This window comes from Triturus cristatus, chromosome 10 (genome assembly GCF_964204655.1).
Source record: "Triturus cristatus chromosome 10, aTriCri1.1, whole genome shotgun sequence".
NCBI lineage: Eukaryota > Metazoa > Chordata > Amphibia > Caudata > Salamandridae > Triturus > Triturus cristatus.
The window spans coordinates 296,470,791-296,542,879 of record NC_140593.1 but is presented as its reverse complement, the minus strand read 5'-3'; positions in this window follow the sequence as shown (position 1 = coordinate 296,542,879).

The window sequence follows — 72,089 nt, the reverse complement described above, 5'->3', positions numbered from 1 at the left end:
TATATATAAATATATATGAACTCCTGAAGTGCGGCATAATTCTTCTTGCTTTTAAAAATGATTACGGGTTTATTCCACCCGACATGCCAGCTGTGAGGGCATTGTTACTGGAATCCTTTTGATGGCAAACATATATATAAACCTTCCTTCCCTACCTTTGATATGCCGTGTCGTTTTTCGGGAGATAAAATGGTAACTGGAAGTGGTAAAGGATTTATATATATATATTTTCACTGAAAAAAACATAGGTTTCACACACGTTATAGTTAGGAATTAGCATTTAAAAAACCTTGCAAATTCACTGAAAAAACCCTAGGTTTCACACATGTTATAGTTAGCTGGACATTTCACTCGTAAAAAACCAATGAAATTCCCCCGTTATAGTTAGTTCAGCTAACTATAACTCGCGCGCCCGCAATCCACTGCTAATGACGTCACATATTACATCACTCATGACATGGTCAGTGACATCACTGATGACATCACTGATGACATCTCAAATGACATCACTGATGACATCACTGATGACATCATCCATTGAGTATGTGTTTCTGAACAATTTTAATATGTTTAATATATATAGGGAAAGGCCTGTTGAAGAATGAGTGGGTGTACAAGTGTGTAAATGGATGATTTTCTGTGGTGCGTAACTAACTCTATAAATGAGTCACTAAATGTATCTTACTGCAGACTAGTGACTAAACTGTGTAAATGTCTGTATGTTTCTGTATGTTGGTGTATAAGTGGCTGCATGGTTTTGTGAATACCTCTATGAGTGTCTATATGAGTTATTGATTGCTTGTCTCAGAATGTGTATGGGTTCCTGACTGTTTGTGTGGGTAGGGTGTGTGTGACTATATGCATAGATGTGTGAGTGGGTGATTCTATGGGTGCATGGTTTTAAGAGTGCATTTGTGATGGACTGTATGGTTGAGTGAGTGTATATATGGGTGTGTTAGGGATTGCATGTATATCTCAGTGGTACATTTGTGACTAACTACATATCTGAAAGGCAGTGTATATGCATGTAAGAGTATATAAGTGGGTAGATGTGATAGTGTGTGATTGTGAGAGTGACTGTATGGATGAGTGTGTGCCTGTATCAATGATTCTATAAGAGCGTAAGAATGTGGTAGTATTTTTATGATTAAGTGAACTTGAGTGTGTATAACCGCATAGGTGAGTAAATGGGAGTGTAATTATTTGCATGTCTGACTAGGTGTGAGAGTACCTCTATGGATGATTGGTGATGTGTGTGTGTCTATATAGGTCTATAAATGCATATGATAGTCTTGTATGGAGTGATTGTAAGTATGAGTGACTGTACAAGTGAATGAGTGGAGGTGTATGTAGACCTAACAGTTAATAAGTGGGTATGTAGTTATTGGTATTGGAGTATGTATGGTTTTGAGAATGGAACTGTGAAATTTTGAGTCGGTGTATCAAAGGTTATATTAGGGTGTGAAAAGATGTGGTAATTTATGACATGGATGACTCCATCAGTGATGTCATCAGTGATGTCATTTGAGACGTCATCAGTGATGTCGTGAGTGATGTCACTGACCATGTCATGAGTGATGTAATATGTGACGTCATCAGCAGTGGATTGCGGGCGCGCGAGTTATAGTTAGCTGAACTAACTATAACGGGGGAATTTCATTGGTTTTTTACGAGTGAAATGTCCAGCTAACTATAACATGTGTGAAACCTATGGTTTTTTCAGTGAATTTGCAAGGTTTTTTAAATGCTAATTCCTAACTATAACGTGTGTGAAACCTATGGATTTTTCAGTGAATTTCAAAGATTTTTTAAATGCTAATTCCTAACTATAACGTGTGTGAAACCTATGGTTTTTTCAGTGAATTTCAAAGGTTTTTAAAATGCTAATTCCTAACTATAACGTGTGCGAAACCTATGTTTTTTTAGTGAATTGGTAAGGTTTTTTCAATGCTAATTTATGTATGTATTATTATATTTTTTATATAATTATTTTACAACAAACTACCTATGTATATAGTTATAGATTGTCTGTATCCTGTAATATTGAATGGCTCAGATCCCTTTTTTTTTATTTGGATAAAGTTGAACAGCATAGTTAATATCTTCTATAAACTTATAAACCGTTTTTTGTTTTTAAGGGTTTTTGACCGTGCGCGCACCGTGAGTTCCACGTGCGCATGCGTGCGTCGTGCGTGCTCTGTGCACGCGTGCTCCGTATGCGCATGCGCGTGTGCTCCCCACGCGTGTGCTTCGTACGCGTATGCGTGCGTGCACCGTGCGCGTACGGTGCGTGTACCAGTGTGCTCCTAGTGCGCATGCATGCGTGCTCCGAGTGAGCATGCGTACGTTGTGCGTGCTCCGTGCGCGCGTGCTCCGTACGTGCATGCACGCGTAGACCCTACGCGAGCACTCCGTACGCGTATGCGTGCGTGCATCGTGCGCGTACGGTGCACGTACCAGCGTGCTCCGAGTGCGCATGCGTGCGTGCTCTGAGTGCGCATGCGTGCGTGCTCCGTACGCGTACCATACGCGCACGGTGCGCGCAAGGTACGCGCACGGCAAGTCATGTGATTGCAAAACAAGACTTTTCATTGGTTCATATTAGTTTCTGTTTCAGAATCTTCAAACACCACACCACACTCACTCCCCTAACTTTTTCTACTAATTTCCTGAGAGAAGGTTGCTGAAGAGCTACTCCAGTGAAATGGCACAACACCAGTCATCTTCAGACAGTGAGGAGACCTTTCAAGAGCCACCAAGAAAGAGCAAACAGAAGCACTCTTTCATTTGGAACTATTTCACTTTTCCAGACGGGCAAAATAAAGTGAATGCGCCAAAGGTCACATGTACAATTTGCGGAAGTGTCCTGTCTAGAGGGGATCCGGACAAAAAATACTCCTTCAGCATTCATTGCATGCTCAGGCATTTTAAATCAATGCATCCAATTTGGTTTGCTCGTGAAACCACAAGAGCCCTAAGGGAGAACCCTCCATGGTGACCTTCTCAGCCGAGCACATCATCTGCGGCTGCAGATTCACCATGCACCAGGCCTCTTGACATCCGGCCCCTGTTTCAAAAAGTGCACATTCATTGCAATATGTGCAATGAGGTAATTTGCTACGGAGAGAGTAGCATACATTTAATTGAAAACCGTATACAACAGCACACTGGCTCCAGGCCATAATTTATTTTTTTTTGTTCCAAAAATTGAGCAGTTTTTTTTTTCCCAGTTTTGTTTTGGTGCTGTAAAAAAAACCCCAAAAAAATAAAAAAAAATTGAAAACTAAAAAAAAAATATAAAACAAAAAAGAGACAATAAAAACAGTTATTTTAAGAACTCACTTCACTTCTCCAAAAAGAGCTATATTCTTAATATACTGTTTTTTATTTTTATTGAATGAATGTGTAGTGTATACAAGAATGATTGAAATGATTGAAATGACTGAGTGAAGAGGAGGAAAGGACAGACAGAATGAGTGAGAAAAGGAAATTAAGATCAGTCATGAAAGGGAAGTGAAAGACTGACTGCAACAAAAGGACTAAGGGTAGAGGATACAGGTAAGAAGAGCAAATGAGTAAGGGAATGGCAGTAAGTAATGGAGAGTGATGGAGGGGGAGTGAGAAAAGGGGAGTAAGGGACAGAGATAGGAAAAGGGAGTAACAGATGAAGCGGATGAAGTACAGCAGGGTAAAGGGATTGAAAGTAAGAGAAGTGGAGTGAAGGTGTGTGAGGATGGTTGTTGTCCATCATTGTTTGCTGCTTCCTCTTGTCTATGACGCTCCACCTCACTTGCCAGGTGAATAGGATGCATTCTTTCCAGGTGTTTTTTCATTGAAGAAGCACCATAAGAGTATTTCTTCTCAGAGCCTCTCAATAAGATTTAGTGACAGATGGTACATGTCACCTTACTGGCATTTACTTTTTTTTGCCTTCAGGCACAGTAAAGAAGGCCCACACGATGCTTTTCTTCCTCTTCTTCACTGGCACTTCCACCTCCTTCATCTCCTCCTCGTGCTCCTCTGGGAATGCTGCTGCCATTTTTCTTGAAGGAAAATGAAAAACACCACAAAAAAATAAAAAATAAAAGAGCCTACAAAACAGGTTGTCTTCAAGCCAGACACACCCAAAATAAATTACTTTAACCGGTGTTGGCTCCACGCATGAAGAGAATGAAAAGCTGTTCAACCAATGAGAACCTTTCGTTCTATGTCACATGGAGTCACGTATGGGTCGCTCATCCTCCGCATATCCATCACGCACCCGTAAAATGTATTAAATGTTATATATAATGGTCATTTTCTATCAGGATATTGTGTTCAAAAGTATTTTAATGAAAACTCTTTATGCTAAACCCAAAATTAAATTGGAAACAGTCATATTTCAGACTTTTGAAATTATGCCGGAGTCGCGTCTCCTATGCGAACCAAGAAATAAATGCCAGCAGGCTTTATGCACCCACCGCGTAGAACCGCGTCCTCTGCGCGACACCATTGCGTCCACAAAAAGCTGCCAAAAACATTTGAAAATAAATTTTAAATTCCTTTATTACTATTTTTATATAGTCAGCAATAAACCTCTATGTCTAAAAGATATATCAATTTGTTCTTAATGTGTTTTTGAGATTGAAATTTGTATACCAGATCCAAGCGCCCCTTGCATGGGATCCTGTAGGATGCCCGACCCTTTTTTTGGAAATTAAAAAAATAAATAGGTAAGCATACAACAAAACAACTTTTATAGTATTAAAAGGAATCTTACAAAATGTAATTTAGCAAAAAATAATTGAAAACAAAATCTATATATTTAAAAAAAATATATTTTTCAATTGAATATTATATTATAGTCTATCACACTGATCAAAATAACAAACAATAAAACAGTGTTAATTTAAGTAGATAACACTATAAATCTTTAATCGGCTATGTTATATATATTTTTTTTAAAACAGATTATATTTATTTTAAAACAGAATGAAAATATTTAAAAAGACATAAACAGAAAATAAAAAATTGTTACAAACATGTCTTCATAAATAAAATCATGTACAAAAACATAGAAATTCTGTGAAAAATTCACAGGTTTCAGGAACATTACAATTAGGGATTAGCATTAAAAAAATTTAGAAATTCACTGAAAAAAACACAGGTTTCAGTGACGGTATAGTTAGGGATTAGCATTTACAAAACCTTAGAAATTCACTGAAAAAAACACTTTTCAATGATGTTATAGTTAGGCTGATATTTCATTCGTACAAAAACAGAAAAAATCAGCCATTAGCTTAGCCAACTATGACTCGCACCCCCGCAATGCACTGTTGATGACGTCACATATTACATCACTCATTTAATGGTCAGTGACATCGCTGATGACATCACTGATGACATCTCAAATGACATCACTGATGATATCACTGATGCCATCATCCACTTAATATCGGATGTACCTCCTCACACCCTAAAAAAACCTTTGATACACCCACTTTAAAATACAGACTACAATTCTCGAAAGCATAGAGACACCAATACCAGTTAGTACATACCCACTCACTGATTCATAGGTCTGCACAAGCATCCACTCACTAACCCATACAGTGACTCATACATGCAGTCACTCATCAATACAGCCATTGATATATGCACTCACACACCGCCACTCACCCACAGAGTTACTCAAACACCTACTCAGTCATTGAAAACATTGATCACACTGTCATTTACTCACCTATACAGTTATACACACATACCACCTCACTTATTCATACAGATAGTAACACATACTTACTCTCTTCTACAATCACTGACACAAGCACACACCTATCCATACAGCCACTCTCACAATCACACACTGTCACATATAGTCAATTATATACTCCAACACTCACATATACTACCGTTAACATACGTAGTTACTTACACATATAACACTGAAACATACATTTACTCACCAACACAGTCAAACGCATACTTAGTCATACATACAGCATCTCGCAGATGCACTCATAAACCCATACCCCCATTAAACACCCACTCACACATCCATACAGGGAGTCACACCACCTACCCACCCCCACAGACAGTCAGGCACCCATACTAGTACTCATACAACCAATAGCTAACCCATATAGACACTCATGTAGCTACTCACCAACTCATGCAGCCAGTTTCGTCATTCGCCTATTCATAAACTAAGACATGTTTAGTTGCTCACTTATACAGTCTGTCACACACCCACTGAATTATCCATTCAGACACTCATACACCCACTCATTCTTCAATACACATTAGCGTATATATTATCTACTGGTTGTCGCCAGTAGATAGTTATGGTTAGGACCGTGTTTCCATAGGAAATCTCAAAATTCTATTTTGAATAACTTTGGCGCCGGTTGACGAATCTTCGCGAAATTTTCAAAATTAATGGGGCGCTCCGCTTAGCTCCTACCCTGAAAGTCTCGGGGGGATTCGTCAAGCGGGGGCAGAGAAAAAAGGGGGGTCCCAAAACGCGTTTTCAACATGCATTTTCCCATAGGACCTTTAGTCGAAGGTACAGCCCGAACGGCTGAACAGAATTACTTGAAATTTGGCAGAGAGGTAGTCCTCAGGTCAGGGATGTGCCTTTTGCATATATGGAGTCAATCTGTTCAGTAGTTCCTGAGAAAATTGTAGTTAAAGCACTTAAATATCTATAGCCGCGCACTGTGCGCGCACCGTGCGCGCACCCTAACGTGCGCGAGCGTAATTCTGATTGGTGGTTACATGTTAGTCAACGTTCGAATCGGTCGGAATCAGGAAGTGTCGGCCGCCATTTTGTTTGTTTTCAGTGCGAGAGTGAAAAAGGAAGGTGGCGAACATGAAAAGGGGGCAGGGTAGAGAGTTCCTGACCCCCTAGCCTTTGTCAGGGGGTCCCTGAAGGACCCCGAAGGCAGAAAAAAACATTAGAATTTTTTTTTTTTTTTAAATCGCGGGTGTGCGCTCACCGTGCGCACGGTGTAAAACCATAAAACAAAAAACAAAAAAAATTAAAATTTTAATACGTAGTTTATTGAAAAATAAATATATGAAAAAAATAATAATACATACATAACTTAGCATTTAAAAAAACATACCAATTCACTGAAAAAACCCTAGGTTTCACACACGTTATAGTTAGGAATTAGCATTTAAAAAACCTTGCAAATTCACTTAAAAAACCATAGGTTTCACACATGTTATAGTTAGGTGGATATTTCAAAAAACCAATGAAATTCCCCCGTTATAGTTAGTTCATATAACTATAATATGTGTGAAACCTATGGTTTTTTAAGTGAATATCTATCTATCTATCTATCTATCTATCTATCTATCTATCTATCTATCTATCTATCTATCTATCTATCTATCTATCTATCTATCTATCTATCTATCTATCTATCTATCTATCTATCTATCTATCTATCTATCTATCTATCTATCTATCTATCTATCTATCTATCTATCTATCTATCTATCTATCTATCTATCTATCTATCCATCCATCTATCTATCTATATATATATATATATATATATATATATATATATATATATGAAGAAAGAGTTGCTCCCGGATTGAGACGCACTCCCAGGAGGTACATACAGCACAGGGAAGATCTTCTGGTAACCACATCACCTGACGCGTTTCGGGCTACGCCCTTCCTCAAAGGTATGTTGTGCACGAATCACCAAACACTCGAGTTCCAGTATTTCCCCTCCTTTATTTCCATTAGCATACTTGAACTCAGGTGAGTAGAGAGAAGCATTATGGGACTGGAAGTCCTTACATTTAACCCATGTGGGCTGCTGTTGACTCGTGGTTCCACAGCGTCAGGTGATGCGGTTACCACAAGATCTTCCCTGTGCTGTAAGTACCTCCTGGGAGTGCGTCTCAATTGGAGGGCAACTCTTTCTTCACATATTCGACGGCCAGCCCAGGTCGTGAGAGGCACCGCTCTGCTGCTGTTGGAAACGATTGCGGCATATGGAGCAGGAGGAGGGGGAAGGCTTCATGTGTGGAAACCGTGTTTTTAAGAACTGTGGAACCACGAGTCACCAGCAGCCCACATGGGTTAAATCAAATGTAAGGACTTCCAGTCCCATAATGCTTGGTTCTACTCAACTGAGTTCAAGTATGCTAATGGAAATAAAGGAGGGGAAATACCGGAACTCGAGTGTTTGGTGAGGAAGGGCGTAGCCCGAAACGCGTCAGGTGATGCGGTTACCACAAGATCTTCCCTGTGCTGTATGTACCTCCTGGGAGTGCGTCTCAATCGGAGGGCAACTCTTTCTTCACATATATATATATATATATATATATATATATATATATATATATATATATATATATATATATATATATATATATATATATATATAATATATATGAACTCCTGAAGTGCGGCATAATTCTTCTTGCTTTTAAAAATGATTACGGGTTTATTCCACCCGACATGCCAGCTGTGAGGGCATTGTTACTGGAATCCTTTTGATGGCTAACATATATATAAACCTTCCTTCCCTACCTTTGATATGCCGTGTCGTTTTTCGGGAGATAAAATGGTAACTGGAAGTGGTAAAGGATTTATATATATATATTTTCACTGAAAAAAACATAGGTTTCACACACGTTATAGTTAGGAATTAGCATTTAAAAAACCTTGCAAATTCACTGAAAAAACCCTAGGTTTCACACATGTTATAGTTAGCTGGACATTTCACTCATAAAAAACCAATGAAATTCCCCCGTTATAGTTAGTTCAGCTAACTATAACTCGCGCGCCCGCAATCCACTGCTAATGACGTCACATATTACATCACTCATGACATGGTCAGTGACATCACTGATGACATCACTGATGACATCTCAAATGACATCACTGATGACATCACTGATGACATCATCCATTGAGTATGTGTTTCTGAACAATTTTAATATGTTTAATATATATAGGGAAAGGCCTGTTGAAGAATGAGTGGGTGTACAAGTGTGTAAATGGATGATTTTCTGTGGTGCGTAACTAACTCTATAAATGAGTCACTAAATGTATCTTACTGCAGACTAGTGACTAAACTGTGTAAATGTCTGTATGTTTCTGTATGTTGGTGTATAAGTGGCTGCATGGTTTTGTGAATACCTCTATGAGTGTCTATATGAGTTATTGATTGCTTGTCTCAGAATGTGTATGGGTTCCTGACTGTTTGTGTGGGTAGGGTGTGTGTGACTATATGCATAGATGTGTGAGTGGGTGATTCTATGGGTGCATGGTTTTAAGAGTGCATTTGTGATGGACTGTATGGTTGAGTGAGTGTATATATGGGTGTGTTAGGGATTGCATGTATATCTCAGTGGTACATTTGTGACTAACTACATATCTGAAAGGCAGTGTATATGCATGTAAGAGTATATAAGTGGGTAGATGTGATAGTGTGTGATTGTGAGAGTGACTGTATGGATGAGTGTGTGCCTGTATCAATGATTCTATAAGAGCGTAAGAATGTGGTAGTATTTTTATGATTAAGTGAACTTGAGTGTGTATAACCGCATAGGTGAGTAAATGGGAGTGTAATTATTTGCATGTCTGACTAGGTGTGAGAGTACCTCTATGGATGATTGGTGATGTGTGTGTGTCTATATAGGTCTATAAATGCATATGATAGTCTTGTATGGAGTGATTGTAAGTATGAGTGACTGTACAAGTGAATGAGTGGAGGTGTATGTAGACCTAACAGTTAATAAGTGGGTATGTAGTTATTGGTATTGGAGTATGTATGGTTTTGAGAATGGAACTGTGAAATTTTGAGTCGGTGTATCAAAGGTTATATTAGGGTGTGAAAAGATGTGGTAATTTATGACATGGATGACTCCATCAGTGATGTCATCAGTGATGTCATTTGAGACGTCATCAGTGATGTCGTGAGTGATGTCACTGACCATGTCATGAGTGATGTAATATGTGACGTCATCAGCAGTGGATTGCGGGCGCGCGAGTTATAGTTAGCTGAACTAACTATAACGGGGGAATTTCATTGGTTTTTTACGAGTGAAATGTCCAGCTAACTATAACATGTGTGAAACCTATGGTTTTTTCAGTGAATTTGCAAGGTTTTTTAAATGCTAATTCCTAACTATAACGTGTGTGAAACCTATGGTTTTTTCAGTGAATTTCAAAGGTTTTTAAAATGCTAATTCCTAACTATAACGTGTGCGAAACCTATGTTTTTTTAGTGAATTGGTAAGGTTTTTTCAATGCTAATTTATGTATGTATTATTATATTTTTTATATAATTATTTTACAACAAACTACCTATGTATATAGTTATAGATTGTCTGTATCCTGTAATATTGAATGGCTCAGATCCCTTTTTTTTTATTTGGATAAAGTTGAACAGCATAGTTAATATCTTCTATAAACTTATAAACCGTTTTTTGTTTTTAAGGGTTTTTGACCGTGCGCGCACCGTGAGTTCCACGTGCGCATGCGTGCGTCGTGCGTGCTCTGTGCACGCGTGCTCCGTATGCGCATGCGCGTGTGCTCCCCACGCGTGTGCTTCGTACGCGTATGCGTGCGTGCACCGTGCGCGTACGGTGCGTGTACCAGTGTGCTCCTAGTGCGCATGCATGCGTGCTCCGAGTGAGCATGCGTACGTTGTGCGTGCTCCGTGCGCGCGTGCTCCGTACGTGCATGCACGCGTAGACCCTACGCGAGCACTCCGTACGCGTATGCGTGCGTGCACCGTGCGCGTACGGTGCACGTACCAGCGTGCTCCGAGTGCGCATGCGTGCGTGCTCTGAGTGCGCATGCGTGCGTGCTCCGTACGCGTACCATACGCGCACGGTGCGCGCAAGGTACGCGCACGGCAAGTCATGTGATTGCAAAACAAGACTTTTCATTGGTTCATATTAGTTTCTGTTTCAGAATCTTCAAACACCACACCACACTCACTCCCCTAACTTTTTCTACTAATTTCCTGAGAGAAGGTTGCTGAAGAGCTACTCCAGTGAAATGGCACAACACCAGTCATCTTCAGACAGTGAGGAGACCTTTCAAGAGCCACCAAGAAAGAGCAAACAGAAGCACTCTTTCATTTGGAACTATTTCACTTTTCCAGACGGGCAAAATAAAGTGAATGCGCCAAAGGTCACATGTACAATTTGCGGAAGTGTCCTGTCTAGAGGGGATCCGGACAAAAAATACTCCTTCAGCATTCATTGCATGCTCAGGCATTTTAAATCAATGCATCCAATTTGGTTTGCTCGTGAAACCACAAGAGCCCTAAGGGAGAACCCTCCATGGTGACCTTCTCAGCCGAGCACATCATCTGCGGCTGCAGATTCACCATGCACCAGGCCTCTTGACATCCGGCCCCTGTTTCAAAAAGTGCACATTCATTGCAATATGTGCAATGAGGTAATTTGCTACGGAGAGAGTAGCATACATTTAATTGAAAACCGTATACAACAGCACACTGGCTCCAGGCCATAATTTATTTTTTTTTGTTCCAAAAATTGAGCAGTTTTTTTATTCCCAGTTTTGTTTTGGTGCTGTAAAAAAACCCCCAAAAAAATAAAAAAAAATTGAAAACTAAAAAAAAAATATAAAACAAAAAAGAGACAATAAAAACAGTTATTTTAAGAACTCACTTCACTTCTCCAAAAAGAGCTATATTCTTAATATACTGTTTTTTATTTTTATTGAATGAATGTGTAGTGTATACAAGAATGATTGAAATGATTGAAATGACTGAGTGAAGAGGAGGAAAGGACAGACAGAATGAGTGAGAAAAGGAAATTAAGATCAGTCATGAAAGGGAAGTGAAAGACTGACTGCAACAAAAGGACTAAGGGTAGAGGATACAGGTAAGAAGAGCAAATGAGTAAGGGAATGGCAGTAAGTAATGGAGAGTGATGGAGGGGGAGTGAGAAAAGGGGAGTAAGGGACAGAGATAGGAAAAGGGAGTAACAGATGAAGCGGATGAAGTACAGCAGGGTAAAGGGATTGAAAGTAAGAGAAGTGGAGTGAAGGTGTGTGAGGATTAGAAAAGGGGGTAAGGGAAAGTGACAAATGGGGAGTGAGGGGATGGAGGGATTTAGGAAACTGGAGTGAGAGAAAGGGAGTCAGGATTTAGGAAACAGGAGTGAGGGAGAGTGAAGGAAAGAATGTTAAAAGATGAAGGGGTGTGAGATACAGACAGGAGGAAGTGAAGTAGGAGAATCGGAGTGACTATGAGTAAAGGATAGTGACAGTTAGGGAAGGTGAGGGAAGGAGAATTACGGAGAAGGTTAAAAAATTAACATAGATGGAAAATGAGTGATGGAGAGAGGAGGAGTGGTAGAAACAGAGATGTTAAGGTAATTAAGGGTAAGACAGACAAAGGGAGAGAGACAGAAACAGAGACAGAGAGCAAGGAACTGAGAAGGAGTAAGGCAGTTAGAATGACTGAGACATATGGAGACAGGGAGAGAAACATGGTTGAAAAAATAGTGATGGAGGTAGTAAACCTAGGGGAGTAGTAGAGAAGGAGTGAGGGAGTTACAAAAGAGCAGTAGAGGAAGAAGAGAGAGGGAAGGGGAATGAGAAAAGCAGAGTGAGTAGAAGTGAAGAAAAGGGAGCATGAAAGTGAAGGGGTGAGAAATACAGATATTTTAAACTTACCTGACCAACAAAATAACTTAATTAGAAATAAATGCTTTTTTTATTGCTAGAAAAAAGGATTCCATTTCCTAAATTTTCTTTCTCGATCTGAAAAAAAAAGAAAAAAGTATTAATATTTAACAATACATTTTAGAATACAGTACACATATTTTTATATTTAACAAAGTCATTTTTTGCCCTTTTTTCGCTGTTTTCAGAATATATTGAATTTCACTGAAAATAGTGACATCAATTGCATTCATCACTTAACAGCGGGCAAAAAAATTAACAATCTTAAAGATTGTTTAAAAAAAGCCCTGAATCTATCCTCAGTAAAACATACCTTGATAGAAAAGTACCATATATATTAAAAATATCTTCTAAGAACAATAACTATTTGCAATAAATATCGTCTGTAAATCTTGTTGCTTAAGCACACCAAAATAATATCTGTCAAAGAAGTCCACAATTGAAACAGTTACCTTTCCATGAGGCCAAATGGTAATTAAAAAAAAAAAAATTGGTGAAATATCTAATGGTAATCCAATAAAATCAAAATAATGGTTTCTTCAGATGCTGCAATTTGTATCTAAAATTTTGGTTTTAGAAAAATTAAGTAGGAATTTGGTAATTCTGCAGGCAAACGTTGCTTGAAAATTAATTGTGAATCATTACACAGTGTCCAGCCTTTTTCACATTTTAGATAAACTGTGTAATGACCAGAAGTTATACAAGGTCCATCATGGAAAATTATTGCAACTGCAACAAAAGTCTTTCCTGATATTGATAATTGATTTCCTGTAAACTTCTTTATTAAAGTGTCCAATTTTGTACCATCAGCTCTACAATGTTGCATCATTAAAATTACATACTGTCCATATTTCTTTAAAAATAACGTTGATAACATTTCTGATTTACATTGAGAACATTCCATGTTGTGATTTGCATCTTTAACTAATGTACTAAAAGTCACTGATTTACTCTCTGGTAATGTTAAATATATGAACCTTTCAGAATCAACATTAGAGCTGCATGTGTTCAAACAGTTTTCACAACTATGTTCCCATTTATAAGAGAGACCAAACATATTTTCTATTTCTACCCCTTCATCTTCCAGTACCATAAGCATATACATTAAGAATTCCTGTGCATCTTGCTGGACATTTTGAGTAAACTGTGTACATCCAGAACATACATCTAAAAGATTTCTAACATCAGAAGCACTTTCTATTTTAGTTTTATCATTACTCAGCTTCTCATAAAGGAAACTCAGCAGAGAACAGAATCTTTTTTCATGATTTAGTATTATCTGCTCTTTCAAACTTTCAAGATAAAATACAACATTCAGCACTACATCAGCGTAGCAGTTGACACCAGAGCTATTTTCAAAATGACAACCAACAACCTCTTCAGCATTGTCCTTTTTCTTTTTGCTTGCAATCACATCAGTCTCTATTTGTTTACTCTTCTTTACATCCACATTACAGATATTCTCAATTCTCCTTTTCCGACAAACAACACGTTTTTCAAACACAGGATACTGACCTAAATGAGGAGCATAGCTTCTTCTTAATCTATTATACTCCTTTACACAGTTTGCATCAGCACTAACTTTTGACTCATCAAAGTCTATCATGAATAAACCAGATATTTTTTTCACGCGTGACAAAGCAACATATGCCATACCTTCTTTAAACACACTAGATCCAATGTTTACAAAAGCACTATCTACAGTTAATCCTTGAGATTTGTGAATAGTTACAGCATATGCTAGAGAAAACGGAAACTGCTTCCTACGTACATATAAGTCTTTCACAAGCAAGAAACAAACTGAACAACGACAAATGTCTTTAACCTCTTCAATCTGATCAAATTTTATTTTTAAAAATTCAATTCCATCTTTTTTCTGGTATTTCACAAAACCCACAACTTTACCCATAGCTCCATTCACTAAACCTTTTTCTACATGCAAATTTCTTCTTAAAATTACTCGACAGTTCATACATACATAAAGATTCTTTTCTAAACCAGCTGTTTTCGATATGTTTTTCTCTAGAGAATCCAATTTAGTTGTCAATTTGCTTGTCAATATAATAGTTATTCCTTCGTGCTGTATTTTATCCACAGCTTCCAGTTTTATAATCTCTTCATTTTCCAATTTCAAAAGTTCTTGATTGAATATAGAGCATTCATGTAGTGTTGGCATTAAGCAGATTACAGTATTTTTCCCAGCAATTTTCATGTATTTTTTCTCTGGAACTATTTGTTCTGTTGGAAACAAATTACATAGCAAAACGACTCTGTAAAGCTTTTCTGCCATGTTCTGTGAGTAGTCCAATTCTGATATCTTTGAGAATACTTGCATAATCATCATCACTTGCTTTGCGCATATTGGTAATGAGTTCTTTGTACTCAAAGTATGTCCAAATATTCACATTACCTATACTTCCTAACGACTTTTTCATGTCTTCATGTGTAGGAGTATGAAATACTGGTTGTCCTTTAACTGGAGTGAGCTGCAGTAGATCCCCAAAAACTATAACATGTTTTCCTCCAAATAGCACGTCATAGTTTGTCTTTAGAATTTGCTGCATTCTTAAATGCACAAAGGCAAGCATTAAGTTTGATACCATGCTTACCTCATCAATAATGAGAACTTTCATTTTTTTCAATACTCTTGAAACTTCAAAAGATTCTTCTCCTGTTAGAGTATGGTATTGTATTTTGTTCTCATGCTCTACTGGTAACATTAGCAAACGATGGAGAGTAATTCCTTTTATGTTATATGCTGCTAACCCAGTTGGAGCAGTAACAACACAAGACAAAGTTGAATCAGTTTTTTTCTGTAGGTAGCTTCTAATTACTTTAATTAAGAAACGTTTTCCAGTTCCAGCTTGTCCACTCACATACATTCTGATTGGTTCAAATGATGTGCATGAGCACTCTTTATTTTCATGTAGTAATCCATGATCAATTTGTTTTGTGACTTCCTCATAAATTTGTTGTTGTTCATCATTCAGTTGTTGTTCCAAATTTGATAAGTCTATTAAATCTTCCTGAGCTCGATTCATAGCTGTTTCCACTTCAGTCATGGCTATTGCAGCTTCATTTTCTACGATTGGTTGTCCTAGAGGACCTTGACTGAGCGTCCCAGAACTTTGACTGTCTTGAGAACTGTCTCTAGCTACTTCAGCTGCAATTGTTGCTTCTTGTTCAATTTCTTCATTTAACATTTGTACATAAGTTGTGAAAGTACTGCATTCTATGGTATCTTTGCATGCATTAAAGGAATCTTCATAGCTTTGAAAATGTCCAAGTAATTCATCCTCTGAACGCCATGGTTTAAACAACTGTAAAAGTGCTAAGTGGCAAAATTCCTTCTTGTCAGTAGTGTCGCAACTCAGCTTTCTGTGATTAATCAAACTTCCTTTTGTTTGCTTTACCAAACATCCTTCCTCACCAATGACTTTATATTTTCCATTGTTGATGTCTTCTGTGGTATTCCGTTTAAAAATGTAGTTCTGCAGCACTTCATAGAGACACATGTTCTCAAGATGATGACTTCTCTCTGGGTAATAATGTGTCCAACATGTTTGTTCTTAAAATGTCTGTACTTTCTGGTTCGTACTCTGCTAAATATTCAATTTCTCGAATAGATTTCAATACCCGATTTCGCATTCCTGCAAGGCCTAAACTTACCCAAATTATTCTTCTGGATTTGGAGTACAGACTTGCAGATGATAACCTACCTGAGCATTCGTAAGAGCCAATTTCTCGATGCGATAACATCTTTAAACTGAAACTGTATAGCTTTTTACTGACAGTCTTCTTGTGAGAAATCTCTTCCCACATTTGTTTCAATTCCGTTTTCTCAGATTTAGTGATGTAAGATGTGACATACCGAGCAACAGCAATAGAATTGTCAGCTACATACTGAATATCAATGTTAGCATTCCACATGGATAAAATGACTGGGTTGTAGTCATTTATATATTTTGACTCTTCTTTTCTTCTTAGGTTGTAGGTATTTTTAGGCGATTTTCTTGTAATAGTATGTCGCACAGCTGACATAAAACTGTTTGCTCTTCCTTTTGAAAGAACAGGTCGTGGAAATCCAAATCGACATTTTGTGTAGAATTTATCTTTACTCTTGTACTTTCATCGACAGTATTTTCCACACCGATGACTCTGGAAACGCAAAACTTGCTCTTTTAAGTTTTTTTCTTCTGTGCTTTTAGGTATAGCACATGTTGCATATCCGTCAATGAAAGATAAAACTGCATCAACAGAATCTGTTCCAAATTTTGGGGCATCCTTAATCCACAACAGCATATGAATATGAGGAGCACCTCTTGCTTGGTACTCTTTTCTCCAAAAGAAATCCACAACTTCTCCAAGAGGTGGATTTTTTTTATTGCAGATGAAGGACATCATAGCCTCAAATCTATGATTGAAATATCTGCAAACATTAACCGGATCCAATGAGCACAATTCTCCTGCTGTCTTGTATTGGATGTTTTCAATATTTGAATTAGCCTCTCGAAGAAAATCCAGTAAATCATCCCAAGCGTACTCAGCACAGCTTAGGGTAAGGAACCATGTAGGAGTTCCTAAATTCCGTAACATACATTTCAATTCTCCATGGCGTCGGTACCAATATTCATTAGTCCCACGCTGACAAGCCATCAGATTAATCAATTGAGATTCCAAATGATCATCTCGCTGTTGCACTTTGTTCAGAGAATCCTTTGCAGACACATTATGTAGATGTACTCCAGTTTTTAAAATGTGATTTACTGCATAAAATAGTGCAGATAAGTCACTTTCAAATAAAAGATGGAACAAATAAGGAATACTTTGACGAAATCTTGGATCTTCTGCATATAATTTTGTAGTCCGATACTCAGAAGCAGGAATCTGTACTGAACGTTCATCATATCGTCCACCTTTTCCTGTAGGAAACAGCTGGGGAAACCAACGAGCTTCCAAGCTCTCCTCCCATACACTCACGGGAGTTCCTTTTGCTTTTTTCATCTGAAACAGGTCAATAGTGTTTCCCATTACTTCTTTAGAATGAAGAGGATGTATGCTGAAATGTTCATAAATTTCTTCTTCCTTTGACTTATCCACTTTTTCAATTTGCACAGTTGGTATTCCTGTGTCTGCTAGTAAAACTTCTTCATCTTCATCCATATAGATTGATTCATACCATTTATTATTTCTTTTAAAATATAAATTTTCTCTTTGTACTTTTCGTACATCTACCAGCTCCTGCCAAATTTTCTTATTCTTTGTAGGTACACCATTAACCAGAATAACTAATGGTTCGGTTTCCAAACTATCTGCATCAATTGTTTCAATATCTTTTTTCAAATCTAATGGCAAATAGACAACTCTTCCTTTTAAACCTCTTTGTAAATCTGAAGGAGGTAATTTACCTGTTTTGGGCTCCATGCGAACTATGGTCTGAAACGGATGGACACATTGAATGAGTATAGACTCATACGTATTTAAATCACTAAGTTCTGCAGGAATATCAACCAATTCTGAATTATTATGTACAGCTCTAGCTGGCATTTTATTTTCTTCTAACTTGTTATAACAGTATTTACAAATACGCTGATCTTCACCCAAATCAAAACAATTTTCCAGAAACAAATATGTAGCAAAATCCTTCCACTTAGAATTATTTTCTTTTTCACTTTTTTTATAGAGATCAACATTCCTTGTTTGAGTTTTATAATGGCTTCTCCGGCAACAAATACAAGTAATATTTGGTCTTTCATTAGAGATGATAGTAAATTTTGTCATTTGATCTTCAAATGTTTTACTAACAGTGGGTTCTACATTCTCTTCCACATTTTCTTCAATAACTGTGTCATTTCCTGCACTTTCTTGCTCTGGACCAAAGTAACAAAAATCAATATCCTCACAAACCTTCTTCACATCTGATACAGATCCACGGAACAGAGCATTATTCCACTCATGTAACTTTAGTGCTGGACTTTTAGCAAAATACAATCTTCTCACAAACTTTCTCATTTCAGTATGATGAACTGCCAGCATCCTAAAATGGTGAAAAACACTTTGACAAACTTTCCTAGAAAGACAAGCCAGAGAATGTCCTTGCAAACCAGTATTCTCTCTCACTCTGCATGGATCTAGTCTTTGAAGCACCTTTATCTTCTGTTTAACACTTTTTTTACTATATTCTCTTAGAAAGTCACAACATTTATCAATAGATTCCTGTCGTACAGTACAAATACTACTACAATTCCAAGTGTACACTGGGGCTTTAGGACGTCTCCCCATAACCTCATCAGCTAACACTTCTTCCTCATTTCTTGGAACCATTTTCTCCTTTTCCATTACACAACCATCTTTAACTTCATATGCTCGACCACTGGTGTCAACTGCATGCAGCAAACTATTACTTTGAAGATAACACTCTTCATTAAAAAATGGTTCAGTACTTGAACTATGCTTACATTCTCCTAAGAACACTTTACAAAAGTTTTTTTTTCCACTTCTCTTTTTCTTTTTCTTTTTGACTTCATTGCATTCACTAATTTATCTAATGTACGGATCCTGTTCAAAATTAAAATGAATAGTTTTCTTTTTAATTCCAAAGCCTTTGCAACAATTGATTCAATATGTTTCTTTTTCTTATAAAATTTGGCTTTCTTCCTATATTTTTTCACATCCTTTAGCAAATTGAACATCACTCTTCTCTGAAACATTTTTCTACGAATGTTTTTAAAATCTATTTTTCTTTTTAAGTCATTCTTTCTTACTTCTGATTGTACATTAGCATTTAGTATATTCTGTCGATTGTCTTGTTGTTTTCTACTTGAAACACTATTTCCAGTGGATATATTTTTTACATTTTTTATTTGCTTGAGGATATTTTTTATAAAATCCTTAGTCTGCTTACCAGAAGGCTTTTTCTTTTTTCCAACATGAGGTTCTTCAACTAATTTTTGTTGTCCAGTTGTCTTCAAATATAGATGTTGTTGCTGTTCTTTTCTCTTTCTTGATTTTATGGGCATCTTTAATTTTTTTCAGTGTTGTTCAGCAATACCTGCAAGAAACAAAAAAAAAATACCTTTATGTAATTTAAATATATTACTATATTTTTTATGAGCTTTTCAAATCCTATCGTATGAGCTGTCCCTTTCTTACGACTGCAAGTCTTACACAATAAAGGCTACACAAATTAAATCTCTGACAACAATTCCTGTGTGCACACAGGCTCATGGTGTGATTCTAGGCAGAAAACGATATTTGATTGGCAATTTCAAAGCACATTTACTACTGTGGTAGAGCAAGTGATAATTACTGTAACAGCCTGACACATTTTCCTTATAGTTTAGAGAGGCAGAAAAGAGCTCATGTCCTAACAGCTACTTGAGAGCATGAGCATGTGGAACCTGGGTGAGGGATTAGACTAGAGAAAAGGAAATGAGCCTTGGTGATGTTGAATGTGGTAGCGTTACACACTACTATCTAAAATACCACACAGTGCTGAATAGTAAGCATGGGAGTGCAGGAGAAGCAGCTGCCTGTGTGCTAAGAGTGTGATTCTGGAGACTGTGTATTGTCAGGTGCAAGAGAGATCTGCATGGACGCTTGCAAAATTGCATGAAGACTGCAGAGATGTATGTAAGAGTACATGTATGGTAAGGGTTAATTAGAGTCTGGAACATGTAGGAACTACCTCACCCATTGCAGGAGTGGAAGGAAAATCTACCCTGTTGTTTTCAAATGTGTTTGCATTTGCCTTTCATCTGTGAGATAGTGATGTGCGCTGTATGCTAACCATCACAGTTCAAGAAAACAAGCTGCCCCTTTCCTACGAGTGCTAGTCTTACAGAAGCACAGCAACACAAATTAAATCTCTGACAACAATTCCTGTGTGCACACAGACTCATGGTGTGATTCTAGGCAGAAAACGATATTTGATTGGCAATTTCAAAGCACATTTACTACTGTGGTAGAGCAAGTGATAATTACTGTAACAGCCTGACACATTTTCCTTATAGTTTAGAGAGGCAGAAAAGAGCACATGTCCTAACAGCTACTTGAGACTATGAGCATGTGTAACCTAGGTGAGTGATTAGACTACAGCAAAGGAAATGAGCCTTAGTGATGTTGATTGTGTTAGCGTTACTCACTGCTATCAGAAATACCACACAGTGCTGAATAGTAAGCATGAGAGTGCAGGAGAAGCAGCTGGCTGTGTGCTAAGAGCGTACTTCTGGAGGCTGTGTATTGTCAGGTGCAAGAGAGATCTGCATGGATGCTTGCACAACTGCATGAAGACTGCACAGATGTATGTAAGAGTACATGTGTGGTAAGGGTTAATTGGAGTTTTGAACATATAGGATCTACCTCACCCATGGCAGGAGTGGAAGGAAAATCTACCTTGTTGATTTCAAATATGTTAGCATTTGCCTCTCATTTGTGAGATATTGATTTGTGCTGCACCACGAATTAAATCTCTGACAACAATTCCTTTGTGCACACAGACTCATGGTGTGATTCTAGGCAGAAAACGATATTTGATTGGCAATTTCAAAGCACATTTACTACTGTGGTTTTGCAAGTGATAATTACTGTAACAGCCTGACACATTTTCCTTATAGTTTAGAGAGGCAGAAAAGAGCACATGTCCTAACAGCTACTTGAGAGCATGAGCATATGTAACCCTGGTGAGTGATTAGACTACAGCAAAGGAAATGAGCCTTAGTGATATTGATTGTGTTAGCATTACTCACTGCTATCTGAAATACCACACAGTGATGAATACTTAGCATGGGAGTGCAGGAGAAGCAGCTGCCTGTGTGCTAAGAGCGTGCTTCTGGAGACTGTGTATTGTCAGGTGCAAGAGAGATCTGCATGGACGCTTGCACAACTGCATGAAGACTGCACAGATGTATATAAGAGTACATGTGGGGTAAGGGTTAATTGGAGTTTTGAACATGTAGGATCTACCTCACCCATTACAGGAGTGTAAGGAAAATCTACCCTGTTGTTTTCAAATGTGTTAGCATTTGCCTCTCATTTGTGAGATATTGATTTGTAATGAATGCTAGCCATCACAGTTCAAGAAAACAAGCTGCCCCTATCCTACGAATGCAAGACTTACAGAACCAGACCAACACGAATTAAATCTCGGACAACAATTCTTGTGTGCACACAGACTCATAGTGTGATTCTAGGCAGAAAACGATATTTGATTGGCAATTTCAAGGCACATTTACTACTGTGGTTTTGCATGTGATAATTACTGTAACAGCCTGACACATTTTCCTTATAGTTTAGAGAGGCAGAAAAGAGCACATGTCCTAACAGCTACTTGAGAGCATGAGCATGTGGAGCCTGGGTGAGTGACTAGAGTAGAGCAAAGGAAATGAGCCTTGGTGATGTTGAATGTGGTAGCGTTACACACTACTATCAAAAATAACACATAGTGCTGAATACTTAGCATGGGAGTGCAGGAGAAGCAGCTGCCTGTGTACTAAGTGCGTGCTTCTGGAGACTGTATATTGTCAGGTGCAAGAGAGATCTGCATGGACGCTTACACAACTGCATGAAGACTGCAGAGGTGTTTGTAAGAGTACATGTGGGGTAAGGGTTAATTGGAGTTTTGAACATGTAGGATCTACCTCACCCATTGCAGGAGTGTAAGGAAAATCTACCCTGTTGTTTTCAAATGTGTTAGCATTTGCCTCTCATTTGTGAGATATTGATTTGTGCTGAATGCTAGCCATCACAGTTCAAGAAAACAAGCTGCCCCTTTCCTACAAATGCAAGTCTTACAGAACCAGACCAACACGAATTAAATCTCTGACAACAATTCCTTTGTGCACACAGACTCATGGTGTGATTCTAGGCAGAAAACGATATTTGATTGGCAATTTCAAAGCACATTTACTACTGTGGTTTTGCAAGTGATAATTACTGTAACAGCCTGACACATTTTCCTTATAGTTTAGAGAGGCAGAAAATAGCACATGTCCTAACAGCTACTTGCGAGAATGAGCATGTGGAACCTGGGTGAGTGATTAGACTAGAGCAAAGCAAATGAGCCTTTGTGATGTTGAATGTGGTAGCATTACACACTACTATCTAAAATAACACACAGTGCTAAATACTTAGCATAGGAGTGCAGGAGAAGCAGCTGCCTGTGTGCTAAGAACGTGCTTCTGGAGACTGTGTATTGTCAGGTGCAAGAGAGATCTGCATGGACGCTTGCACAACTGCATGAAGACTGCAGAGATGTATGTAAGAGTACATGTGCGGTAAGGGTTAATTGGAGTTTTGAACATGTAGGATCTACCTCACCCATTGCAGGAGTGTAAGGAAAATCTACCCTGTTGTTTTCAAATGTGTTAGCATTTTCCTCTCATTTGTGAGATATTGATTTGTGCTGAATGCTAGCCTTCACAGTTCAAGAAAACAAGCTGCCCCTTTCCTACGAATGCAAGTCTTACAGAACCAGACCACCACAAATTAAATCCCTGACAACAATTCCTTTGTGCACACAGACTCATGGTGTGATTCTAGGCAGAAAACGATATTTGATTGGCAATTTCAAAGCACATTTACTACTGTGGTTTTGCAAGTGATAATTACTGTAACAGCCTGACACATTTTCCTTATAGTTTAGAGAGGCAGAAAAGAGCACATGTCCTAACAGCTACTTGAGACCATGAACATGTGGAACCTGGGTGAGTGATTAGACTAGAACAAAGGAAATGAGCCTTGGTGATGTTGAATGTGGTAGCGTTACACACTACTAACTAAAATACCACACAGTGCTGAATACTTAGCATGGGAGTGCAGGAGAAGCAGCTGCCTGTGTGCTAAGAGCGTACTTCTGGAGACTGTGTATTGTCAGGTGCAAGAGAGATCTGCATGGACACTTGCACAACTGCATGAAGACTGCACAGATGTATGTAAGAGAACATGTGTGGTAAGTTTTAATTGGAGTTTGTAACATGTAGGAACTACCTCACCCATTGCAGGAGTGGAAGGAAAATCTACCATGTTGATTTCAAATGTGTTAGCATTTGCCTCTCATTTGTGAGATATTGATTTGTGCTGAATGCTAGCCATCACACTTCAAGAAAACAAGCTGCCCCTTTCCTACGAATGCAAGTCTTACAGAACCAGACCACCACAAATTAAATCTCTGACAACAATTCCTTTGTGCACACAGACTCATGGTGTGATTCTAGGCAGAAAACGATATTTGATTGGGAATTTCAAAGCACATTTACTACTGTGGTTTTGCAGTGATAATTACTGTAACAGCCTGACACATTTTCCTTATAGTTGAGAGAGGCAGAAAAGAGCACATGTCCTAACAGCTACTTGAGACCATGAGCATGTGGAACCTGAGTGAGTGATTAGACTAGAGCAAAGGAAATGAGCTGTGGTGATGTTGAATGTGGTAGCGTTACACAGTACTAACTAAAATACCACACAGTGCTGAATACTTAGCTTGGGAGTGCAGGAGAAGCAGCTGCCTGTGTGCTAAGAGCGCACTTCTGGAGACTGTGTATTGTCAGGTACAAGAGAGATATGCATGGACACTTGCACAACTGCATGAAGACTGCACAGATGTATGTAAGAGCACATGTGTGGTAAGTTTTAATTGGAGTTTGTAACATGTAGGAACTAACTCACCCATTGCAGGAGTGGAAGGAAAATCTACCATGTTGATTTCAAATGTGTTAGCATTTGCATCTCATTTGTGAGATATTGATTTGTGCTGAATGCTAGCCATCACACTTCAAGAAAACAAGCTGCCCCTTTCCTACGAATGCAAGTCTTACAGAACCAGACCAACATGAATTAAATCTTTGACAACAATTCCTTTGTGCACACAGACACATGGTGTGATTCTAGCAGAAAACAGTATTCCTGGGTGATACCAGTACACCTTAACTTATGGTGAAGACATACTCCATAATATCTTACAAGTTCAAGGCAGTTAAATATCTTCCAAAACATAAAATGTAAAACACAACTTTAAAACAAGAATCACATTTCTATTTTTTATATCAAAATGCACCACATACATCCCCTCTCAAATTCATAACTCACCTTTAAAAGTAGTTAGTTCAGAAAGAAATGTGGCACTCACACAGCAGGTTATCAGAGCCAGAATCTCTGAACTGAACACCTCTCAGCAGAACCAGTAAATGTCAATCTTTCCCTCTCTTTTTCACACATATACATGTTAACTTCAAATCACAGTGCTTCCCACATTTTTTCAAATGGAAACACACATTTCTATTGGTTGCAAATTTCAACCCTTTCCAAATGATCCCTACCCCCAACATGACTTCTGCCTGCTACCATAGCAACAGGTCATGGAACACTGGTGTGAGCAGAGAGGTTAGAAGTTCAGCACACAATGTTTCTAATCCAAAGAACAAGAGTGCTTGACTTTTCAAACCTAACAGCAAATCCAAAGTAATGTTCTGTGGAAACACATTTTTCTGAACCAATACAAAACATGCTTTTAAAAATTTAAACATACAGCCTAGTTTTTAGTGTTGAATGGTCTGAAACAGCCAATGAGTTCTTTTTATTTTAAAAAAAATATGTAAGCCTCCATTTTACAACTATCTTTCTTTTCATATTGCCATTCTACTGAAAGACACCTTCTGACTGCATCCAGATCTCCTTGAAAGATGTTCACAATGTGGATTGTAGGTCATAGCTATGTCTTCTGGAGTGAAAAGTATGCAGAAAAAAGAGGTATTGTGAAAGACCTTGCTTTGCCAAATGTAGACATTAAATGGATTGGTCAGAGAGTGTTAAAGTGGCACCAATGAATGCCTTTGGTGAAATCCTTTCTACATCTCCCACAGCCTGACCTTATAATTGTGCACTGTGGTGGAAATGACCTAGGCACTTTAACTGGGGTAGGTCTGGAAATGCTTGTTAAGGACACCTTTGTGCAATTGATGTCACTGTTTCCACAAACTACCTTTGTATATTCTAATATATGCCAAAGGCAAAAGTGGAACTGGTCCAACCAATATTGTCCGCAGATTGACAAAGCAAGAAAGTACGTCAATAAGTCTGTTTCTGCTTTTCTCAGAGACTACGGTATGGGTTCTATATACCACAACAACTTGCGTTACAACATGCAAGGCAGTTCATTTCACAGATGAAGGCAACAGAGTCTTCCTCTTGAACTTTAGACTCTGCATCGGTACTTACTTGTAGGTACAAAAAAACTCTCAATGAACACAACAGCTCTTTTTAGAGCCAACCAACATCTAAACACTTAAACTTGATTTTTAATTCTATTTTTTTATGTTTTTTTTGCTGCCGTGCGCGCACCATAACCGCACCGTGCGCGCACCCCAAAATATTTTTTTAAAATTTCTTTTTTTTTTTTGTGCCCTAAGGGGTCTTTCATGGTCCCCCTGAGAATGCCTAGGGGGTCAGGGACTCTCTACCCTGCCCCCTTTTCACGTTCTCCACTTGTGTTTTTAGCTCTCTTCTGCCTCTAAAACTCAAAATGGCGGCTGGGGGGTGCGTGCACCGTGCGCACAGCCCGCGATTTTTTGAAATAAAATATAATGTTTTTTTCACCCTTCGGGGTCCTTCAGGGACCCCCTGACAAAGGCTAGGGGGTCAGGAACTCTCTACCCTGCCCCCTTATCACGTTCTCCACCTTTCTTTTTCCCTGTCACACACACAACACACAAAATGGCGGTCGACACTTCCTGATTTCGACCGATTCGAATGTTGACTGTCATGAATCTACCAATCAGAATTACGCTCCCGCACGGCACGGTGCGCATACCGTGCGCGCACGGTGCACGGCTATGGATATTTATGTGCTTTTAACTGCAATTTTCTCAGGAACTACTAAACAGATTTACACCATATATACAAAAGGCACATCCCTGACCTGAGGACTACCTCTTTGCCAAATTTCAAGTAATTCTGTTCAGCCGTTCGGGCTGTACCTTCGATTAAAGGTCCTATGGGAAAATGCATGGGGAAAACGTGTTTTGGGACCCCCCTTTTTTCTCGGCCCCCGCTTGACAAATCAGCTCAAGACTTTCAGGGTAGGAGCCGAGCGGAGCGCCCCATTAGTTTTGAAAATTTCGCGAGGATTCGTCAACCGGCGCCAAAGTTATTCAAAATAGAATTTTGAGATTTCCGACGGAAACACGGTCCTAACTATAACTATCTACTGGCGACCGCCAGTAGATAATATATATATATATATATATATACATATATATATATATATATATATATATTCACTGAAAAAACCATGGGTTTCACACACGTTATAGTTAGGAATTAGCATTTAAAAAACCTTGCAAATTCAGTGAAAAAACCATAGGTTTCACAGACGTTATAGTTAGCTGGACATTTTACTCGTAAAAAACCAATGAAATTCCCCCGTTATAGTTAGTTAGGCTAACTATAACTCGCGCACCCGCAATCCACTGCTGATGACGTCACATATAACATCACTCATGACATGGTCACTGACATCACTCATGACATCACTGATGACATCTCAAATGACATCACTGATGACATCACTGATGACATCATCCAGTGAATGTGTGTTTTTCTGAAAATTAAATATGTTTTATATATGTATATCTCAAGGTCGATGGAAGAATAAATGGGTATATAAGTGTCTAAATGGATGATTTTTTTTGAAAAATATATTTTGTAACTGACTGATAAAGTGTATCAAAGTGAATACATGGCTTAGTGAGTAATGTTTAAATATGTAAATATCTGTATCAGTCTCTCACTTTGTGTATAAGTGGCTGCATGGGTTGGTGAGTAGCTACATGGGTGTCTTTCTAGGTTATTAGTTGGTTTTTTGACTATCAGTCTGAGTGTCTGCATGGTTTGGTGGGGGGTATTACGTAGTGCATAGGTGCATGAATGAGTGACTCACTGTATGTGTTGAAGACAGCATGTGTGCAGGACTGTATGGGTGGATGAGTGTGTGTATGGGTGTGTTAGTGAGTGAATGACTGTCTCAATAGTGTCTCCATGACTAACTACTTATGTTTTAAAGTAGTATATGTGACTATTGGTGTATATAAGTGAGTATATGTGATAGTGAGAGATTGGAAGAGTTCCTGTATCAATAAGTATGTGTTTCTATAAGTGATTGTTTAAAAGACCAAGTATGTGTAAGTTTCCGTAGAAGTAAGTGTGGTGGTGTTTGTATAACTGTATATGAAGGTAAATGGATGTTTGATTCTTTATTAGCATGAGTGACTATGTGTGTGAGTAACTCTATGGATGAGTGGCATTGTGTAACAGGATGTACAGGTGTATGAGTACATATGAGTGAGTACATGTATGAGTGACTGTATAGGACTGTTGGTAAATGAGTAGATGTGTATGTGGTTCTTAGAATTACAGAAGAGTTTGTTGAAACTGGAATTGGAATTTCCATTATTTTTTTATTTTTTAGTCTCTATTTTTTAATGTGTGTATCAAAGGCTATATTAGGGTGAGAGGAGGTCTGACACTTTATCACAAGGATGATGTCATCAGTGATGTCATCAGTGATGCCATTTGAGATGTCATCAGTGATGTCATGAGTGATGTCAGTGACCATGTCATGAGTGATGTTATATGTGACGTCATCAGCAGTGGATTGCGGGTGCGCGAGTTATAGTTAGCTTAACTAACTATAACGGGGGAATTTCATTGGTTTTTTAGGAGTAAAATGTCCAGCTAACTATAACGTCTGTGAAACCTATGGTCTTTTCACTGAATTTGCAAGGTTTTTTAAATGCTAATTCCTAACTATAACGTGTGTGAAACCCATGTTTTTTTCAGTGAATTTGTATGGTTTTTTAAATGCTAATTCTTATATTTAATGTGTGTGATTTTTTTTTTTTTTTTTTGCAAGGTTTTTTACATCTTTTTATTTTTACTTTATATTCTCTTTAAACACTATTGTAAAATTTTAATAATTCTGCAATATATATTTTTTTCACCTTTTTTTTTAACCAAACAGGTAAGATATATTAGTATAACATAGTGATTCTTTTTTTCCAATTCTTTTTTTTTTTTACGTGCGCGTACGGTAAGCTTACCGTAAGCGCACGTTTTGCTTTATGTACGTAATATTTCTACTCTGTTTGCGTATGGTTACGCAATTTACGTAGACGTGCGTACTGCGTACGCGGGGCGTAAGCGCATACTTTACACGCGTACGTTACGCGGAAGTGTTGGGGCGTGCCTGTTATGCGCATGCGCGCGTGCGCGTGTCTTTTATACGCGCATGTGTACTTTTACCGTAAGCGCTCCGTAAGCGTAACGTACGCGCACGGTGGGTCATGTGATCAAGAAACAACACTTTTGATTGGTTTAAACTACTTACAGTTCTAGAACTCTCCTACACCACACCCATTCCCCTCATTTCTGCTTGTGATCCCTTAGGAGAAGGAGCTGAGTTGTCTTTGGGATACAATGGCAGACCAGCAGTCCTCTTCTTCGAGTGAGGCTAGCAGCACCACCATCAGGCAGAGAAGGAGGAAACAAAAGAGCTCTTTTATATGGGAGTATTTTACGTTTCCAGAGATAAATGCTCCTTTAGTGACTTGCAAGCTTTGCCAGCGTGTACTTTCTAGAGGTAATCCTAACAAGAAGTATTCCTTCGGGAATCACACTATGTTAAGACACCTTCAGGATGTACACCCTAGGACAAATACTCGACATACTGGAGCAAACCCTTCAGTAAGTCGACCGAGCACATCCACAGCAGCTCAGCCGAGTACATCTTCGGCAGCTCAGCTGAGCCCTTCATCTGTGGGGGGAGAATCACCTTTTTCTGGTCCTCTGGAAACTAACCCTCGATTTGCGAGGGTTACAACGCCGTGCTCAAATTGTCATTGTCTAATTGTTCGTGGGGAGACCAGTGTTCCCCTAATTAACAACAGAATAGACCAGCACATTTGTCCTACCAGCTAATATTCCCATTCTTTCTTTCCTCTGTCCCTGTATGAACACAACGGCTCTTTTAAGAGCCAACCTTACCTTTCAACTTTTTTTTTTTTTTTTTTTTTTAAAAAACACTAAAAAACAATTACCACATTACAAGGTCCTTGAGGGATTATAACGAAAAACTGAAAATCTGATTGAGGAGAAGTGGAAAAAAGGGACCACGAAATTTCTGACTTACCTGACCCACCCGAAAAATTAAATATCAATTAAAATTTTATTTAAATTGCTAGAAAAATGGTTTTATTTTTCGAAAATTTTCTTTCTCAATCTGAAAAAAAAAGAAAAAAGTATTAATATTTAATAAAACATTTTATAATACAGTACACGTATTTACATATTTTCCAAAAACAATTTTTTGCCATTTTTTTGCTGTTTTCAGAATATATTGCATTTCACTATAAATCGTGAAAGCAATTGCATTCATCACTTAACAGCGGGCAAAAAAAAATAACAATCTCAAAGATTGTTTTAAAAAAGCCCAGAATCTCTTCTCACTTAAACATAACATTATAGAAATGCAAAATATTCAATAAAAATATCATCTAATAACAATAACTATTTCTAAAAAATACCGTCTGACAATTTTGTTACAGAAGCATAATCACAAAAATAATATATCTCAAATAACTCCACAATACATCTGGTTACCTTTCCTTTAGGCCAAATGGTAATTTTTAAATTCTTTTTTGATTAAATTTCCAATGGTAATCCAATAAAATTCCAAAATTTGATTTGTACAAATGTTACCAATTCTCTCTAAAATTTTGGTTTCCGAAAGATTAATTAGGAATTAAATAAGTCCACAATACAATTGGTTACCTTTCCTTTAGGCCAAATGGTAATTTTAAAAATCTTTTTATTAGAAAATTCCAATGGTAATCCAATAAAATGGTAAAATTGATTTGTACAGATGTTGCCAATTCTCTCTAAAATTTAGGTTTCAGGAAGATTAGATAGGAATTTGCTAAATCAAAAGGCAAACGTTGCTTAAAAACCAATTGACAATCATTACACATTGTCCAGCCTTTTTCACATTTTAGATAAACCGTGTAATGACCAGAAGTTACAGTAGGTCCATCATGGAAAATTATTGCAACTGTTACAAAAGTTTTTCCTGAAATTGATAATTGCTGTCCTGTAAACTTCTTTATTAAAGTATCCAATTTTGAACCATCAGCTCTACATCGTTGCATCATTAAAATTACATACTGTCCGTATTCCTTTAAAATTAACGTTGAAAACATGTCAGATTTACATTCACCGCATTCCATGCTATGATCAGCATCTTTAACTAATTTAGTAAAAGTGACTGATTTACTCTCTGGCAATGTTAAATAAATAAACCTTTCAGAATCAACATTAGAGCCACATGTATTGAAACAGTTTTCACAACTATGTTCCCATTTATAAGAGAGACCAAACATATTTTCTATTTCTACCCCTTCATCTTCCAGTACCATAAGCATATACATTAAGAATTCCTGTGCATCTTGCTGGACATTTTGAGTAAACTGTGTACATCCAGAACATACATCTAAAAGATTTCTAACATCAGAAGCACTTTCTATTTTAGTTTTATCATTACTCAGCTTCTCATAAAGGAAACTCAGCACAGAACAGAATCTTTTTCCCTGATTTACTATTATCTGCTCTTACAAACTTTCAAGATAAAATACAACATTCAGCACTACATTAGCGTAGCAGTTGACACCAGAGCTATTTTCAAAATGACAACCAACAACCTCTTCAACATTGTCCTTTTTCTTTTTGCTTGCAATTACATCACTCTTCTTTTGTTTTCTCTTCTCTACATCCTCATTACAGATATTCTCAATTCTCCTTTTACGAGAAACAACACGTTTTTCCAACACAGGATACTGACCTAAATGAGGAGCATAGCTTCTTCTTAATCTATTATACTCCTTTACACAATTTGCATCAGCACTAACTTTTGAGTCATCAAAGTCTATCATGAATAAACCAGATAATGTTTTCACTCGTGACAAAGCAACATAAGCCATGCCTTCTTTGAACACAGTTGAACCAATGTTCACAAAAGCACAATCTACAGTTAATCCTTGAGACTTGTGAATAGTTACAGCATATGCTAGAGAAAACGGAAACTGCTTCCTACGTACATATAAGTCTTTCACAAGCATAAAATGGACTGAACAACGACAAATGTCTTTAACCTCTTCAATCTGATCAAACTTTATTTTTAAAAATTCAATCCCATCTTTTTTCTGGTAGTTCACAAAACCACAACTTTACCCATAGCTCCATTCACTAAACCTTTTTCAACATCCAAATTTCTCCTTAAAAATACTCTACAGTTCATGCAAACATATAGATTTTTTTCTAATCCAGCTGTTTTCGAAATTTTCTTCTCTAGAGAATCCAATTTTTTTCTCAGTTCGCCTGTTAATGTAATTGTAATTCTTTCATGCTGAATTTTGTCCACTGCTTCCAATTTCTTAATCTCTTCCTTTTCCAATTTCAAAAGTTCCCCATTGAATATTGAGCATTCACGTAGAGTTGGCATTAAGCAGATTACACTTTTCTTTTCTGCAATGTTCTTGTATATTTTCTCTGCAACTATTTCTTCCTTTGGGAATAAATTATGTAGCAACCGACTCTGTAATGCTTTCCTGCCAACTTCAGTGAGTAGTCCAATTCTGATATCTTTCAGAATACTTGCATAATCTTCATCGTTTGCTTGCCTCATATTAGTAGTAAGTTCCTTGTACTCAAAGAAGGACCAAATATTTGCATTACCAATGCTTCCCAATGACTTCTTTGTGTCTTCATGTGTCACAGTATTAAACACTGGTTGTCCTTTAACTGGAGTAAGCTGTAGAAGATCCCCAAAAACTATGACATGTTTTCCACCAAATAACACGTCATAGTCTCTCCTTAGAATTTGCTGCATTCTTAAATGCACAAAGGCAAGCATTAAGTTTGATACCATGCTCACCTCATCAATAATGAGAACTTGCATCTTCTTCAACACTCTTGACACTTCGAAGCATGCTTCTCCTGTTAGCTTGTGGTATTCTATTTTGTTCTCATGCTCCACTGGTAACATTAGCAAACGATGTAAGGTAATTCCTTTTATGTTATATGCTGCTAACCCAGTTGGAGCAGTAACAACATAAGACAAAGTTGAATCCGTTTTTTGCTGTAGGTAGCTTCTGATGACTTTTATTAAGAAACTTTTTCCAGTTCCAGCTTGTCCGCTCACATACATCCTGATTGGTTCAAATGATGTGCATGAGCACTCTTTTTTTTCATGTAGTAATCCGTGATCAATTTTGTTTCTGATCTCTTCATAAATTTGTTGCTGTTCTTCATTCAGTTGTTCTTCCAAATTTGGTAAGTCTATTAATTCTTCTTGAGCTTTATTCATAGCCGTTTCCACTTCAGTCATTGCTATTGCAGCTTCATTTTCTACGATTGGTTGTCCAAGGGGATCTTGACTGAGCGTTCCTGAACTTTGGCTGTCTTGAGAACTGTCTCTAGCTACTTCAGCTGCAATTGTAGCTTCCTGTTCAATTTCTTAATTTAACATTTGGACATAATTTGTGAAAGTACTGCATTCAATCGTATCTTTACATGCATTAAATGAGTCCTCATAGCTCTGGAATTCTCCAAGTAGTTCATCCTCTGAACGCCATGGTTTGAACAGCTGTAAAAGTGCCAAGTAGTAAAATTCCTTTTTGTCAGTAGTGTCGCAACTCAGCTTCCGGTGATTTATCAAAAAAGGAAGTTCTGCAGCACTTCATAGAGACACATGTTTTCAAGGTGATGACTTCTTTTTGGGTAATATGTGTCCAACATGTTTGTTTTTAAAATGTCTGTACTTTCAGGTTCGAACTGTGCTAAATATTCAATTTCTCCAACAGATTTCAGTACCCGATTTCTCATTGCTGCAAGGCCTAAACTTACCCAAATTATTCTTCTTGATTTCGAGTAGAGACTTGCAGAAGATAACCTATCTGAACATTCGTAGGATCCAATTTCTCGATGCGATAACATCTTTAAACTGAAACTGTATAGCTTCTTACTGACAGTCTTCTCGTGAGAAATCTCTTCCCACATTTCTTTCAATTCAGTCTTTTCTGATTTAGTAATGTAAGACGTTACATATCGAGCAACAGCAATGGAATTGTCAGCTACATACTGTATATCCATGTTAGCATTCCACATGGATAAAATGACTGGGTTGTAGTCATTTATATATTTTGACTCTTCTTTTCTTTTTAGGTTGTAGGTATTCTTAGGTGATTTTCTTGTAATAGTATGTCTCACAGCTGACATAAAACTGTTTACTCTTCCTTTTGAAAGAACAGGTCTAGGAAATCCATATCGACATTTAGTGTAGAATTTATCTTTGCTCTTGTACTTCCGTCAACAGTATTTTCCACACCAATGACTTTGCAAACGTAAAACTTGCTCCTTTAACTTTTTCTCTTCTGTGCTTTTTGGTATAGCACATGTTGCATATTCTTCGATGAAACTTAAAACAGCATCATCAGATTCTGTTCCAAATTTTGGGGCATCCTTGATCCACAACAGCATATGAATATGAGGAGCACCTCTTGCTTGGTACTCTTTTCTCCAAAAGAAATCCACAACTTCTCCAAGAGGTGGATTTTTTTTATTGCAGATGAAGCACATCATAGCCTCAAAGCTATGATTGAAATTTCTGCAAACATTAACCGGATCCAATGAGCACAATTCTCCTGCTGTCTTGTATTCGAGGTTTTTAATGTTTGAATTTGCCTCTGGAAGAAAATCCAGTAAATCATCCCAAGCGTACTCGGCACAGCTTAGGGTAAGGAACCATGTTGGAGTTCCCAAATTCCGTAACATACATTTCAATTCTCCATGGCGTCGGTACCATTATTCATTTGTCCCACGCTGGCAAGCCATCAGATTGATCAATTGAGATTCCAAATGATCATCTCGCTGCTGCACTTTATTCATAAAATCCTTAGCAGACACATTATGTAGATGTACTCCACTTTTTAAAATGTGATTTACTGCATAGGATAGTGCTGACAAGTCACTTTCAAATAACAGATGGAACAAATAAGGAATACTTTGTCGAAATCTTGGATCTTGTGCATATAATCTTGTAGTCCGATACTCAGAAGCAGGAATCTGTTCTGGGCGTTCATCGTATCGTCCACCTTCTCCTTTAGGAAACAGCTGGGGAAAACAACAAGCTTCCAAGCTCTCCTCCCATACACTCACGGGAGTTCCTTTGGCTTTTTTCATCTGAAACAGATCAATACTATCTGCCATAACTTCTTTTGAATGAAGAGGATGTATGCTGAAATGTTCATAAATTTCTTCTTCTTTTGACTTGTCCACCTTTTCAATTTGCCCAGTTGGTGTTTCTGTGGCTCCACTTAAATCTTCTTCATCTTCATCCATATAAATTGATTCATACCATTTATTATTCTTTTTCAAATAAAAATTTGCTCTTTGTACTTTCCGTACATCCACCAGATCCTGCCAAATGTTCTTGTTCTTTGTAGGTACACCATTAACCATTATAACTAATGGTTCAGTTTCCAAAGTATCTGCATCAAAAGTTTCCATATTTTTTTTCAAATCCAATGGCAAATAGACAACTCTACCTTTTAAACCTCTCTGTAAATCAGAAGGAGGTAATTTACCGGTTTTTGGCTCCATACGTACTATAGTCTGGAACGGATGGACACATTGAATGAGTATAGACTCATAAGTATTTAAATCAGAAAGTTCAGCAGGAATATCATGCAATTCTAAATTATTATGTACAGCTCTTGCTGGCATTCTATTTTCTTCTAACTTGTTATAACAGTATTTACAAATACGCTGATCTTCACCCAAATCAAAACAATTTTCCAGAAATATATATGTTGCAAAATCCTTCCACTTATAATTATCTTCTTCTTCACTTTTTCTGTAGAGATCAACATTCCTGGTTTGATTTTTATAATGAGTTCTGCGGCAACAAATACAAGTAATATTTGGTCTTTCATTAGAGATGATTGCAAATTTTGTCATTTGATCATCAAATTTCTTACTTACAGAGGGTTCTACATTCTCTTCCACATCTTCCTCGATAACTGTGTCATTACCTGCACTCTCTTGTTCTGGACCAAAGTAACTAAACTGAATTTCATAAGTAACCTTCTCTACATCTGATACCGATCCACGGAACAGAGCCCTATTCAATTCATCTAACTTTATTGCAGGACTTTTAGCAAAATACAATCGTCTCACAAACTTTCTCATTTCAGTATGATGAACTGCCAGCATCCTAAAATGGTGAAAAACACTTTGACACACTTTCCTAGATAGACAAGCCAGAGAGTGTCCTTGCAAACCAGTATTCTCTCTCACTCTGCATGGATCTAGACTTTGAAGCACCTTAATCTTCTGTTTAACACTTTTTTTTACTATATTCTCTTAGAAACTCACAAAATTTATCAATAGATTCCTGACGCACAGTGCAAATACTACTACAATTCCAAGTATACACTGGGGCTTTAGGACGTCTCCCCATAACCTCATCCGCCATCACTTGTTCCTCATCTCTTGGAAGCATTTTCTCCTTCTCCATTATACAACCATTTTTCACTTCATAAGCACGACCTCTGGTGTCAACTGCATGCAGCAAACTATTACTTTGAAGATAACTCTCTTCATTAAAAAAAGGTTCACTACTTGAACTATGCATCCATTCTCCTAAAAACACTTTACAAAAGTTTGTTCTTTTCACTAGTCTTTTCCTTTTGCTTTGTGATTTCAGTACATTGACCATTTTATCTAATGTACGCATCCTGTTCAAAATTAAAATGAATAGTTTCCTTTTTAATTCTAAAGCCTTTGCTACAATGGCTTCAATTTCTTTTTTTCTCTTATAAAATGTCGCTTTTTTCTTATATTTCTTCACATCCTTTATCAAATTGGACATAACTCTTCTCTGAAACATTTTTCTACGAATCTCTTTAAACGCTATTTTTCTTTTTAAGTTAATCTTTATTGCTTCTGAAGGTACATTTGCATTAACTAAATGCTCAATTTTTTCCTGTAGTTTTCTATTTAAAACAGTATTTCCAGTACAGACATTTTGTACATTTTTCCTTTTTTTGAAGATATTTTTAAAAAAATCTTTTGTCTGCTTACCAGAAGACTTTCTCTTTTTCCCAACATGAGCATCTCCAACTAACTTGGGTCCTCCAGTTGACTTCAAATATAGATTTTTTTTCTGGTTTTTCCTTACTCTGTCTTTTGTAGGCATCTTAAATTTTGTTCACTGCTCTTCAGCAATACCTGAAAGAAACTAAAAAAAAATTCCTTTATTTTATTTAAATATATTACTATACTTTTTTATGATCTTTTCAAATCTTAAAATACTATGTACCCCTTTCCTACAAGTGAAAATCACAATAAAACCATCACGAATTAAATATCTAAAAACAATTCCTGTGTGCACACAGACTCATGGTGTGATTTTATGCAGAAAAATACATTTCTTTGCCAATTTGAAAGCACACTTACTACTCTTTTTTTGGCAAGTGATAAGTACTTTTACAGTCTGACACTTTTTCAATCTACTTTTCAGAATCTGAAAACAGCACATGTCCAAACAGTTTTTTGAGACCAGGAACATGTGTAACCTGGGTGAATGACTACACTCCAGCAAAGGCAACCAGCCTTAGTGATGTTGAATGTATTTGCATTACTCACTGCAACCTCAAACACCACTCGGTTGTGAATACTATGCATGATTCTACAGGATAAACAGCTGGGTGTGTGCTAAGAGTCTGCTTCTGCTGAAAAATAGCTGCCCCTTTCCTACTAATGCAAATCTAAAATTACCAGAGTAATACGCAATAAATCTCTGTCAACAATTCCTCTTTGCACACAGAGTCATGGTTTGATATTAGGCAGAAAACGAAATTTCTTTGCCAATTTGAAAGCACACTTACTACTCTTTTTTTGGCAAGTGATAAGTACTTTTACAGTCTGACACATTTTCAATCCACTTTTCAGAATCTGAAAACAGCACATGTCCAAACAGCTTTTTGAGACCAGGAACATGTGTTACCTGGGTGAATGACTACACTCCAGCAAAGGCAACCAGCCTTAGTGATGTAGAATGTATTTGCATTACTCACTGCAACCTCAAACACCACTCGGTTGTGAATACTATGCATGATTCTACAGGATAAACAGCTGGGTGTGTGCTAAGAGTCTGCTTCTGCTGAAAAATAGCTGCCCCTTTCCTACTGATGCAAATCTAAAATTACCAGAGTAATACGCAATAAATCTCTGTCAACAATTCCTGTTTGCACACAGAGTCATGGTTTGATATTAGGCAGAAAACGAAATTTCTTTGCTAATTTGAAAGCACACTTACTACTCTTTTTTTGGCAAGTGATAAGTACTTTTACAGTCTGACACATTTTCAATCCACTTTTCAGAATCTGAAAACAGCACATGTCCAAACAGCTTTTTGAGACCAGGAACATGTGTAACCTGGGTGAATGACTACACTCCAGCAAAGGCAACCAGCCTTAGTGATGTTGAATGTATTTGCATTACTCACTGCACCCTCAAACACCACTCGGTTGTGAATACTATGCATGATTCTACAGGATAAACAGCTGGGTGTGTGCTAAGAGTCTGCTTCTGCTGAAAAATAGCTGCCCCTTTCCTACTAATGCAAATCTAAAATTACCAGAGTAATACGCAATAAATCTCTGTCAAAAATTCCTCTTTGCACACAGAGTCATGGTTTGATATTAGGCAGAAAACGAAATTTCTTTGCCAATTTGAAAGCACACTTACTACTCTTTTTTTGGCAAGTGATAAGTACTTTTACAGTCTGAAACATTTTCAATCCACTTTTCAGAATCTGAAAACAGCACATGTCCAAACAGCTTTTTGAGACCAGGAACATGTGTAACCTGAGTGAATGACTACACTCCAGCAAAGGCAACCAGCCTTAGTGATGTAGAATGTATTTGCATTACTCACTGCAACCTCAAACACCACTCGGTTGTGAATACTATGCATGATTCTACAGGATAAACAGCTGGGTGTGTGCTAAGAGTCTGCTTCTGCTGAAAAATAGCTGCCCCTTTCCTACTAATGCAAATCTAAAATTACCAGAGTAATACGCAATAAATCTCTGTCAACAAATCCTCTTTGCTCACAGAGTCATGGTTTGATATTAGGCAGAAAACGAAATTACTTTGCCAATTTGAAAGCACACTTACTACTCTTTTTTTGGCAAGTGATAAGTACTTTTACAGTCTGACACTTTTTCAATCCACTTTTCAGAATCTGAAAACAGCACATGTCCAAACAGCTTTTTGAGACCAGGAACATGTGTAACCTGGGTGAATGACTACACTCCAGCAAAGGCAACCAGCCTTAGTGATGTTTAATGTATTTGCATTACTCACTGCAACCTCAAACACCACTCGGTTGTGAATACTATGCATGATTCTACAGGATAAACAGCTGGGTGTGTGCTAAGAGTCTGCTTCTGCTGAAAAATAGCTGCCCCTTTCCTACTAATGCGAATCTAAAATTACCAGAGTAATACGCAATAAATCTCTGTCAACAATTCCTCTTTGCACACAGAGTCATGGTTTGATATTAGGCAGAAAACGAAATTTCTTTGCCAATTTGAAAGCACACTTACTACTCTTTTTTTGGCAAGTGATAAGTACTTTTACTGTCTGACACTTTTTCAATCTACTTTTCAGAATCTGAAAACAGCACATGTCCAAACAGATTTTTGAGACCAGGAACATGTGTAACCTGGGTAAATGACTACACTCCAGCAAAGGCAACCAGCCTTAGTGATGTTGAATGTATTTGCATTACTCACTGCAACCTCAAACACCACTCGGTTGTGAATACTATGCATGATTCTACAGGATAAACAGCTGGGTGTGTGCTAAGAGTCTGCTTCTGCTGAAAAATAGCTGCCCCTTTCCTACTAATGCAAATCTAAAATTACCAGAGTAATACGCAATAAATCTCTGTCAACAATTCCTCTTTGCACACAGAGTCATGGTTTGATATTAGGCAGAAAACGAAATTTATTTGCCAATTTGAAAGCACACTTACTACTCTTTGTTTGGCAAGTGATAAGTACTTTTACAGTCTGACACATTTTCAATCCACTTTTCAGAATCTGAAAACAGTACATGTCCAAACAGCTTTTTGAGACCAGGAACATGTGTAACCTGGGTGAATGACTACACTCCAGCAAAGGCAACCAGCCTTAGTGATGTAGAATGTATTTGCATTACTCACTGCAACCTCAAACACCACTCGGTTGTGAATACTATGCATGATTCTACAGGATAAACAGCTGGGTGTGTGCTAAGAGTCTGCTTCTGCTGAAAAATAGCTGCCCCTTTCCTACTAATGCAAATCTAAAATTACCAGAGTAATACGCAATAAATCTCTGTCAACAATTCCTGTTTGCACACAGAGTCATGGTTTGATATTAGGCAGAAAACGAAATTTCTTTGCCAATTTGAAAGCACACTTACTACTCTTTTTTTGGCAAGTGATAAGTACTTTTACAGTCTGACACATTTTCAATCCACTTTTCAGAATCTGAAAACAGCACATGTCCAAACAGCTTTTTGAGACCAGGAACATGTGTAACCTGGGTGAATGACTACACTCCAGCAAAGGCAACCAGCCTTAGTGATGTTGAATGTATTTGCATTACTCACTGCACCCTCAAACACCACTCGGTTGTGAATACTATTCATGATTCTACAGGATAAACAGCTGGGTGTGTGCTAAGAGTCTGCTTCTGCTGAAAAATAGCTGCCCCTTTCCTACTAATGCAAATCTAAAATTATCAGAGTAATACGCAATAAATCTCTGTCAAAAATTCCTCTTTGCACACAGAGTCATGGTTTGATATTAGGCAGAAAACGAAATTTCTTTGCCAATTTGAAAGCACACTTACTACTCTTTTTTTGGCAAGTGATAAGTACTTTTACAGTCTGACACATTTTCAATCCACTTTTCAGAATCTGAAAACAGCACATGTCCAAACAGCTTTTTGAGACCAGGAACATGTGTAACCTGGGTGAATGACTACACTCCAGCAAAGGCAACCAGCCTTAGTGATGTAGAATGTATTTGCATTACTCACTGCAACCTCAAACACCACTCGGTTGTGAATACTATGCATGATTCTACAGGATATGCAGCTGGGTGTGTGCTAAGAGTCTGCTTCTGCTGAAAAATAGCTGCCCCTTTCCTACTAATGCAAATCTAAAATTACCAGAGTAATACGCAATAAATCTCTGTCAACAATTCCTCTTTGCACACAGAGTCATGGTTTGATATTAGGCAGAAAACGAAATTTCTTTGCCAATTTGAAAGCACACTTACTACTCTTTGTTTGGCAAGTGATAAGTACTTTTACAGTCTGACACATTTTCAATCCACTTTTCAGAATCTGAAAACAGTACATGTCCAAACAGTTTTTTGAGACCAGGAACATGTGTAACCTGGGTGAATGACTACACTCCAGCAAAGGCAACCAGCCTTAGTGATGTAGAATGTATTTGCATTACTCACTGCAACCTCAAACACCACTCTGTTGTGAATACTATGCATGATTCTACAGGATAAACAGCTGGGTGTGTGCTAAGAGTCTGCTTCTGCTGAAAAATAGCTGCCCCTTTCCTACTAATGCAAATCTAAAATTACCAGAGTAATACGCAATAAATCTCTGTCAACAATTCCTCTTTGCACACAGAGTCATGGTTTGATATTAGGCAGAAAACGAAATTTATTTGCCAATTTGAAAGTACACTTACTACTCTTTTTCTGGCAAGTGATAAGTACTTTTACAGTCTGACACTTTTTCAATCCACTTTTCAGAATCTGAAAACAGCACATGCCCAAACAGCTTTTTGAGACCAGGAACATGTGTAACCTGGGTGAATGACTACACTCCAGCAAAGGCAACCAGCCTTAGTGATGTAGAATGTATTTGCATTACTCACTGCAACCTCAAACACAACTCAGTTGTAAATACTAAGCTTGATTCTACAGGATATGCAGCTGGGTGTGTGCTAAGAGTCTACTTCTACAGTAAAAAAGATGCCCCTTTCCTAGTAATGCAAATCTACAATTACCAGAGCAACACCAAATAAATCTCTGTCAACTATTCCTCTTTGCACACAGAGTCATCTTCTGATTCTATGCAGAAAACAGTATTCCTCATTCATACCAGTACACCTTAATTGATGGTGAAAACATAGTCCATAATATTTTACATGTTCCTTACATTTAAATTTCTCCCAAAACACAAAATGAAAAACACAACTTCAACAAAAGGAATCCCAATTCTATTATTCATTTCTAAAGTTACAACATACATCCCCTCTCAAACTCATAACTCACCTTTAAAATTAGTTAGTTGTGAAAGAAATGTGGCACTCAAACAGCAGATTATCAGAGCCAGGATCTCTGTTCTGTACACCTCTCTCCTCGCAGCAGAACCAGATAATGGCAATGTTTCCCTCTCTTTTTCCACACATATACATGTTAACTTCAAATAACACTGCTTCCCACATTTTTTCAAATGGAAACACACATTTCTATTGGTTGAAAATGTCAACCCTTTTCCAAATGCACCCTTCCCCCAACATGACTTCTACCTCCTAGCATAGCAACAGCTCATGGAACACTGGTGTGAGCATAGAGGTCAGAAGTTCATCAAACAATGTTTCTATTGCTAAGAGCAAGACTGCTTGACCTGTCAAACCTTACAGCAAATCCAATTTAATCTTCTGTGGGAACACAATTTTCTGAACCAATACAAAACATGCTTCTAAAAATGTAAACATGCAGCCTAGTTTTGAGTGTAGAATGGTTTGAAACAGCCAATGAGTACTTTTTATTAAAAAAAATATGTATGCCTCCATTTTCCAACTGTCTTTCATTTCATTTTCCCATTCTACTGAAATACACCTCCTGAGTGCATCCAGATCTCCTTGGAAGATGTTCACAGTGTGGATTGTAGGGCACAGCTATGTCTTCTGGAGTGAAAAGTATGCAGAGAAAACAGGTATGGTGAGAGACCTTGCTTTGCCAAATGTAGACATTAAATGGATTGGTCAGAGAGGGTTAAAGTGGCACCAATTGATGCCATTGGTGAAATCCTTCATGCAAATCCAACACCCTGACCTCATAATAGTGCACTGTGGTGGCAATGACCTAGGCACTTTGACTGGGGTAGGTCTGGAAATGCTTATGAAGGAGACCTTTGCACAACTGTTTTCACTTTTCCCTAAAACTGCCTTTGTGTATTCTAACATATGCCAAAGGCAAAAATGGAACTGGTCCAATCAATTTTGTCCACAGATTGACAAAGCAAGAAAGCACGTCAACAAATCTGTTTCTGCTTTCCTCCGAGACTATGGTATGGGTTCCATTTACCACAACAACTTGTGTTACAACATGCAAGACATTTATAGAGGAGATGGTGTACACTTCACTGATGAAGGGAACAGAGTCTTCCTCTTGAACCTTAGACTCTGCATCGGTACTTACTTGTAGGTACCACTAAAAAATCACTTCATAAACACAACGTCTCTTTCACTAAAAAATCACTTCTTAAACACAACGGCTCTTTTTAGAGCCCCCTAATATCTAAACACTTAAATCTGAATTTTATTTCTTTTTTTATTTTTTTTTTCTGCCGTACGCGTACGGTAAGCTTACCGTACGCGCACTCCGGGATTTTTTTTTAAAATTAATAAATGTATTTTTCATACTTTTGTGTCCTTCTTTGACCCCCTTTCAAATGTTAGGGGGTCTGTAACTCTCTTCCTTGCCCCCTTTTCACGTTATCTCCCTTTTTTTTCTGTGTGAAACACACAAAATGGCTGCCGACACTTCCTGATTTCGTCCGATTCGAATGTTTACAGTCATGTGACAACCAATCAGATTTGAGCTCGCGCACGGCACCGTACGCGTACGGTAAGCTTACCGTAAGCGCACGGAGCGCGCTTACAGATATATATATTGCTTTAAATGCTATTTTCTCAGGAACTACTGAACAGATTTACACCAGACCTACAAAAGGCACATCCTTGACGTGCGGACTACCTCTCTGCCAAATTACAAGTAATTCTGTTCAGCCGTTCGGGCTGTAGCTCGGACTAAAGGTCCTATGGAAAAATGCATGGGGAAAACGCGTTTTGGGACCCCCCCTTTTTTCTCATCCCCCGCTTGATGAATCCCCCCGAGACTTTCAGGGAAGGAGCGGAGTGGAGCGCCCCACCTATTTTGAGAATTTCGCTAGGATTCGTTAACCGGCACCAAAGTTATTCCAAATAGAATGTTGCGGATTTCCTATGGAAACACGGTCCTAACTATAACTATCTACTGGCGACCGCCAGTAGATAATATATATATATATATATATATATATTCCACTCAATACCACTGCGTCTCACTTTCCCCTCACGGGACGAAAGAACACTGGAGCCGAGGCCACAATCAAAATGCGTGTTTATTAACACCAGGTCCGATGCGTTTCGGAGTTGAAAGTCACTCCTTTCTCACGGGCCCGTGAAAGTGAGACGCAGTGGTATTGAGTGGAATATTTGGGGGTGGCTACCCCTGCCGTGTGCCCGCCGTACAAGTGGCTTGGGAATAGCCAACCGATCATTGGAATATATATATATATATTCACTGAAAAAACCATAGGTTTCACACATGTTATAGTTAGCGGAAATTTTACTGATAAAAAACCAATGAAATTCCCCCGTTATAGTTAGTGCAGGCAACTATAACTCACGCGACCGCAATCCTCTGCTGATGCTAATACTGTATTTAGACACTTATTTGCCCATGTCTTCTTCCATACATTTTTAGCTATACATATATTACAAATATTTTTTTTTCATAAAGACACATATGTCATCAGCAGAAGATTGCGGTCGCGTGAGTTATAGTTGCCTGCACTAACTATAACGGGGGAATTTCATTGATTTTTTATCAGTAAAATTTCCACTAACTATAACATGTGTGAAACCTATGGTTTTTTCAGTGAATTTGCAAGGTTTTTTAAATGCTAATTCCTAACTATAACGTGTGTGAAACCTATGGTTTTTTCAGTGAATTTGTACGGTTTTTTAAATGCTAAGTTACTTTACGCCATTCGTGGCGTGCGCGCCCACTTAACACAGTTCGTTCCGTGCGCGCACAGTGAGCACGCGGTGCGCTTCGCGCACAGCGCGCCCACTTTACGCAGTTAGTGCCGTGCACGCACGGTGGGCACGCGGTGCGCTATGCGCACCGCGTGCCCACATTACGCTAGATGGGCCATGTACGCACGATGCGCTTCGCGCACCGTGCGCACATGGAGGACATATGATGCACTTCGTTTTGAAAGGTAATATTTTAATTTTTCGTATATATTATAAGCCATGCACAAATGGTGCCCTTCGGGCACCATTTGCACACGGGGTGGAGAGAGTGTGGATAATTTTTTTTTTTTTTTTTTTTTTTTTCATATTTTAGTTTATCTCGGGTGTAATAAGCCTTGCACAATTGGTGCCCTTCGGGCACCAATTGCACACGGGGTGGAGAGAGTGTGGATAATTTTTTTTTTTTTTTTAATTTTTTACCTTACGCGTACGGTAAGCGTAATCGGCGAAATTACCGAAAAAATAAAAATTCCGTCTTTGGCCTTGGGGGATCTTTGGGGACTCCCTCAACATGGCTATGTGTGTGGGAGCTGTCTAAACAGCCCCTTTACATGTTTTTGGGCTTTATATTTTAAAAATCACTCTCAGTGCGAGAGAGAAAATGGCGGCCGCCGCTTCCTGGTTTCGGCCGATTCGAATGTTTACTTAGATCTAAGAGCCAATCATAATCGCGCTCGCGCACGCCACCATACGCGTACGGTAAGCGTACCGTAAGCGCACCGTAAGCTGTCTCAGATATATATATTGATTTAAAGGCTATTTTCTCAGAATCTACTGAACAGATTTACACCAAACCTACAAAAGGCACTTCCTTGACCTGAGGACTACCTCTCTGCCAAATTTCTAGTAATTCTGTTCAGCCGTTCGGGCTGTAGCCCTGTCTAAAGGTCCTATGCAAAAATGCATGGGAAAAACGCGTTTTGGGACCCCCCTTTTATCTCAGCCCCCGCTTGACGAATCCCCCCGAGACTTTCAGGGTAGGAGCGGAGCGTAGCGCCCCACCTATTTTGAAAAATTCGCGAGGATTCGTTGACCGGCGCCAAAGTTATTCAAAATAGAATGTTGCGGATTTCCTATGGAAACGTGGTCCTAACTATAACTACCTACTGGCGACCGCCAGTAGGTAATATATATATATATATATATATATATATATATAGTTCCAAAGATTGCCTGTTGTAGGAAAGGACCACCATCAGGTTGATTAAGCCACAAAATTTATTGAAGGCAGCGATGCGGGAAAACAGCCAGACCCGCTGAATGTCACAGAGCCCTCCCGACGCATTTCGTGACTTCTCACTTCCTCAGGGGCTCACGGCTCAAACAGGAATTGAACGGCAATGTTCTTGGCACCACGATATATTTCAAATGCTCCGCCCCAATAGGCGTGGCCAACACAGTGGCCTCTGGTACTTGTGGTGCTTCGGTTCTCTCAAGTGAGCTGCCGTATAAGTCCTGCTCATATAAATAAAATAAAATCGCAGTGGATTGCAGTGTTTGGCTGTCTTCAACGGCACCAGCGGCTTACTCCTCCAAAATCGGCTCCCGACGTTCTTCTTGGCCATGCCGGTGGCATACCCACAGAACTGCTGAAAACAGCAGCCAGTCACTTTCCCGCGACTCAGGGAAGCCGCTAAACATAGTTCCAAAGATTGCCTGTTGTAGGAAAGGACCACCATCAGGTTGATTAAGCCACAAAATTTATTGAAGGCAGCGATGCGGGAAAACAGCCAGACCCGCTGAATGTCACAGAGCCCTCCCGACGCGTTTCGTGACTTCTCACTTCCTCAGGGGCTCACGGCTCAAACAGGAATTGAACGGCAATGTTCTTGGCACCACGATATATTTCAAATGCTCCGCCCCAATAGGCGTGGCCAACACAGTGGCCTCTGGTACTTGTGGTGCTTCGGTTCTCTCAAGTGAGCTGCCGTATAAGTCCTGCTCATATAAATAAAATAAAATCGCAGTGGATTGCAGTGTTTGGCTGTCTTCAACGGCACCAGCGGCTTACTCCTCCAAAATCGGCTCCCGACGTTCTTCTTGGCCATGCCGGTGGCATACCCACAGAACTGCTGAAAACAGCAGCCAGTCACTTTCCCGCGACTCAGGGAAGCCGCTAAACATAGTTGCAAACATTGCCTGTTGTAGGAAAGGACCACCATCAGGTTGATTAAGCCACAAAATTTATTGAAGGCAGCGATGCGGGAAAACAGCCAGACCCGCTGAATGTCACAGAGCCCTCCCGACGCGTTTCGTGACTTCTCACTTCCTCAGGGGCTCACGGCTCAAACAGGAATTGAACGGCAATGTTCTTGGCACCACGATATATTTCAAATGCTCCGCCCCAATAGGCGTGGCCAACACAGTGGCCTCTGGTACTTGTGGTGCTTCGGTTCTCTCAAGTGAGCTGCCGTATAAGTCCTGCTCATATAAATAAAATAAAATCGCAGTGGATTGCAGTGTTTGGCTGTCTTCAACGGCACCAGCGGCTTACTCCTCCAAAATCGGCTCCCGACGTTCTTCTTGGCCATGCCGGTGGCATACCCACAGAACTGCTGAAAACAGCAGCCAGTCACTTTCCCGCGACTCAGGGAAGCCGCTAAACATAGTTCCAAAGATTGCCTGTTGTAGGAAAGGACCACCATCAGGTTGATTAAGCCACAAAATTTATTGAAGGCAGCGATGCGGGAAAACAGCCAGACCCGCTGAATGTCACAGAGCCCTCCCGACGCGTTTCGTGACTTCTCACTTCCTCAGGGGCTCACGGCTCAGACAGGAATTGAACGGCAATGTTCTTGGCACCACGATATATTTCAAATGCTCCGCCCCAATAGGCGTGGCCAACACAGTGGCCTCTGGTACTTGTGGTGCTTCGGTTCTCTCAAGTGAGCTGCCGTATAAGTCCTGCTCATATAAATAAAATAAAATCGCAGTGGATTGCAGTGTTTGGCTGTCTTCAACGGCACCAGCGGCTTACTCCTCCAAAATCGGCTCCCGACGTTCTTCTTGGCCATGCCGGTGGCATACCCACAGAACTGCTGAAAACAGCAGCCAGTCACTTTCCCGCGACTCAGGGAAGCCGCTAAACATAGTTCCAAAGATTGCATGTTGTAGGAAAGGACCACCATCAGGTTGATTAAGCCACAAAATTTATTGAAGGCAGCGGGAGCCGATTTTGGAGGAGTAAGCCGCTGGTGCCGTTGAAGACAGCCAAACACTGCAATCCACTGCGATTTTATTTAATTTATATGAGCAGGACTTATACGGCAGCTCACTTGAGAGAACCGAAGCACCACAAGTACCAGAGGCCACTGTGTTGGCCACGCCTATTGGGGCGGAGCATTTGAAATATATCGTGGTGCCAAGAACATTGCCGTTCAATTCCTGTTTGAGCCGTGAGCCCCTGAGGAAGTGAGAAGTCACGAAACGCGTCGGGAGGGCTCTGTGACATTCAGCGGGTCTGGCTGTTTTCCCGCATCGCTGCCTTCAATAAATTTTGTGGCTTAATCAACCTGATGGTGGTCCTTTCCTACAACAGGCAATCTTTGGAACTATGTTTAGCGGCTTCCCTGAGTCGCGGGAAAGTGACTGGCTGCTGTTTCAGCAGTTCTGTGGGTATGCCACCGGCATGGCCAAGAAGAACGTCGGGAGCCGATTTTGGAGGAGTAAGCCGCTGGTGCCGTTGAAGACAGCCAAACACTGCAATCCACTGCGATTTTATTTTATTTATATGAGCAGGACTTATACGGCAGCTCACTTGAGAGAACCGAATCACCACAAGTACCAGAGGCCACTGTGTTGGCAAGCGCCTATTGGGGCGGAGCATTTGAAATATATCGTGGTGCCAAGAACATTGCCGTTCAATTCCTGTTTGAGCTGTGAGCCCCTGAGGAAGTGAGAAGTCACGAAACGCGTCGGGAGGGCTCTGTGACATTCAGCGGGTCTGGCTGTTTTCCCGCATCACTGCCTTCAATAAATTTTGTGGCTTAATCAACCTGATGGTGGTCCTTTCCTACAACAGGCAATCTTTGGAACTATGTTTAGCGGCTTCCCTGAGTCGCGGGAAAGTGACTGGCTGCTGTTTCAGCAGTTCTGTGGGTATGCCACCGGCATGGCCAAGAAGAACGTCGGGAGCCGATTTTGGAGGAGTAAGCCGCTGGTGCCGTTGAAGACAGCCAAACACTGCGATCCACTGCGATTTTATTTTATTTATATGAGCAGGACTTATACGGCAGCTCACTTGAGAGAACCGAAGCACCACAAGTACCAGAGGCCACTGTGTTGGCCACGCCTATTGGGGCGGAGCATTTGAAATATATCGTGGTGCCAAGAACATTGCCGTTCAATTCCTGTTTGAGCCGTGAGCCCCTGAGGAAGTGAGAAGTCACGAAACGCGTCGGGAGGGCTCTGTGACATTCAGCGGGTCTGGCTGTTTTCCCGCATCGCTGCCTTCAATAAATTTTGTGGCTTAATCAACCTGATGGTGGTCCTTTCCTACAACAGGTAATCTTTGGAACTATGTTTAGCGGCTTCCCTGAGTCGCGGGAAAGTGACTGGCTGCTGTTTCAGCAGTTCTGTGGGTATGCCACCGGCATGGCCAAGAAGAACGTCGGGAGCCGATTTTGGAGGAGTAAGCCGCTGGTGCCGTTGAAGACAGCCAAACACTGCGATCCACTGCGATTTTATTTTATTTATATGAGCAGGACTTATACGGCAGCTCACTTGAGAGAACCGAAGCACCACAAGTACCAGAGGCCACTGTGTTGGCCACGCCTATTGGGGCGGAGCATTTGAAATATATCGTGGTGCCAAGAACATTGCCGTTCAATTCCTGTTTGAGCCGTGAGCCCCTGAGTAAGTGAGAAGTCACGAAACGCGTCGGGAGGGCTCTGTGACATTCAGCGGGTCTGGCTGTTTTCCCGCATCGCTGCCTTCAATAAATTTTGTGGCTTAATCAACCTGATGGTGGTCCTTTCCTACAACAGGCAATCTTTGGAACTATGTTTAGCGGCTTCCCTGAGTCGCGGGAAAGTGACTGGCTGCTGTTTCAGCAGTTCTGTGGGTATGCCACCGGCATGGCCAAGAAGAACGTCGGGAGCCGATTTTGGAGGAGTAAGCCGCTGGTGCCGTTGAAGACAGCCAAACACTGCAATCCACTGCGATTTTATTTTATTTATATGAGCAGGACTTATACGGCAGCTCACTTGAGAGAACCGAAGCACCACAAGTACCAGAGGCCACTGTGTTGGCCACGCCTATTGGGGCGGAGCATTTGAAATATATCGTGGTGCCAAGAACATTGCCGTTCAATTCCTGTTTGAGCCGTGAGCCCCTGAGGAAGTGAGAAGTCACGAAACGCGTCGGGAGGGCTCTGTGACATTCAGCGGGTCTGGCTGTTTTCCCGCATCGCTGCCTTCAATAAATTTTGTGGCTTAATCAACCTGATGGTGGTCCTTTCCTACAACAGGCAATCTTTGGAACTATATATATATATATATATATTATCTACTGGCGGTCGCCAGTAGATAGTTATAGTTAGGACCGTGTTTCCATAGGAAATCCGCGACATTCTATTTGGAATAACTTTGGCGCCGGTTGACGAATCCTCGCGAAATTTTCAAAATAGGTGGGGCGCTCCGCTCCGCTCCTACCCTGAAAGTCTCGGGGGGATTCGTCAAGCGGGGGCTGAGAAAAAATGGGGGTCCCAAAACGCATTTTCCCCATGCAATTTTCCATAGGGACCTTTATTCCAAGGTACAGCCCGAACGGCTGAACAGAATTACTTGAAATTTGGCAGAGAGGTAGTCCTCAGCTCAGGGAAGTGCCTTTTGCAGGTCTGGTGTCAATCTGTTCAGTAGTTCCTGAGAAAATCAAAAGTAAAATCATATATATATGTGGGCGGAGCCTAACCACACCTCATCCTGAGATCTGATTGGCTGTCAGTACTTCATCCAAGAAGTGTTGGCAGCCATCTTGGGACCAATATACATGATAGCACCTCATTAAAAAGCATTGCAGTTAATAGAAGGTTTTAAGACTTTAGTTACATTATAAATCATTTGTTGATGGTACCATACTCATTTTAAGAACTGTGGTATGTTCTAAGGTGATTTCACCATATGAAAAAGCCTTCTGCTGGGATATCATGATTGAGAGAAAAATATTTTCTCATGCTTTTCCCACAGAGGTTTGGAAGGTGATCTATAAGCTAAACTGAGAGCTTATTTTCTGTAAATTCACATTATCTTTCTCAGTCATGTGAGAATGAAGTCTGACATACTCAGTAAAACATGTACATCCAACAAGGGCAGAGACTGTCTGTTGATTCCTTTGTGTTCTACTGCAGCTTCCCAGAGTGTTCCAAAGAACAACTAGAGCGCTAACAGTCCTACTTATGATAAACGTATGGCACACCTGAAGCCATCTTGCTTGGATTAAAGTGGTAACTCTTAAAACATTTAATTTAAAAAGGAACAAAATGAGGGGGTTCATTTTTCCATAACAAGTATGATTAGTGCTGCAGAAAGAAAAACTAGGGCACATTTTGACTTCTGAAATCCTCTTTTATTTCATTAAAAAATTCTGACATGCAGACTGAAACATGCACTTTCAATACCAGCAGCAGTTTTCCCTGGTGAGCAGTAGCTTTACTACAGTGATCTAATGAGCAAAAAGAGTGCTAACATTCTGAATTTATGGCAAATGTGTGACACATCTGAATGCCTTCTTGATGGAATCAAAGTAAAAAGCTGCAAGTATTTCCTACTGAGGAGACTGCAGTAAATGAGGAAATTAGGAAACTTCATAACAAATAAGTCTCCCAAGATGGCCACCAGAGACAAAAGAGCCCAAATGTAGCCCAAATATCACCCAGATGTAGCCCAAGTATAGCCCAATGACAGAATGTCCCAGAGTGTTCTTAAAAACAACTAGAGCGCTTTCTGTCTTCATTATGACAAAAGTATGGCACACCTGAAGCCATCTTGATTGGAATAAACTGGTAACACTTAAAACATTTAATTTAAAAAGGAACACAATGAGGGGGTTCATTTTGCCATAGAAATTATGATTAATGCTGAAGAAAGAAAATGAGGGCACATTTTGAGTGACTTCTCAAATCCTCTTCTATTTCATTAAAAAATTCTGACATGCAGACTGAAACATGCACTTTTAATACCAGGAGCAGACTTCCATGGTGAACAGTAGTTTTACTACAGTGATCTAATGAGCAACTAGAGTGCTAACTTTCAGAATGTATGGCAAATGTGTGACATATCTGAATACCTTCATGATGGAATCAAAGTAAAAAACTGAAAGCATTTCCTACTGAGGAGACTGCAGTACATGAGGAAATTAGGAAACTTCATAACAAATAAATCTCCCAAGATGGCCACCGGAGACAAAAGAGCCCAAATGTAGCCCAAAATCACCCAGATGTAGCCTAAATATAGCCCAATGACAGAAGTTTGCAAAACACTTATTATTTTGTGTTTTTGAAGTGTTATATAGTGCAGACTTGTCAGGTATTGAAGTGCTTTACATGAGCATTGGTTACATCACACAAGAACAAATTCATTTTGGTTGTAGACATGGGGAGACTAAGTGATTTGACCAGAATCACAGAATGTCGAGCTGAAGCAGAAACTCCAACCTGGTTCCCCAGTTGCAAAGTCTGCAGTTCTGGAAGTAACACCACATCCTCTCCCCTAAGTGCAACATTTAATCAAGTGGTCAACTGGATAAAAAAACATAAAGATAACAAATTATTTAAAAGTGCTTTGTCGCTATTTGAAAACTCAGAAAATATGTCCTTATTTTAGTCTTTTAGAGCACAATACCATAATTTTGATGCCAATAAGACCCTCTCATATATGTAATTTCTAAAGGAAATGCTCTAGGTATTACAGTTTTGATTACATCAAGATGACGTCAGGCGTTCCACACTTTTGTAATAAATGTAGAATGTTAGCAATCTAGTTGTTCATTAGGATACTGTTGAGAGGCAGAGGCCAGGAGCACGGACTCTGAAAATTGAAGGCAGGTAGGAGGGTGCAAAGGCAACAATTTAACCACACTGAGCAGGCAGGAAGGGCCGTGGCAGCACAACAGACTATGGAGGGCAGTGGAAAGGGGGGCAGGGGCAACAAACCAACAATACAGGACTTGCAAGAGAGGCTGTGGCAATGTAATAGACCATTGTGGGCAGAAGGAAGAGGCAATGGTAGTACAACCATACATGCCAACAGACCCGATTCAGCCAGGAAACGTCCAATGTTTTTAAGCTCAAATGGGCTTTATTTGATCTGTCTCCTGTCTACAATCTCCACCAGGGCAGGCAACAGGGTTTGCAGCAGCACAATACACCACACAGGGCATGCGGGACGGGAGTGCAGCACAACAATCCTTAGAAAGCAAGAGGGAGGGGGCAGGACCATGCACATGGACAACAGAGAACAGAGGGGCAAGAGGCAATGGTAGCTAGCTGACCATAATGGACAGACAGGAGAGAAAGCTGCAGCATAACAGACCATAAAGGGCAGGAGGGATGGATCAGGGGCATTACAATGGAACAGACAAGCCAGGAGGGAGAGAGTAGGGGTCTGCACATGTAAACAGAGGGCTGGGGGCAAGGGGGCAGGGCAGGAGCAGCAAGATAGCCATGGAGGTCAGGCAGGATGGGCACTAGAAGCAAGACACACCATCAAGAGCAACAGTGAGACAGTGATGGCATACACACAGACCATGGAGGGAAGGTGCGAGGGGGTCAGGGGTAGCTAAATGACCACACAGGGAAGGTGGGAGGGTCCATGGCAGCACAGAAGACCATGCATGGCAAGTGGGAGGGTTAGTGGCAGCACAATGGCTATGATGGGCAAGAAGGAGGGTTAAGGGGCATGCCTAAAGGACGATGGAGGATAGAAGGGAGGGTCAGGACCTGTGCACAGACAAGAAAGTTCAGGGGAAGGGGCCTCAAAACAGACCGCACGGGGCAGGCAGGATGAGCAGTTGCAGCACAACAGACCAGGGAGGGCAGAAGGGTGTGGCAGTACAATGGACCATGTAGGACAGGAGGAAGAGGATAGGGGCATGGCATGTGGACAGGCAGGGTGGAGGTGGCATTGACAGGTTACAGTCATCTGACAATGCTAGGCAGGTGGGAGGGGAGTGGCAGCTCAACAGAACACTCAGAGTAGATAGGAGTGGCAGGTCCATGGAACATGGTGGGCAAAAAGGATGGAGCAGGGGCATGCACAAAGACATCGGAGGGCAGGGGGAAGGAGAATAGGGGCAGCAAGCTAAGCACACAGTTTAAGCAGAAGGTCAATGATGGGGCATAGAATTGGGCAATGGAGGGCAGGAGGAGGGGACTGGTACATCATACTAAATTGAGGGCAGTGGCAGCACATCAGACCATGCATGGCAGGAGGGAGGAGGCTAGTCCATGGATTCACACAACAGAGGTTACGGAGGAGGGGGATGGGGCAGCAAGCTAACTGTTCAGAGAAGGCGGGTATTAGGAACTTTATTGTTTTTAAAACGTGTGTCTGTGCGAACTACTTAAAATATGAACAAGTATGCAGCATAATCTCACTTTTATTCAGGAAGAAGAGGACGTTTGTGACTGTGACTCCGGGCTCACTTGGCATAAACACCCCCTGACCCTCCACCCCCTATCGCAAAATGTAATGCCCGTGAAAAGGGTAGGTGAACACAGTGTTATATAGAAAATAGTCCTGAGAGCACGATTGAAAATGAAAACTAGATATAGTGTATGGTATAAACTATGCACCAAAAAGTATGATATAAGATGAACCGGGCATGAAATATAATATTCAATACATTGTGCGCAATGACAGATTCATTGGAGAGCGCGAGATAGCACAGGCACTAGCGCGTGCTATGCGATGTGCGCCTTGGAGTGTAATATGCACAGGGCAGTGTTGTGTAACCTAACTAGTCTCTAAAGTTGTAATATAAAATATGTGCTGGGGAGTGTAACGTTGCATATGCACTGTGACAAAGATATGGATCCCAGATTGTAATATGTATGGCATAGCACTGTGCGTTATAACATAGGCATCGAGGAAGGCACGTTAGATGGGGCAATATAACCCGTGCGAAGACAAGTGTGGCATGACATATTCACGGGGTGGTGTTACAGTGCACATGGGCTAGAGAGTGTCATAGCATATGCACTAGCTGGTGGAATACAACACAGAGGTGTGTGGCACTCAGCAGGAAATGGTGGGTGTAACACAGCATTGGGCTCTGTCAGGAGCGCGCTGTGACTCTCAAGTGATGTTTGTCCCCTTTCCAGAGAGTAAAATAAAAAGTATTACACATCCGGCAGTGGATGTGTGTTTTATTAACCGTGAGGGGGGTTTCTTACATAGTTTTGGTCAAATTTTTGTCCCCTTTGAATGGGTTGATGTGCATGTGTATTAAATGTGCCCGTCAATAGCTACCCATGTTTGTATAAATAAACGACAATGGTGTCTACCGGGATTAGGCACGGTAGGGCATCAGACATGTCAGAGCTTCACTAGTGGTGTAAATACATTCCACGTGGATTCATTGTATGCATAGTCGCCTTTTAATGAATATCACTCAAATCGTCATGGTGATAGGTACGTACGGTTTGTCCAGCATGTCCTAGGTGTGTCTATAAATATATATTTTTTAAAAATAATAAAAAACAGTGGCCGGCCCTGGGGATTGGGGTAAAAAAATATAATTAGGAGACAGGCCCTGGGGGATGGGGTCATCAGGGCCAATAAATTAGAATAAGAAGGGGAACCACACAGCCCCCCTTCTTAAAAAATTAAAATAAATAAAAGACTGGCATCGTGCCGGAGGCCACGCCCCCTCCTTGCAGCACTCTGCAAACGCGCTCCCTGGCGAGTTGTAAGTTGGGGAATTAATTCCTCTTCAATACTGAGGGTCCCTGAGGGCCAAATAGCCCAACAGGCATCTCCAGTATGCGCCAGGGAGCTGCGCTGCAGACAAGTGTTTTGAGGCCAAGCCCCTTTTTACACCTCTCTGCAACGCAGCTCTGTGGTGCTTACTGGAGGTACCTAGTGGTCTAGTTTGACCCTAGGGACCCTAAGGATTCAAGGGGACTTAATCTCTCAACTTAGAACAGCCACAGGGCACGTTTACACAGTGGTGAAGGGAGGGGACGGGGCCTGAGGTGACGTGTGCAAACACGCACTATGGCACTTTTTAAATTGGGGATATGATTTCCCTTCAATACTGAGGGCCCCTGGGGGCTAACTAGCCCACCAAGTGCTTCCAGTAGGCGCCCCTGAGCTGCATTGCAGAGAGGGGGTCCAGGCTGTGCCACTTTTTACACCTCTCTGCAACACAGCTCTGTGGCACTTACTGGAGGTACCTAGTGGGCTAGTTGGACCCTAGGGACCCTCAGGATTCAAATGAACTTAATCTCCCAACTAAAAACGGACACATGGTGTGTTTACACAGTGGTGAAGGGAGGGGACGGGGCCTGAGTTAACGTGTGCAAAAACGCCCTGTGGCCTGTTTTAAGAGGTAGTTTTAATCCCCCTGCCCTATTATATACTAGGGGCTTACAGAGGAGGTCATGCTAATCACAGGGGGACCCCAACGCATAATGTTCCCTAGTGTATGTAGGTGTTTTCACTGTCTTCTAAGTGTCTTTTAACATAGCACTGGCTCTAGGACTGGTTAGTCAGACTCAGTTACCACCAGTATCCGTCTGAAAAAGTTGAGGGTACAGGATGATTTTGCAACAAGGATTCTTTCTGCTCTTCTTTTTGTTCTTTCTGCATGTTATCCTTCTTCCTGCACTTTTCTTCGTCTTTGAGGACTTATGTTGCTTCTTTCTGCACGTCTATTTTTCTTTCTGTGCATTTTTTCTTCTTTCTTCACATGTCCTATCTCTGTAGGCATAGTTAGAAATTAGCATTTAAAAAACCTTTGAAATTCACAGAAAAAACCATAGGTTTCAGGCACGTTATAGTTAGGAAATAGCATTTAAAAAACCTCAGAAATTCACTGAAAAAACCATAGGTTTCAGGGGTGTTATAGTTAGCTGGACTTATCACTTGTACAAAACCATTGAAATTCCCCCGTTATAGTTAGTTCAGCTAACTATAACTCGCGCGCCCACAATGCACTGCTGATGACGTCACATATTACATCACTCATGAAATGGTCAGTGACATCACTCATGACATCACTGATGACATCTCAAATGACATCACTGATGACATCACTGATGACATCATCCTTGTGATAGAGTGGCAGACCTCCTCTTCCCCTAATATAACCTTTGATACACACATTCAAAAATAGAGACTAAAATTTTCAAAACAATGGACATACCAATACCAGTTACAACAACCTCTTCAGTAATTCTACGATCCACATACACATCCACTCATTCACCAACAGTCCTATACAGTCACTCATACATGTCCTCAGTCATCATATGTCCTCATACACCTATACATCCTGTTAAACAATGACACTCATCCATAGAGTTACTCACACACATAGTCACTCATGCTAATAAAGAATCAAACATACATTTACTTGCATATACAGTTATGCACACACCACCACACTTACTTCTACGGAAACTTACACATACTTAGTCTTTTAAACAATCACTTATAGAAACACATACTTATTCATACAGGAACTCTTTCAATCTCTCACTCTCACATATCCTCACTTCTATACACCAATAGTCACATATACTAGTTTAAAACATATGTAGTTACTCATAAAGACACTATTGAGACAGTCATTCACTCACTAACACACCCATACACACACTCATCCACCCATACAGTCCTGCACACATGCTGTCTTCAACACATACAAACAGTGAGTCACTCATTCATGCACCTATGCACTACGTAATACCCCCCACTGTGAAGTACTGGGAATTTTAAGCCCAGCGGTGCAGGGGAACACACCCTATGACTTCGGGTTCTTCCTGTTTCAGACCTACAGAAACACAGAGTCTTCTGGGTGAAGTCAAAGATCAGTTTATTGGCTGCAGACCAATTACAGGTATCCTAGAAGTACAACAGTGTGTATGTTCTCAGGAGACTGCTAAAAATCACAGAAACTGGCTTCTCCTTAAATACAAAATATCCTGCTTCAGGCATACATTCCTAGTTTTATGGCATGGTCATTTGGATGTATACATTTCAAGCGAAAAGGCAGAGTCATGATGACCATCCCACATTCCAGTTAAGCCAGCCCGCAATTATTTACCCAGCAAGGCTCAGATCCCACATCAGATATCGATAGGCCCCAATAAACATGAGCATCTCCTGTTTGGAAAACAAGCCATAAAGCAGGAACAGTCAGGTGAGAAAGAGATTAGCTGGAGGCTCGTGTTTAATGTAAAGGCTTTATGGTGTGTCAAGCCCTGATGCTAATCACAGGTGGCCAGAGGACGGGGAACTCGTGAGACCGGACTGACCTGGGGCAGCGGAGCCAAGCTGCCCAGGTCACAGAAAAGTCAAAGAAAGGCACATGTGCTCTAAAAGGCCTGTATTTGCTTCATGATATGTAGCCTATGTGAGGGCAACCATAAGATGGCCACCGCTCTAAGATGGAACCCACGTAGTGATGTATAATAACGTATACACAGTGCATTCATAGCTAAAACGTTACACAAAGCACTTGTACATACCGCATTAACCATTCGCGGTTCGCTAATACCGGAATAGACAGGGGTAGGGCCCTGCCTCCTACGCGGTCCCAAATTGCAAAGAACAACAGACCCTCCTTTTGCCCTTACATAGGCAATAACTATACTCATTTCAATCTGAGTCTAGGTCAATATTCACGAAGTCATGGAGATGTTGCTGTAGCATCATCCTATTACTTAGCTCGTCCCTCGATACAGGTTTCCTTACACATAATGTAGCACAGAGGCCACATATCGCAGGAGCACACTGTATGCACAGACAGAACAGGAAAAGGATGGCTAAGATCATTCCAATGACCATCAGAATCTTCCAACCCCAGGCAGATATCAGTTCCCAGAACCACCCCACCAGTGACCAATCTCCTTTATCCACGTGTATGGACTCAGATACTTTATGCAGTTTGGAGATGGCTTGATAAACAGTTGGAGCGTTATCTGGTATGAAAATGCAACAACTAGATTGGACAACCTTACATACCCCACCGCGGTCTGCAAGTACGACGTCTAGAACCATGCGGTTCTGCAAAGTCATGAGGCGACCCGCTTGGAGCTCAGCTGTCAAATTACCAAGGGCACCAGCCGTAACATTAACAGTGGATTCAACCACACGAGTCCGTTGTCTCAGGTTCCTACTATTGACCATAGGTCCCCAAAACGGCAGGAAACCCAAAAAGAAATCTCCCGCTTCCTGACCGACAGTATCCTCCTTACTAATCACGCCTCTCACAACTCTGGTCTTGTGATAGTCAGAGGCGGCAGTAAATGTTGGCGGTAGCAGATTTGCAATATAACATGTGCCCGAGAAGTCAGGGGGCAACCATGTATATGCTCGGTCATTGCAGATAAAATATGTACCCTTGGCAGCCAAAAACGCAGGGGAAAACTGTGACGGAAAAGTGTACGTTTCAGTACAGTCACTTCTCCCAAGTTGAGCTCTAGGATTCTGACCATTACCTTGTAAACAGAACCGACCTATGTGGGGTACGACCCAGATTGGGGATGAGATTTTTCACTGTCTTTCACCCAGACTAATACTATACCCCGTTGCGTTCCACCCTACATAAGCTCTCAACTCTTCTTTGGGAATAGATGAGTATGCGTCGATATCTCTGCTCATATCGGCAACTCCTTTCATTAAAGCTTTGTTATTGGTGCTAGGTCTGATGGAGCGCGGTTGTCGCGGGGAGTAGGCATCTAGTGCAAAGAGAAACATGGTCTGGAATGCCCATGACGATCCATTGTAACTAAACGGCAGCACTAGATAGGGAATACCCTTATTAATGGTATGTGGCATTAAACCACACACCCAGCAATTGGTTGTATTCATGACTAGTCGGTGCTGGTGCAGGAGCTGAATGAACGAGTTATTCACAAACTCTGATCGTCTAGCTTGTTCGTGTTCAGGCAGAGGGTGGAAAGAGTGTGAGGAGAAAGTAGGAGGAGGTATAGGCTGTACAGTGGGTGCAATGGGCTCTTGAGAGGAGAAGAATACAAATCCTACAGTAAACACTACCATACTACATAATACAAACAGGCATAAAAATACAAAACGTTTGCTCTACATTATTTTACACATTCTTGCTTTAAAGTTCATTTCCTCAGCGGGTCTCTCCATCTTGAAAAACTCCATCCTCTAATCGTGCCGCTCGCGGCGGGTGAGTATCTTCTGCTAAGGAGTACGCCTGTCAGTCCAGGGAACGCCCTAGACCAACCAGAACCGTTGACCTAACGTCTTCGGCCTGTACCCCAAAGTCTTGGCACCGCGACCCTGCGGCTGAACCCGGATGGTGGTTCGAAAAACAAAAATCAAGAAAGTCCTTCAGATGGGAGAGCTCTGGTTATCAAAAAATAAAAAGGTAAAAGAAAAAGAATATTTATTTGTCCATAGGCCTTGGTCTTAGATTATAGTGGAGACGGCCAGGTACTGTCTGATCTTGAAACAAGAGTTCAGGCTCTGTGGTGTCCAATCGAATTGACGGTGGCACAGCTTCCTGCAAAATATCGTCACTTTCCTGTGCTGAAGTTGTGCCTTTTATGCGTGCATCACTGAACGGCACAAAACGAGGTACAGTGTCTGTTTCAGAGTCTGCGATACCCTCCTGGACCCACTGGTCATACGGCAGAGGCAAAGGGATCCTTTTCACGTGGGCGCCGTGGATCCAGTTCTTCTTCCCCTTTACTCGAACAGCTGATCTTGTAGACAGAAGTACGAGATGAGGGCCGATCCAACGAGGCTCATCGTTGCTTTTGCGCTCGAAATTTTTTACCAAGACCCACGTGCCTGGGTCGATAGGGTGTCCTGGAGCCTCAGAGGCCTGGGGAAGAGTATCGTGCACCTGTTGGTGGAAAACACGTAATTTAGCCGTCAATTCATACAAGTAATCAAGCAGTACTGGATGTTCGATTTCACTGAATTTTGTCGGTCTTGGCACACCCCATACATTTGCCGGGCAGCCAAAAACGACCTCGTAGGGACTAAGTCCCACTCGTGAATGCACGGTCATTCTGGTGGACAGGAGTGCTAGAGGCAGAGCGTCAGGCCATTTAAGACCTGAGCTCGCCTGGATTTTGGCCAGTTTGAGTTTTAGAGCGCCGTTGTAGCGCTCTACTAATCCAGCTGATTGGGGGTGATTTGCAGCGTGAAACTTTTGCTTTATACCTAGTCCCTCACACACATTCTTCATCACTTTACCCACAAATTCACTCCCATTATCACTCCACACCATTCTTGGCATTCCAAACCTAGGAAAAAATTCCTTCACAAGGGCTTTGGCTGTGGATAGAGCAGTGTTGTCCTTTAGGGGATAGGCCTCTATCCATTTTGAAAAAGCACAGACAACCACCAATACATATTTCAGGTTGTTGCACCTTTCCATGTGGATAAAATCTAGCTGCAAAACTTCAAATGGATATGATGGAGGCGCAAAATGACCAGCTGGAGTTGGGGTTCCCCTACCAGGGTTGTACTTCAAGCATACAATACAATTCTTGAACACATTCTCTGCACACTTAGGAATTCCAGCATTCTGCCATACTGGAGCCAACAACTTACAGATTCCTTTCGTACTGATATGTGCCATTCCATGTGCCATAGTAACCACTGGAAGCACATATGCATCAGGTAACAACCATCGCCTATGTTCTGACAGATCAATCCAACAACCATTCTCATCCAACTTACCCATACTTTCTCTGCACTTGCTCAACTCTTTCTCTGTGGCTTCAGCCTGAAGGGACTTTACACTTTCTATTGTGTTTTCACACATTCCAACATCACCAACCCATCTGGCAGGGCCTGCAACATACATTCGAGTCTTCACATCTTTTGCTGTTTCTTTCGCGACTTCATCAGCAAACGCATTACCACGACCAACATCATCAGTGATTTTCTTGTGCGCACTGCATTTCATAATCGCAACTTGTGATGGTAGGGTCAGCGACTCAAGGAGATCATTCACCAACTTGCCATTCTGAATCTTAGCTCCATGCGAAGTCAGGAACCCACGTTCTTTCCACAATCGCCCAAAACTATGAGCCACGCCAAAGGCGTACTGGCTATCCGTATATATGTTCACTCTCATTCCTTCAGACAGTACGCATGCTCTCGTAAGGGCAATCAATTCTGCTGCTTGAGCCTAATTTTGTGGCACACGCGCAGTTTCCACAATCGTGTGCAAAGTCGTGATAGCATGTGCAGCAGTCGTATCACCATTCGGAAGCTTAAAACACGAACCATCCACCCATAAGGTACCATCACACTCAGTCAGGGGAGAATCTTTAAGATCTACTCTCCCTTTCGTCTCTTCTTCTGTTCTGAACAGACAATCATGTTGCTCAATCTCATCTAGGTCTGCTGGAATTGGTAATAGTGTAGCTGGATTCAACGTGTTGCATCTCTTTATGTGTATATGGTTTGCTAACAGTGTCAGCTCATAACCAGATAATCGCGCACTAGTTAAGTGTTGTGTCTTGGTCCTGTTTAACAATGTGTCCACAGCATGTGGAACCATAACAATCAATGTATGATCCATTACTAGGCCAGCAGACTGTCGAATAGACATAGCTGCAGCGGCTGTGGCTCTCAGACAACTTGGCAATGCCCTCGCTACCGGGTCCAAGGTTGACGAAAAATATGCGCATTGACGCGGTCTATCGCCAAAAGGCTGTGTTAACACTGATAATGCGCAACCATCTTTTTCATGAACATACAATGTAAAAGGCTTGCTGTAGTCAGGGGTACCCAACACAGGAGCTGAACATAATGCATTACGCAATTCCAAAAAACTTTTCTGACACTCTTCAGACCATGGAATAGGATTCGGTGTGTCTTTGCATGTTAATGCTAACAAAGGTTTTGCCAACAAGGAAAAATTGGGAATCCAATGCCTACAGTATGAAGTAATGCCCAAGAAAGCACGTACTTCTCTCTGTGTTCTAGGCACACTCAACTGTGCAATGGCTTGAATTCTTTCTGGGGTCAGTTTCCTTCCCTCCTTCGATAAGAGATGACCTAAGTAGGTCACTTCTTGTCGACAATATTGCAGCTTTGAGAGAGACACTTTGTGATGAAAGGCAGACAAATGACGCAACAATGACAAGGTAGCGTTTTTGCAAATCTTTTCAGTATCCGCGGCGATTAGTAAATCGTCAACATACTGAATAAGGATAGCGCCACTGGGTAAAACCAGTGCATCAAGCTGCGCTTTTAAAGCTTGACTGTATATTGATGGACTCTCACAGTAGCCCTGGGGAGCGCGTTTAAAGCGGAAGCTGCGACCTCCTAAACTAAAGCCAAAAATGTCTCTGCTCTCCTCTGCAATTGGGATGCTAAAGAAAGCATTCTTTAAATCAATCACTGAGAACCATGCAGCGGAGGCTGGAATCATGGTTAACAAGGCAGTTATATCAGGGACAACTGGAAACTGTGGCACAACAATCTTATTAACCTCTCTAAGATCAATCACAAATCTGTAAACAGGTGGCTGTGAAGGGTCCGTTCGTTTTAAGACAGGTAAAACAGGACTATTGCAAACGTTGCCCCTTGTCTCTTCAATTACACCCTTTTTAATCAAATCACTGACAATTGCTAACAATGCTTTCTGACCTTCATTGGAGGTCTTGTACTGGGGAATACGTGGCAATCTGACGTTGGCTTTTAAAGTGACCACATATGGCGGTATTTCCAAAAGACCCACATCATTGGGACCAGTAGCCCAAAGGACATCCGGAAGGGATGATAATTCAGGTGGCATTGCATTCTTAGACAAATACATCGGGGAAATCACTTTCTTGCCTAATGTAAGTTGTACTCCTGAGGGAGAACAATATAACGTCGCATGCAATCTTTTTAGCAAATCTAATCCTAGCAAATTTTCACCACATCCTGTCGTTAGGATGAGGGGTGCTTTTAGCTCACAAGGTCCAACAGAAAGTGATATAGGACTAGAAATCGGATTCCTAACTGGGGCGCCAGAAAAACCTACTGAAACATTCATTTCGCCAGACAAAGGCGCGCCAAGGAGTTTTGAATGCATAATTGAACTCTTTGCAGCACCAGTATCCAGCAGAAAGGGCTCCGTTACATTTGCTGTAGTTACTTTAACATAAGGTCCGCTCTGATCCACTGGCACTGAAACAACTCCCTCTCTCTGTCTACGGCTGTCCTAGTAATCATTATCTTCTACATTGTCGTCTTCTGCATAATAATCATTATTTTAATACTGAGCTGTATTACCAGTCGCGTTGGTTTGCTGATCAAAGCTATTTATGGTATTTTGAGGCGGAAGAGGACGCGCGTTGTGGGGAACATTTCCATGCCCTCTGCCTCTAGGAGCTTGCTGACCACCTCTACCTCTTGCGCCATACACATTACTGTTACGCTGCATTAATTTAGGGCAAGTATATTTAAAATGACCTTCCTCTTTGCAATATAAACATTGGTTGGGACCTACAGGGATTCGTGGTTGATAATACCCATTCATTTGCTGATTACTCTGAAACTGTTGGGGCTGCTGATAGATACCTTGTGTTTGCCTATAATTACTCTGTCCTCCACGTGGCGGATAGGCCTGCTGTAAAAGGACCTTTGTCTTCAGTTCTTTCATTTTCCTATCTGTTCTATCCTTCTCATCTTTGTCTCTATTCTCATAATACTGTGCAGTAGCCAGTATTTGCGCTGAAGAGGAAACAGCCCAAGAACTTTCTGAGTCTTTCAATTTTTTACACAACTCGGGAAGTAGATTCTGCACAACTTTACCAACAAATAACCGTTGGCCACCTTCAGTGCTCATGTCTTGACCACTGTGGTCGATAAACGTTTCTTCTAACCTGGTGAAGAAATCAGACACTGTCTCATCTTTCTTCTGCTTACATGCGGATAGTTTATCCCAATTTATGCGCATCGCAGGCATTATAGTTTTCATGTAGGTAATAATTCGACCAGGGAGTTCTGCTACTAAAGGATCAGGTTTCGCGCCACCAACTTGGCCAGCATCTGCAGCAATGATATTAGCCCATGTGTTACCCAATTCTGCAGCGTGATCTACATTACGAATGGATCCCCATAAAGGCTGTGGAACAACATTCCCAAACAACATATCTATGTCAGCCAAATTCATTACACATGATTCTGCAGTTTGTGATAACTCCTTATAATAACCGGTAGGGTTTTTACGGGGGTCAGGCAATGTCTGCTTAAGCGCTAACACCTCAGATCTCTTCCATGGGACATGCACCCAAACACGCTGAAAATGAGCTGGAGCAGCTGGATTAGCATTTAAATCAGCAGGTCTCCACACTGGAGGAACCTCACGCATCGGATATTGGTGCGCTTTTACCTTTTTCCCCACAGGGAGTTCCTGTTCGAACAATGATTGCTGACAATCGCCATTTCTGAAGGACAGTAAAGTCGCAACTGCTTTATCTACATTGGGACCCACAATTGTACCTTTTTCAAAATCAAATCGCACTCGACACAATTCCTGTGGGTTTGGGTTTGCACCATTAGCCTCTAATTCCTCACAGAGGAATTCACACATTTTATCAAAGACATACCTCTGTGTTGGGGCATCCCATTGGTGAAAAACGGTAACAACTGATTCCACATTATAAAGTAAAGGGAAACCAATCCACCTATGCGCCAGATGATCTAACACCTCTTTCTCGTCAGGACCAGGCAGCTGACTGCGCAATTTCTTACGCTGTAAGGCAGGAGTCGCACTAGATGACCCAAAGAGAGGCGAAATTAGACTAGTAACTACATTAGCTAGTCGTTGTCGTGCTGAAGGAGAGGTTGAGGCGAAAACGGTGGGATAGACAGAGGGAAGAAAAACAGATTCAGATACAGGTACCTTGGTAGTGTAAGAAGGAGCGCCAGGGGAAGCCGCTGGCGTGCTAGGCAAAGTCGCAGGAGGCGCGGGGGTAACAGGTAGCAAAACTGGCGGCCCTTGAGAGGGCTGCACTGCAGGGATAGGAGCCAGCTGAGGAGGAGCTGGTGGCTGTGGGAAGGCTTGCGGCATATTTACTGGAGGCTGCGCATTTACAAGCTGTGGAGGTGCGGTGGCGTTTTGCGCATACGGGGGTGGCGAACTTAACAAATGGGACATTAGGGAATCTTTCTCTTTCTCTTTTGTCTCATCTTGCACAAGGGGTGACAAAACAGGGTAACATTTATCAATCCCTAGTTTGCGCTGCCTGTGCAATTGCTCATTCATTTGTTCCTCCTCATTATCTTTAAATTGCACAGCTGCTTGCATCACTGACATACCTCTTTCTCTCTTATTCCTATTTGCTAGCTTAATTTCCTTCTGTTTGGCTTCCTTTCGCCATAGGCGGAAAGAATCAAACATCGCCGGCCGGGCTTTCTTTTTAAACAATTTTACTTCCAAATTATCTAAGATATCTGTATCGAAACTACCATTTTGGGGCCATTTTAAAACACCGTCCTTTCTGGTGTATCGGATCCATACTTCATTATATGCAATGGGGCCCACGCCATGTTTTACATAAAGCTTATAAGTTGGAGTTCCAATTGGAGGAACCGGACATGAATCCTCTAACTGGAAATCCCTTCCACAACCCAAACAAAATAATCTTCCAAATACACTAGCACCAGGCATCTTTGCTCACTAGTCTAGTTCCAAACTTCAAAGGATTATCGATTACGATAGTCTCGTGAATACACGAGTCCTCTGGCTTTGGGGTTTGCAAACTCCAAATAAACCAAAATTATCCCGAAGGATACCAAACAAATTGGGAGACGCTCCACTTATACTTAACTGAATATCGATGATCAATGGCGTCACCAGAAGACTCTCTCGATTGTTTCGCTCTTCCAAAATCGTCAAGGGTCCAAAACAGGGCGATTAATCAGGGCAGCAGTCCTTCGTAGCCGTCGGGACGCGGAGAACCTCGCAGAAAAGACTTTCGGACCACGTCGACATGCAGGGGTCGATGAAGTGGCGGCCTTCCTCCAGAATTTCCACACGAAGCCCCTCACGAACCTCTGGCTTGGACCAGGACCGCTGAAATCGCTCAACGTTGGGCGCCAATTTTTCAAAAACAAATCATCCATTTAGACACTTATATACCCATTTATTCTTCCATCGACCTTGAGATATACATATATAAAACATATTTATTTTCAGAAAAACAGACATTCACTGGATGATGTAATCAGTGATGTCATCAGTGATGTCATTTGGATTGTCATCAGTGATGGCTAACGCTACTCTGACTTGCACGCACCACTGAGCATAGGCGTACCCGCCGACGCTGACTACAGGGACCACAATTCTTCGGGGTAACGCGCTAGTGGGTGGAGCAGTGTGCGACCAACTTGGTGATACATATTTAGTGGCTCTCTGAGCCCCGGAGTCGACGGGCTCATGGTTACTCACCTGCGTTCGCTACAAGAGGTACAGACCTGATATGATTTTAGCAGCCTACACAAGCAACCCTGCACTCTTCCTACTCCCTGCTGACGAGCGGCAACTACCGCGAAACACGTGTCCAGGGAAGGCTAACGCTACTCTGACTTGCACGCTCCACTGAGCATAGGCGTACTGAAGTACTGGGAATTTTAAGCCCAGCGGTGCAGGGGAACACACCCTATGACTTCGGGTTCTTCCTGTTTCAGACCTACAGAAACACAGAGTCTTCTGGGTGAAGTCAAAGATCAGTATATTGGCTGCAGACCAATTACAGGTATCCTAGAAGTACAACAGCGTGTATGTACTCAGGAGACTGCTAAAAATCACAGAAACGGGCTTCTCCTTAAATACAAAATATCATGCTTCAGGCATACATTCCTAGTTTTATGGCATGGTCATTTGGATGTATACATTTCAAACGAAAAGGCAGAGTCATGATGACCATCCCACATTCCAGTTAAGCCAGCCCGCAATTATTTACCCAGCAAGGCTCAGATCCCACATCAGATATCGATAGGCCCCAATAAACATGAGCATCTCCTGTTTGGAAAACAAGCCATAAAGCAGGAACAGTCAGGTGAGAAAGAGATTAGCTGGAGGCTCGTGTTTAATGTAAAGGCTTTATGGTGTGTCAAGCCCTGATGCTAATCACAGGTGGCCAGAGGACGGGGAACTCATGAGACCGGACTGACCTGGGGCAGCGGAGCCAAGCTGCCCAGGTCACAGAAAAGTCAAAGAAAGGCACATGTGCTCTAAAAGGCCCGTATTTGCTTCATGATATGTAGCCTATGTGAGGGCAACCATAAGATGGCCACCGCTCTAAGATGGAACCCACGTAGTGATGTATAATAACGTATACACAGTGCATGCATAGCTAAAACGTTACACAAAGCACTTGTACATACCGCATTAACCATTCGCGGTTCGCTAATACCGGGATAGACAGGGGTAAGGCCCTGCCTCCTACGCGGTCCCAAATTGCAAAGTACGACAACCGAACCATGCAGACACTCAGACTGATACTCAAAAAACCAACTAATAACCTATATAGACACCCATGTAGCTACTCACCAACCCATGCAGCCACTTATACACAAAGTGAGAGACTGATACAGATATTTACATATTTAAACATTACTCACTAAGCCATGTATTCACTATGATACACTTAATCAGTCAGTTACACAATCAATTTTTCAAAAACAAATCATCCATTTAGACACTTATATACCCATTTATTCTTCCATCGACCTTGAGATATACATATATAAAACATATTTATTTTCAGAAAAACAGACATTCACTGGATGATGTAATCAGTGATGTCATCAGTGATGTCATTTGAGATGTCATCAGTGATGGCTAACGCTACTCTGACTTGCACGCACCACTGAGCATAGGCGTACCCGCCGACGCTGACTACAGGGACCACAATTCTTCGGGGTAACACGCTAGTGGGTGGAGCAGTGCACGACCAACTTGGTGATACATATTTAGTGGCTCTCTGAGCCCCGGAGTTGACGGGCTCATGGTTACTCACCTGCGTTCGCTACAAGAGGTACAGACCTGATATGATTTTAGCAGCCTACACAAGCAACCCTGCACTCTTCCTACTCCTTGCTGACGAGCGGCAACTACCGCGAAACACGTGTCCAGGGATGGCTAACGCTACTCTGACTTGCACGCTCCACTGAGCATAGGCGTACCCGCCGATGCTGACTACAGGGACCACAATTCTTCGGGGTAACACGCTAGTGGGTGGAGCAGTGTGCGACCAACTTGGTGATACATATTTAGTGGCTCTCTGAGCCCCGGAGTCGACGGGCTCATGGTTACGCACCTGCGTTCGCTACGAGAGGTACAGACCTGATATGATTTTAGCAGCCTACACAAGCAACCCTGCACTTTTCCTACTCCCTGCTGACGAGCGGCAACTACCGCGAACTACGTGTCCAGGGATGTCTAACGCTACTCTGACTTGCACGCACCACTGAGCATAGGCGTACCCGCCGACGCTGACTACAGGGACCACAATTCTTGGGGTAACACGCTAGTGGGTGGAGCAGTGTGCGACCAACTTGGTGATACATATTTAGTGGCTCTCTGAGCCCCGGAGTCGACGGGCTCATGGTTACGCACCTGCGTTCGCTACGAGAGGTACAGACATGATATGATTTTAGCAGCCTACACAAGCAACCCTGCACTCTTCCTACTCCCTGCTGACGAGCGGCAACTACCGCGAAACACGTGTCCAGGGATGGCTAACGCTACTCTGACTTGCACGCACCACTGAGCATAGACGTACCCGCCGACGCTGACTACAGGGACCACAATTCTTCGGGGTAACACGGTAGTGGGTGGAGCAGTGTGCGACCAACTTGGTGATACATATTTAGTGGCTCTCTGAGCCCCGGAGTCGACGGGCTCATGGTTACGCACCTGCGTTCGCTACGAGAGGTACAGACCTGATATGATTTTAGCAGCCTACACAAGCAACCCTGCACTCTTCCTACTCCCTGCTGACGAGCAGCAACTAGCGCGAAACACATGTCCAGGGATGGCTAACGCTACTCTGACTTGCACGCACCACTGAGCATAGGCGTACCCGCCGACGCTGACTACAGGGACCACAATTCTTCGGGGTAACACGCTAGTGGTTGGAGCAGTGAGCGACCAACTTGGTGATACATATTTAGTGGCTCTCTGAGCCCCGGAGTCGACGTGCTCATGGTTACGCACCTGCGTTCGCTACGAGAGGTACAGACCTGATATGATTTTAGCAGCCTAAACAAGCAACCCTGCACTCTTCCTACTCCCTGCTGACGAGCGGCAACTACCGCGAAACACGAGTCCAGGGATGGCTAACACTACTCTGACTTGCACGCACCACTGAGCATAGGCGTACCCGCCGACGCTGACTACAGGGACCACAATTCTTCGGGGTAACACGCTAGTGGGTGGAGCAGTGTGCGACCAACTTGGTGATACATATTTAGTGGCTCTCTGAGCCCCGGAGTCGACGGGCTCATGGTTACGCACCTGCGTTCGCTACGAGAGGTACAGACCTGATATGATTTTAGCAGCCTACACAAGCAACCCTGCACTCTTCCTACTCCCTGCTGACGAGCGGCAACTACCGCGAAACACGTGTCCAGGGATGGCTAACGCTACTCTGACTTGCACGCACCACTGAGCATAGGCGTACCCGCCGACGCTGACTACAGGGACCACAATTCTTCGGGGTAACACGCTAGTGGGTGGAGCAGTGTGCGACCAACTTGGTGATACATATTTAGTGGCTCTCTGAGCCCCGGAGTCCACGGGCTCATGGTTATGCACCTGCGTTCGCTACGAGAGGTACAGACCTGATATGATTTTAGCAGCCTACACAAGCAACCCTGCACTCTTCCTACTCCCTGCTGACGAGCGGCAACTACCGCGAAACACGTGTCCAGGGATGGCTAACGCTACTCTGACTTGCAAGCACCACTGAGCATAGGCGTACCCGCCGACGCTGACTACAGGGACCACAATTCTCCGGGGTAACACGCTAGTGGGTGGAGCAGTGTGCGACCAACTTGGTGATACATATTTAGTGGCTCTCTGAGCCCCGGAGTCGATGGGCTCATGGTTACGCACCTGCGTTCGCTACGAGAGGTACAGACCTGATATGATTTTAGCAGCCTACACAAGCAACCCTGCACTCTTCCTACTCCCTGCTGACGAGCGGCAACTACCACGAAACACGTGTCCAGGGATGGCTAACGCTACTCTGACTTGCACGCACCACTGAGCATAGGCGTACCCGCCGACGCTGACTACAGGGACCACAATTCTTCAGGGTAACACGCTAGTGGGTGGAGCAGTGTGCGACCAACTTGGTGATACATATTTAGTGGCTCTCTGAGTCCTGGAGTCGACGGGCTCATGGTTACGCACCTGCGTTCGCTACGAGAGGTACAGACCTGATATGATTTTAGCAGCCTACACAAGCAACCCTGCACTCTTCCTACTCCCTGCTGACGAGCGGCAACTACCGCGAAACACGTGTCCAGGGATGGCTAACGCTACTCTGACTTGCACGCACCACTGAGCATAGGCGTACCCGCCGACGCTGACTACAGGGACCACAATTCTTCGGGGTAACACGCTAGTGGGTGGAGCAGTGTGCGACCAACTTGGTGATACATATTTAGTGGCTCTCTGAGCCCCGGAGTCGACGGGCTCATGGTTACGCACCTGCGTTCGCTACAAGAGGTACAGAACTGATATGATTTTAGCAGCCTACACAAGCAACCCTGCACTCTTCCTACTCCCTGCTGACGAGCGGCAACTACCGCGAAACACGTGTCCAGGGATGGCTAACGCTACTCTGACTTGCACGCACCACTGAGCATAGGCGTACCCGCCGACGCTGACTACAGGGACCACAATTCTTCGGGGTAACACGCTAGTGTGTGGAGCAGTGTGCGACCAACTTGGTGATACATATTTAGTGGCTC